This window comes from Odocoileus virginianus, unplaced genomic scaffold (genome assembly GCF_023699985.2).
Source record: "Odocoileus virginianus isolate 20LAN1187 ecotype Illinois unplaced genomic scaffold, Ovbor_1.2 Unplaced_Contig_5, whole genome shotgun sequence".
Lineage (NCBI taxonomy): Eukaryota > Metazoa > Chordata > Mammalia > Artiodactyla > Cervidae > Odocoileus > Odocoileus virginianus.
The window spans coordinates 1,963,200-2,034,988 of NW_027224322.1; the positions used below are offsets into that span (position 1 = coordinate 1,963,200).

Genomic DNA, 71,789 nt, shown 5'->3' on the forward strand with positions numbered 1-71,789 from the left:
TGCCGCCATGTGAGGGTGGGGTCAAGTAGCCCAGGAGAGGAAGGCTGGACCACGCACTCTTCCACCCACCCTCTGTTGTTAGAAGGCTGGCTCTCACATACCACCTTCTGAGAGAAGTTCAGGAGGAGAGGGAATGTGAGGATCATCCCTTCTCCCCCTCACTGACCATCCAGCCTCTGCCTGCACACCCCCACCGGCATGGAGCGCTCTCCCTGCAATGAGAGCCAGGTCCACGATGCTACAGCTCTGATCCCTAGAAAATGTGGCATCTCTGAAAGCAGCCTCCACCCTCTCACTGATCCTCTTCCCCTCCCTGGGAGGCACAGTTGCCCTGTGCCCACCTTCCCTCCCCACTCCTACCTCTTTAGACTCAATCTCCTCTGACCATTCCTCTGGCCATCACACAGTGGGTCCCCATGTCCCATGGGAGTGTGGTGGTCAGCCCTGCTTGGGACAGACGATGGAGGTCTGGGCTGTGACAGGGACAGGAAGCAGCACCCAGCAGGAGGACCCAACACTGAGCAGATGTGACCATGTTGGAGGCTCCCATGGCTCCAGGCAATCACTACACAGGGTGAGTAGAGGAGCCAGGGGCATGGAAGTGAGGACGGGGAGGACATGCTCAGGTCCGGAATGTGTCACAGCCTCTGTCCCACTGCTTCTCAGACCATAGTTGCGCTGTCCCCTTTCTATGAATTGTCCAACATCTGGACATTGGCAAGAAGCACCCTGAGGTCCTCAATGATGCAGAGAACTGTGCCAGGCTAAAAAAAAAAAAAAATGACGCTGAGTTGGGGCTGAATATCCTTCCACAGAAGGCACATGAATTAGCCTGGTGAGGACTGGCGCCTGCTCTGCTGCCAGATAAGTAGCAGTGGAACAGTTACTAGGTCAGTCCTGGAACAGAAAGTGCTTAATAATCCTTCTGAAATTAATGAATCGGTCAAATAAGGTGCAGAAAACACAACATTCCATACTTGAGCAAGATGTGTAGATGCAACAGCTTAGGAGCATCCTTGGGGTGAAGCAATATTTCCTTGAAAGGAATGAAAGAGGGCTGCATTGCTGTTTTTTTTTTTTTTTTTTTTATTAGTTGGAGGCTAATTACTTTACATCATTGCAGTGGTTTTTGTCATACATTGAAATGAATTAGCCATGGATTTACATGTATTCCCCATCCCGGTCCCCCCTCCCAACCTCCCTCTCCACCTGATCCCTCTGGGTCTTCCCAGTGCACCAGGCCCGAGCACTTGTCTCATGCACCCAACCTGGGCTGGTGATCTGTTTCACCCTAGATAATATACATGTTTCGATGCTGTTCTCTTGAAACATCCCACCCTCGCCTTCTCCCAGAGTCCCTATTGAAACTGGAGCCCATTATACAGAGCGAAGTAAGCCAGAAAGATAAAGACCATTACAGTATACTAACACATATATATATGGAATTTAGAAAGATGGTAACGATAACCCTATATGCATTGCTGTTTTACACCAAAGGCTCTCAGCTCAGAAAGACACCTGTGATGCCCCCTCAGATCTTCAGCAACACCCAGTTTCCCATGGAGGGAGGGCTCCAAGCAAGTCTATGAAGATGTGAATCAGAGGAATGTTTGCCAGTTCAGGCCAATCTGAGCTCATCGGAAAGCAGAGCTGGGCAGCTGGTGGTCCCTTGGTCAGTGGGCAGTGAGGCACTGAAGGGTTCCTGTTCCCCAAGAGAGTATGACCTTGTGGCCTTGACCTTCTCCCTCTCCCTGCCTCCCACCAGCTCTCTGCCTCGTGTCCCCCAGCGCAGGGCCATGTCATCTTATGGGAATGGAAACCTCTCAGTGATGCCTCTGCAGGAGTTCATGCTGGAGGGATTTGAGGGAGGTCTGCAGACCCAGGCCCTGCTCTTTGCTCTGTTCCTGGCCCTGTACGTGGTGGCCGTCCTGGGGAACCTCACCATGATCGTGCTCATCACCCTGGATGCCCGTCTGCACTCCCCAATGTACTTCTTCCTCAAGAACCTCTCCTTCCTGGACCTGTGCTACTCATCTGTCATCGCCCCCAAGGCCCTGGCCAACTTCCTGTCCTCCTCCAAGGTCACCTTTGGGGGCTGTGCCACACAGTTCTTCTTCTTCTCCTTACTGGCTACCACTGAGGCTTTCCTCTTGGCAGTGATGGCCTATGACCGCTTCGTGGCCATCTGCAGCCCCCTGCGCTACCCCATCTCCATGCGCCCCTCGGTCTGTGCCCGCCTGGTGCTGGGCTCCTACTGCGGGGGCTGCCTCAACTCCATCCTGCAGACCAGCTTCACATTCAGCCTCCCGTTCTGCAGCTCCAACCACATTGACCACTTCTGTGATGTGCCACCTCTGCTCAAACTCGCCTGTGCTGACACGACCCTCAATGAGCTGGTCTTGTTTGGCATCTGTGGCCTCATCATTGTGGGCACCACACTCGTGGTCCTCACCTCCTACGGCTACATCACAGGGACCATCCTGAGGATGCGCTCAGGAGGAGGGAGACACAAGCTCTTCTCCACCTGCGGCTCCCACATGACAGCCGTGTCCCTCTTTTATGGGACTGTCTTTGTCATGTATGCCCAGCCGGGAGCTGTGGGGTCCATGGAGCAGGGCAAGGTGGTCTCTGTCTTCTACACGCTGGTCATCCCGATGCTCAACCCCCTCATCTACAGTCTGAGAAACAAGGATGTGCAGGATGCCCTGTGGAGACTGGGGCAGAGACACACAGCCACGTGAAGGAGGGTGACCAGAGAGACAGTGTCCTGAGAACATAGCAAGAGGGTTTTAGGGGAGGCACTGGGTCTTCTCTGAGGAATATATTCTTCATTCATGCAATTCACCCATTTTCACTCAATCCTTTGTGGAAGCACATGTTGGACCACACAAGCAAGTCTGAGATGCAGAGATGGATAATGCCACTGGAAAAATAATGGCCCATGATGGGGCAAGATTCTAATCTCAAAGTCTGGATAATACAGCAGGCAGAGTAATGAGCAGAGTATTGAAACGACACATGTATTCCAGGTTCAACATCCTCCAGGGAAGGTATGAAACAGTCTGAGCCCTCTCTCTTCACTTCATCTATGAATCTAATGTAAATGTGTGCTTAGCAATCTCCCCTGGAGCACATAGAAATGGCGGGGGTGGGGTGGCTGGGCGGGTGCAACAGGACACTTATCCTGGCCCCTTCCTTGGTGATAGCCTGGGTCCCCACAGGGAATTAGGGGAGTTAGGAAGACCACGCTTCCCCTCAATCCTGCAGCGGGGGTGTTCCTCCCCACCCCCCTCCTGTTCACTGATGCCGCCACCCAGCAAGGCAGCAGGGAGCACCTGCTCCTGCTTCAGAGGCTCCCAGTGCTCCCCGTCCTGGGTTCTCCCCTCAGACAGCAGCTGGGAGCCCCAGGGAGTCAGCGTGGGTGCCTGACACCCAAAGTTCACCATCCAACCTGACAGGTGACAGTGTCCTGACTACGTGTGACCTTAAGAAATGGGGCCTTGTCAGCACAGACATCTCGGAATAAGGGTGGAGGGCCTGGTGCTGCTGCAGAGAGCAGGGGTGGGGAGGGAGGGGGCAGTTTCCTGGTGGTGAGCACAGCTCCCTGCTCTCTGTCCCAGACTCCCTGGGAGCCTTAATTTTGACCAGCCCATCAGTGCTCCATTCTTGTGCTCCATGGACCCAACACACAGCCTGGACTCAGAGCCCAGTGGCTTCCTTAACACGTCTCCTTTTATTTATTATTTATTATTTTTTTTCCATTTATTTTTATTAGTTGGAGGCTAATTACTTTACAACATTGCAGTGGTTTTTGTCATACATTGACATGAATTAGCCATGGATTTACATGTATTCCCCATCCCGGTCCCCCCTCCCACCTCCCTCTCCACCCAATCCCTCTGGGTCTTCCCAGTGCACCAGGCCCGAGCACTTGTCTCATGCATCCAACCTGGGCTGGTGATCTGTTTCACCCTAGATATACATGTTTCGATGTATTATTTTTTTTTAACACGTCTCCTGTTAGTAGAATCATCCACTCTCAGTCACTCCCAAGGCTCCCTGGACACGGGATAGTCTGTACTCTGTAGGGTCAGGAGGAACATGGCCTGTCTGTCAGATCACGGCTCTCCATCACCCTAGTCTCCCTTCCCAGGAGAACTGCCTGAAGGGGCTGACAGCTAAGTTATTGGACCACGGCTCACGATTACTCAATCTGACATATAGGACACAGTCTCTGTCGAACTCTTTAGCCCACTGATCTCCAAAATTAATTCTATGTCCGTCCTACTTGATTATATTTATCTTTGAATGCAATTTTTAAGACGAAATCCCCAAATTTTCTGCTCCACAAATGACACGGTCTCTTAACCTCAAGTGATAGCATCGTTCCGCTCCCAGCCTCTTTTCCTCGCCCTCTTCCTGCTCCTCCTCTTCCGTCTTTTCTCTTCCTGCTTGTTTCACTCCCTGTCTCTCACTTGTTCTCCCATTCCATGGGCTTCCCAAAGCACTGCACTCCTAATCTTAAACAAGATTTGGAATGGAAAAAAGAAAGTGCAATCTTCTTTTTTTCTTACACAGGAGTGCAATTATCATCGATATGTAAAATTTAAATGTACAGACAGTAAAGTATGTTTTGTTTTTAATCCATTTTGTTTTTAATCCATTAATCCATTTAATCCATTTTTGTTTTAATCCATTTTTGTTTTAATCCATTTTAAAAACAATGGATTGTTTTTAGGCTTCCCTGGTGGCTCAGTGGTAAAGAATCTGCCCGCTGATGCAGGAGATGCAGGTTCAATACCTGGTCTGGGAAGGTCCCCTGGAGAAGGAAATGGCAACCCACTCCATTACTTTTGCCTGGAAAACCCCATGGACTGAGGAGCCTGCCAGGCAACAGGCCATGGGGTTGCAAAGAGTTGGGCATGACTTAGCAAAAGGACAACAACTTACTCTTCTTAGAAAAGCATTAAAAAGAAAGAAAGAAAGAAAGAAAAGCATTAATTAGTACTTTGGAATAAATCAGGAAAGCTGGTCAGATATTAATGGAATAGAAATTCTCCAATAATCTGAAGGAAAAGATTTTTTTTTAATCCTATAGATTGTCTTTTTGTTTATGTTACCTACAATTCAGATATCAGTGAAAATCACTGCACAATGTTAGAAGTGGTTTATTTTGTTTGTTCATCCCATACAATGCTTTGCAAGCTGCTGTCATAGGTAAGCTCTCAGTACATATCTCTTGGTGATTATCAGTAGAGTTCAATCACTCAGTTGTGTCCAGCTCTTTGTGATACCAAGGACTGCAGCACGCCAGGCCCCCCCTTTCCAACACCAGCTCCTGGAGTTTACTCAAACTCATGTCCATTGAGTCGGTGATGCCATCCAGCCATCTCACCCTCTGTCATCCCCTTCTCCTCCTGCCCCCAATCCCTCCCAGCATCAGAGTCTTTCCAATGAGTCAACTCTTCTCATGAGGTGGCCAAAGGATTGGAGTTTCAGCTTCAGCATCAGTCCTTCCAATGAACACCCAGGACTGATCTCCTTTAGGATGAACTGGTTGGATCTCCTTGCAGTCCAAGGGACTCTCAAGAGTCTTCTCCAACACCACAGTTCAAAAGCATCAATTCTTCGGAGCTCAGCTTCTTCACAGTCCAACTCTCACATCCATACATGACCACTGGAATGAACCCTAAATCTCTATTAGTTGTACACAAATTTAAATTTTCACATTATACAGTTGAAAGCTCACATTATCCAGAATAAAACATTCTCATTATAAAATGTCACCACATGAACATTTAGTCCTGAAATCTACTTTTTCAAATAATTATTGAGCCACCCAGTCTTATGTTTTTTTAAAAGAATGTTTACAATACAACTTTATCCAGCATGTTTTGTGTATTTTAATATTAAACATTTATCACATTTGTATATTGGCTTTCCTTTTCCAGCCAGGATTAACATTTTTTTAGAGGATATATTTAGTGCTTCCCAGGTAGGTGCTAGTGGTAAAAAAAACAAACAAACAAAAAAAAAAAACTCTCTTGCCAATGTAGGAGACATAAAAAACGTGGGTTTGATCCCTGGGTTGGGAAGATCCCCCAGAGAAGGAAATGGCAACCCACTCCAGGATTCTTGCCTGGAGAATCCCATGGACAGAGGAGCCTGGTGGGCTGCAGTCCATGGGGTTGCAAAGAGTTGGACACAACTGAAGCCACCGAGCACATTGAGTGTGGGGCTGCCTTGAAGAGAATCCAAATAGCCAAAAACAGGACAATTTTAGCATAGAAAAGGGTCATAATGGTAATAGGTGTCACAGAAAGGGCTGTGCTCTTGCCCTGGGCACAGATTCCCCACCTGTCACTTTTCCTCGCAGCAACAGATGAGGATGGAGCGGAGGAGAGAAAGGGCTGTGGGCCAGGAGGTCCCACCTGCCGCCCAGGGAGATCTTTCCGAGGACAGTCAGAGTCTGTATAAGTCGTCTGCATTTCTCTACTGTGTGCCCCACCCACACGCACGGATCCCTAATGGACTTCAGGCTGTGTGCCTCCCCTGTACTGGACTGAGACACATCAAAGGATGAATGGCCACAGGACTGCAGCTCCTGGGACCCACGGGGTTATGGGTCCCAGGGCACTCAGAAGCCCAGGTCTCGCCTAATTGGCCATTCGGGGCCTCAAGTCCCAGACCTGCAAACAGAGAGCATCTTCCCAGCAGAGTGACCCTCGGGTGCAGGAACCTACATGTTGCCCACATGACGGATAATGTGGAGAGTCAGGTGACTGAGTCCGTCTCCTGCTGTGCTTCCATCAAGACCCAGGAGTTCCTGCAGCCAGAGCCTGCTGCCCTCCGCTGTCCCCTCCTCACTCACATCCCTGCACAGGAGGCCAGAGGTGGACGAGGGAGGGGGTGCTCAGTGCCACGTCATTATCACCAGCACAGACCTGGGTCAGGAGTCCTGTCCTCCCTGGGAGCACAGGGTCCTGGGTGAGCCATGCCCCTCCTGACATCACAGGAGCACTGCGGTCATCACTCAGCAGGGCGTGGTCAGCATCACTGACAGGTGAGTCCTGGGAGCCTGGATCCTGGACAACAAGGTCCCCTACTCCTCACTGCCCTGGGCAGGGTCAGTTAGGGCGGCAGGTCTGAACACTAATGAGAGTGGAAACAATCGGGGGATGTTGTATAAATGTAGGTTTTAATTCAGTGCCTGAGACTCTGAATGTCAGAGTAGCTCACAGCCCTGCTGGTTCTGCAGGACCTCAGAGCACACCTGAGTGACTAGATTCAGAATGAAAGGACCCAGGATGTAGTGACTACAAATAGAGTCGCGCAGACATCACTGATTCTTCTACCTCATCTGGGAAAGTATTTCTCAGGATCAACTCAGAGGCAGGTTTATTGCAGCCACCACCACAGCCCTACTGGGTCATTTCAACAAGCCAAAGGAATGTGAGTTTGTATTTCAAAAACCAAACCACGACTTGGCTTTCCTGATGAAAATGTCAATCTCTGCTCATGTGCTTCCCCAGGCATCCTAGAGGTCACTGTTGTGATGACCCAAGGTTTCTGAGGTGGATGAATTGTCCTGGGAAACAGAACAGAAACAGGAAACTGGGAAGCCCAGGGGACAGAAAAACCAGACAGCCTGCCTGAGAGTGGTGGATGAGAGAGTTGGTCACTCTGGTCACAGTGGATCCATTGTGTGCCTGAGCAGGGAGTGAGCAGAGATGGACAGCAAGGGCATGGCCATCTCGGGTATGCACAGAGGGGGTTCCATGTACGGGGTGGGTGACCAGGGTGTGTTGGGCAGACCGCAACTCCACGCATAACACCCAGATCAAAACCTGATTTGAGAGGAGCCATCCGGGGCATCCCTGGTCTGACTGTCCCCCTCTGCTGTCGTGTGAGGGTTGGAGTCAAGCAGCCCAGGAAAGAAATGCTGGCCAACCCACACTTTCATTTGCACTTCTACTGGAAAGTCTTGCCTCTCATGGATCACCATCTAAGAACTTCAGGCTGGGAGGGAACTTGCGGGCCATTGCTCCTCAACAGGCACCACTCACCACCACCCTCTGCCTGCGCACCCCCACTTCTGGGGGACTCTCTCCAGAGGCAGCCAGCTCCATGATGTTGCAGATCTGACCTGTAAGAAGCATGCAGTCTCTTTAGAATCAGCCTCCACCCTCTCACTAACCCTCCTTCCCCACCCCTCACCCCCGAGAGGCACCCTGGGTCTGTGCCCACCGTTCTTCCCCACTCAGCCACACCTCTGGCCATCACACAGTGGGTCTCCATGCCCCACGGGAGTGTGCTGGTCAGCCCCGTGCAGTGCAGACAAGGGCGGTCTGGGCTGTGACAGGGGCAGGAAGCGGCACCCAGCAGGAGGACCCAGACGCTGAGCAGGTGTGAGCGTGTTGGAGGCTCCCATGGCTCCAAGCAGTCGCCTCACAGGTGCTCCGAGGAGCCAGGACAGGGAAGGACACGCCCATCTCCCTGTCCTGCCGCTCCTCAGACCATGGAGGTGGGCTGTTCCCTCCACGTGTTTTCCAACACTGGGACGCTGGCAGGAGACCCCCCGAGGTCCTCAAGGACACACGGCGCTCTGCTGACAGCATGGCACTGTGGTCCAGGCTCCAGACAGTGAGGCTGAGATGGGGCTCAGCGGTTGCAGGAGAGACAGAAACACACAACTTGGCCTCTAGGGGGCTGGTTCCTGCTCTATTCCCTTCCTGGAGATGGGATCATCACAAACTCAAGAGCAGGTAGGTACGAGGTCCTCAGTTCACATTTCTAAGATTAATGAATTAGTTAACGAGGCACAGATAATTTACGATAAGATACATGAGCAAGATGTATGATAAGATACATGAAGTAGCACCATTAGGGGCATTCCCTTGGGAGTGGAAAGCGTTTCTCTGAGAGGAGGGACAAGGGGCTGCAACACTGCTCACACTGCAAGGTCTCACTGACGCACCCATCCCTGCCCCAATAAATAGCAGCTCAGACTTTACCACAGAGGGAATGAAATCTGCATATTTGTGGTTTAGTGAACTGGAGGAAATCTTTGCCATTTCAGGTCAGTCTGAGCACATCAGAGATGGGCAGTGTGGTCTCTTGGTCAGTAGGCAGTGAGGCACTGAAGGCTCTCTGGTCTGCAAGAGAACGTGACCTGTGACCTTGACCTACTACTCCCTCTTGCCGTCCCTGCCTGCTCTCTGCTGTCTACTCTGGGTGTCATCAGTTCAGGCCATGCCACCCCACAGAAATGCAAACCTCTCAGTGATGCCTCTGCAGGAGTTCGTGCTGGAGGGATTTGAGGGAGGTCCGCACACCCAGGCCCCACTCTTTGCTCTATTCCTGGCCCTGTACGTGGTGGCCGTCCTGGGGAACCTCACCATGATCGTGCTCATCACCCTGGATGCCCGTCTGCACTCCCCAATGTACTTCTTCCTCAAGAACCTCTCCTTCCTGGACCTGTGCTACTCATCTGTCATCGCCCCCAAGGCCCTAGCCAACTTCCTGTCCTCCTCCAAGGTCATCACCTTTGAGGGATGTGCCACCCAGTTCTTCTTCTTCTCCCTGCTGGTCACCACCGAAGGATTCCTCTTGGCAGTGATGGCCGTTCTGCAGCTCCAACCACATCGACCACTTCTTCTGTGATGTGCCGCCTCTGCTCAAGCTTGCCTGTGCTGACACTACCATCAATGAGCTGGTCATGTTTGGCATCTGTGGTCTCATCATCGTGGGCACCACACTCGTGGTCCTCACCTCCTATGGCTACATCACAGGGACCATCCTGAGGATGCGCTCAGGAGGAGGGAGACACAAGCTCTTCTCCACCTGCGGCTCCCACATGACAGCCGTGTCCCTCTTTTATGGGACTGTCTTTGTCATGTATGCCCAGCCGGGAGCTGTGGGGTCCATGGAGCAAGGTAAGGTGGTCTCTGTCTTCTACACGCTGGTCATCCCGATGCTCAACCCCCTCATCTACAGTCTGAGAAACAAGGACGTGAAGGATGCCCTGTGGAGACTGGGGCAGAAACACACAGCCTCCTGAAGGAGGGTGGACAGAGGGGGACAATGTGTCCTGAGGAGAGGACTAGAGGGCTTTGGTGGAGGTATTGCATTTGGTTTGACAAATTCATTCCTCATTCAACCAGTTCATTCTTTCATTAAGCATCTTATTCAACCTTTCAGGGAAGCACATCATGAAACACGTAAACAAGTGTGAGATGCAAAGATGGATAAAGTATCTTTGCCACCAAGAGACTAATGGTCCACAGATAAGACCCAAAGCTTGAAGTTTGGTAACACACAGTGGGTATAGTCATGAACAGGTAGTCTTTGAAGCAGGATATGGGTCTCAATTCAAAACCTACCAGTGGAGGTACATGACTAAAAAATTCTGAGATCTCTCTCTACTTCAAGGCTGAGTCCTTGTAACTCTGTGTTCAGCAATCTCCCTGGACTACCTAGCAGGGGCTTTAAAACCCTCAGCCTTGGCCCTTCCCTGGTGCTGGCCTGGGGTCACCCAGATCCAACTAGAGGAGTTAGGAAGACAATGCTTTCCCTCGGTCCTGCAGCGGGGCTGCTCCTCCTCCTCCCCCTCCTGTTCACTGATGCCGCCACCCAGCAGGGCAGCAGGGAGCACCTGCTCCTGCTTCCGAGGCTCCCAGTGCTCCCTGTCCTGGGCCCTCCCCCCAGACAGCAGCTGGGAGCCCCAGGGAGTCAGCGTGGGTGCCTGACACCCAAAGTTCCACTGACCCTTTGAGAGAGTTAACAGGCAGGTTGATATGGAGCCCAAGCCTGAGTAAGACCCTTTAAGGAGGAGGTAAACCTTCCGTCTTCCTCACATGCTTTTGCCTTAGACAAGTAGGTCTTGTAGGCAGCAGGATCTCTTCTTCAAAGGCATGCAGTTTTCTGAGCTTTGGTTGTACATTAAGGAAGACTGTCCAGGTAAAAACTTCCACAGCCTTGAGCTCTGGGTTAACCTGTTCCTTCTGGCTAATCTCATGCTGATGTCATCCCAGGATGTATGTTACGGGGAAAGGGTCTGGGCAAAATTCTCACAACCTTGAGGTATTTTTATCTATTCTCAGCAGCTAGTTGAGAAGTATATAAGGCCCCGCTTAAACTAGTGAGGTGGGTACTCTCCTGCTCAATTCTGATGTCTACGCCCCCTTATGATGTCTTCTATATGACAGAAGCTTTTTCTGTCACTTTCACTTTAAGTAAAATCTACACAAAACTCTGAGTGACTGAGACTGGCTTTGGCCCAGGAGTTAAATCTTTCCGTTTGGAGACCATGAATCCGGACACCACTCACTGCTAAGCGATTGGCTTTCCTATCTATGCAACTGGTGACAGTGTACTGACTACTTGTGATCCTAACAAATGGTGTCTTCTCAGCACAGGCACCTCTGAGTAAGGATGAAGGTGCTGGTGCTGCTGAGGGGAGTGGGGCTGGAGAGAGAAGATGCACTTTCTTGATGGTGAGCACAGCTTCCTGGCCCTCTGTCTCACACTCCCTGGGGGACCTGGATCCTTGGTCTTCACCTGCCTGTTCAGAGATCCATCCTTGTGCTCCATGGACCCAACACACAGCCTGGACTGAGAGTCAATGGCCTCCTTGTTGTATCTCCCTTTGGTAGAGTCATCACTCCCACGGTCACTACCAGGAGGTTGTCCTCTCTTCCCTGGACCATCAGTGGGGACGTGCCCTGTCTCTCTGATCACAGCTCTCCACCTCCCTGCTCTCCTGCTCAGGAGGGCTGGGGAGGGACTATAGCACCCAGGTCATCAGATTGCTGCTCACTACTACTCAAATGGAACATTCATCAAGGTCTCTGCTCAATTCTTATTCCCATTGTCTCATATCTGGCCTTCATAATTAATTCTACCTTTGCCAGTTCTTCAAAATATCTTTTCTTTCCAAGTTATATAATTCTGTCTCCCACTCTCCCTGTTTCCTCTATTTCTCTCTTCATCTCACTGTGCCTCATTTCCCCTCCTTCCCCCTTCCTTCCTTCATTGTTTTCTCTCTCCCCCTTCTTCCTTTCTCACTGTATTTTTTCATTCCATAAGCTTTCTTCTACTACCCTAATCAAAGTTTCTAAAGGAAAATGGAAAATGTAATATTTTTCTATTTCAAGTGTAGATTTTCCATCATCTATTATAGTAAAATTTCATGGTACAAATATTAAGGAATCAGTGAATCTTGGTAAAAGGTCATTAATTCTGAGTTTGGCTAAATCGGGAAAGCTGGTTCAATATTAGATATAGTAGAAATTCTCCAATGGTCTAGAAGAAAATGATTTTTAAACTGTACCTTGACTTTGCCTATATGTAAACATACATGTCAGATTGTAGTGAAAATCACTGTACAGTGTTAGAAGTGGTATATATATTTCATTGTGTCATAGCTTTGCAAACTGCTGGTACATAGTAGATTCTCAGTTCACACCTACTGCCTGATTATAATTTGAGTTCAGTGTTAATTAGTCATTGAACTTCAAAATGTACATGATACAGCTCTAGTTTCTTTATTTCGTTTAGGTGGACAATAAACACATTACATTGGAAAACTATATTGTAGTTTTGATGTTTATTTTAGAGTAAGCTTCAGAAGTTTCTTTTAATGTAAAATATAACTTTTGTTGTAACTAATTTTCCTTGTACAGTTCAGTAGTGTTTAGCATATTCACCTTGTGTATATCAGATCTCCAGAACGTTTTCATCTTAAAAACCTGTAACTCCATACCCCTAATCAATAACTCCCTGTTTCCCCCTTATCTCCACCACTGGCAGCCATCATTCCGCTCTCTGTCTCTATGAATGTGACTTCTTCAGATGCCCCAGATGAGTAAAACATACAGCATTTGTCTTTTTGCATCTGACTGTTTCACTTAGCATAGTGTCCTCAAGATGTGCCCATGTTGCAAATTGGCAATGTGGATATGACAGGATTTCTATCCTTTTTAAGGCTGACTAGTATTCCATCACATGCATATGTGATGGATTTTTGTTTATCTCTTCATCCACCAAGGGACACTTGGGTTGCCTCCACCTTTTAGTTATGAAGAAGGATGTGCTGTGTAAATAGGCATGCATATATTTCAGAGAAACTGCTTTTTTTTAGTATATTAGCAGATGTTTGATTGTATCAAATGGTATTTTTTTTTTAAATTTTGAGGAGAATTAAATAGGACGTTTCATCATGGCTGCACCTGATGTGAAGAACTGACTCATTGGAACAGAAGCTGATTCTGGGAAAGGGTGAAGGCAGGAGGAGAAGGGGATGACAGAGGATGAGATGGTTGGATGGCATCACCAACTTGATGGACATGAGTTTGAGCAAGCTCCGGGAGTTGGTGATGGACAGGGAAGCCTGGCATGCTGCAGTGCATGGGGTCACAAAGAGTCATACACGACTGAGTGACTGAACTGAACTGTATCATTTCATATTCCCACCAACAGTCCATTCTTTGCAACCCATGGACTATAGCCTGCCAGGCTCCTCTGCCCGTGGAATTCTCCAGGCAAGAATACTGGAGTGGGTTATGATTTCCTCTTCCAGGGGATCATCCCAGGGATCAAACCCAAGTCTCTTACATCTCCTGCATTAATAGGTGGGTTCTTTACCACGAGTGCCACCTGTGAAGCCCATATAGTACTTTTCATCATGGCTGTACCATTTCATATCCCCACCAACAGTGTAAAACAACTTCAGTTTCTTTACATCCTAGTCAACATATGTTTTTTTTTCACAGTATCCCTCATAATGATTGTGAAATGTTATGTCTTTCTTCTTTTCATTTTCCTAATGATTAGTGATTTTGAGCATTTTCTTATATGTTTACTTGCAATTTATAGATCATCTTTAGAGAAATCTTCAAGTAGTATGAACACTTTCAATTTGGTTATCTGTCTGTTTAATTGTAGAAATTATTTATATATTCTGGATGTTATCCTCTTAGTAGAGATAAGATTTTTCAACATTTTTGGGTTTCCCAGGTGGCTTTGTGGTACAAGAATCTGCTTACCAATGCAGGTAAAATGAGTTTGATCCCAATCCAGGAAGATCCCACATGCAGTGGAGCAACAAAGCCCGGGCACTGCAGCTAAGGCTGTGCTCTAGGGCTGGGGAGCTGCAGCTACTGAAGCCTGCGTGCCCCAGAGTCCTGCTCCGCAAACGAGAAGCCACAGCAATGAATGTGTACCCCAGAAATGAGAGTGTGCAGCAATGAGCAGCCACACACCGCAGTGAAAAGTAGCCCCCGCCATCTGCAACCAGAGAAAAGCCTGAACAGCAACGAAGACCCAGCACAGCCAGTAAATAAATACAAATAAAATTATTTTTAAAAAGATTTCAATGATTTCTTCCACCTTGTATGTTGCTTTCTCACAATGTTGTATATGTGCTTTAATGCTGTGAAGTTTAATTTAAGTTGTAGGAACTCTCTCCATATATTCTAGATACTACCATACATCAGACACAAGATTTGCAAACATTTCCCTCCATCCCACAGGTTGCCTTTTCACGCTGTTATTTAAGACTTTCATGCACAGATTTTCAAATTTGATGGAGTCCCTTCTGTCTATTTTTACTTTTCTTTGGTTTGTTTCTATTAATTATTTTTTAATTGAAGGGTAATTGCTTTACAGAATTTTGTTTTCTGTCAAATCTCAACATGAATCAGCCATAGGTATACCTATATCCCCTCCCTTTCCAAACCTCCCTCCCATGTCCCTCCCCATCCCACCCCTCTAGGTTGATACAGAGCCCCTGTTTGAGTTTCCTGAGCCATACAGCAAATTCCCGTTGGCTATCTATTTTACATGTGGTAATGTAAGTTTCCATGTTACTCTTTCCATACATCTCACCCTCTCCTCCCCTCTCCCCATGTCCATAAGTCTATTCTCTATATCTGTTTCCTTTATTGCTGCCCTGAAAATAAATTCTTCAGTACCATTTTTTCTAGATTCCATATATATGTGTTAGTAATATATTTATCTTTCTCTTTCTGACTTACTTCATCTGTATAATAGGCTCTAGGTTCATCCACCCCATTAGAACTGACTTAAATGTATTCCTTTTTATGGCTGAGTAATATTCCATTCTGTATATGTGCCACAACTTCTTTATCCATTCATCTGTCGATGGACATCTAGGTTGCCTCCATGTTCTAACTATTGCAAATAGTGCTGCAATGAACAATGGGATACATGTGTCTTTTTCAATTTTGGTTTCTTCAGGGTATATGCCTAAGAGTGGGGTTGCTGGGTCATATGGTCAGTTTATTCCTAGTTTTGAAAGGAATCTCTATTCCGTCTTCCATAGTGCCTGTATCAATTTACATTCCCACCAACAGTACAAGAGCATTCCCTTTTCTCCACACCCTCTCCAGCATTTATTGTTTGTAGACATTTTAATGATGGCCATTCTGACTGGAGTGAGGTGTGATATCTCATTGGGTTTTGAGTTGCATTTCTCTAATAATGAGTGATATTGAGCATCTTTTCATGTGTTTGTTAGCCAAACCATCTGCATGTCTTCTTTGGAGAAATGTCTGTTTAGGTCTTTTTCCCACTTTTTGATTGGGCTGTTTGTTTTTCTGGTATTGAGTTGTATGAGCTGCTTGTATATTTTGGAAATTAATCCTTCATCAGTTGTTTCATTTGTTATTATTTTCTCCCATTCTAAGGGTTGTCTTTTCACCTTGCTTATAGTTTCCTTTGCTGTGCAAAAGCTTTTAAGTTTAATCAGGTCCCACTTGTTTACTTTTGCTTTTAATTCCATTTCTCTAGGAAGTGGGTCATAGAGGATTTTGCTTTGATTTATGTCATCAAGTGTTCTGCCTATGTTTTCCTCGAAGAGTTTTATAGCGTCTGGTCTTACATTTAGGTCTTTAATCCATTTTGAGTTTATTTTGTGTATGGTGCTAAGAAATGTTCTAATTTAATTCTTTTACATGTAACTGTCCAGTTTTTCCAGCACCATTTACTGAAGAGGCTGTTTTGCCCCATTGTATATTCTTGCCTCCTTTGTCAAAAATAAGGTACCCATAGGTGCATGGGTTTATTTTTGGGCTTTCTATTGAGAGGGTAACAGGCAGGAAGGCCAGGGGTCTCCAAACAGAGGAAATAGGCTGCAAGTGCCAGACATTTTTATCTCTCTTAAGCGGCAGGAGGAAACAAACCAGCGATATTTTTTTCTTCTCTATACAAATTTAAAAGGAGGTTTCTCTTAAAATGCTGTGTTGCCATGACACCTGGTTTCACCTGAAGCTAACTATTCTCAAACCTTGAGTTAACCAATACATTTCTTTTTCTTATGGAAATGTTTGTCTTAAGCTATGTTAATGTACCCCAGACTCTGTCTTCAAGTTGGTTCTGCCAAATGGCCTAACCTACTCAGATATTGTTCCCCTAATCTATGTAAATGAAACTATTTGTTTGGTAATCTGCCCTTCTACAAGATTCAAGTCAATCATTTTATGGCCGGGGATGAATTATCTGGTGCCATTCTAAATTCTAAGACATTCCTTTCTTTTCATTAACAGACTGTGAGTGACTATATAACATACAGCTAAAGACTAGAAGGGGGGTACTCTTTCTGCCCCCTTCTGATGCCTATGTCAGAAGCTTTCTCTATCTCCTTTATACTTTAATAAAACTTTATTACACAAAAGCTCTGAGTGATCCAGCCTCGTCTCTGGCCCCGGATTGAATTTGTCTCCTCTGGAGGCCAAGAATCCCGGCGTCTTATTGTTCAGCAACAACCTTTCACTGTCTTGTTCCATTCGTATATATTTCTGTTTTTGTGCCAGTACCATACTGCCTTGATGACTGTAGCTTTGTAGTATAATCTGAAGTCAGGAAGGTTGATTCCTCCAGTTCCATTCTTCTTTCTCAAGACTGCTTTGACTATTTGGGGTCTTTTGTGTTTCCATATGAATTGTGAAATTATTTTTTGTTCTAGTTCTGTGAAAAATGCCATTGATAATTTGATAGGGATTGCATTGAATCTGTAGATTGCATTTGGTAGTATAGTCATTTTCACAATATTGATTCTTCCTACCCAGGAACATGGAATATCTCTCCATATGTTTATGTCATCTTTGATTTCTTTCATTAGTGTCTTATAATTTTCTGTGTACAGTTCTTTTGTCTCCTTAGGTAAGCTTATTCCTAGATATTTAGTTCTTTTTGTTGCAATGGTGAATGGGATTGATTTCTTAATTTCTCCTTCTGATTTTGCATTGTTAGTGTATATAGAGATGCAAGTGATTTCTGTGTGTTGATTTTGCATCCTGTAACTTTGCTAAATTCACTGATTGGTTCTAGTAATTTTCTGATATTATCCTTAGGGTTTTCTGTGTACAGGATCATGTCATCTGCAAATGATGAGAGCTTTACTTCTTCTTTTCTGATCTGGATTTCTTTTATTTCTTTTTCTCCTCTGATTGCTGTAGCTAGGACTTCCAGAACTATGTTGAATAATAGTGGTGAAAGTGGACACCCTTGTCTTGTTCCTGATCTTAGGGGGAATGCTTTCAGCTTTTCACCATTGAGAATAATGTTTACTGTAGGCTTATCATACATGGCCTTCACTATATTGAGGTAGTTTCCTTTTATGTCCTTTTTTTGAAGAGTTTTAATCATAAATGCTTTCTAAGGCCCACTTGACTTCATATTCCAGGATGTCTGGCTCTAGGTGAGAGATCCACCATTGTGATTATCTGGGTCGTGAAGATCTTTTTTGTATAGTTCTTCTGTGTATTCTTGCCACCTCTTCTTGATATCTTCTGCTTCTGTTAGGTCCATACAATTTCTATTGTTTATTGAACCCATCTTTGCATGAAATATTCCATTGATATCTCTAATTTTCTTGAAGAAAGGCTTTCCCATTCTGATGTTTTCCTCTATTTCTTTGCATTGATTGCTGAGGAAGGCTTTCTTATCTCTCCTGGCTATTCTTTGGAACTCTGCATTCAAATGGGAATATCTTTCCTTTTATCCTTTGCTTTTCACTTCTCTTCTTGAACTGAACTGAACTGAATCATAAATGGGTGCTGAGTTCTGTCAAAGGCTTTTTCTGCATCGATTGAGTTTATCATTTGGCTTTTATCTTTTAATTTGTTAATATGGTGTATCACACTGATTGATTTTCTTATATTGAAGAATCCTTGTATTCCTGGAAAAATTCAACTTGATCATGGTGTATGAGCTTTTTGATGTGTTGCTGAATTCTGTTTGCTAAATTTTTGTTGAGGATTTTTGCATCTATGTTCATCACTGATATTGGCCTGTAGTTTTCTTTTTCTGTGTTGTCTTTTTCTGGTTTTGATATCAGAGTGATGGTGGCCTCGTAGAATGAGTTTGAAAGTGTTCCTTCCTCTGAAATTTCTTTGAAACAGTTTTAGATGGCTAGGCATTAGCTCCTCTCTAAATGTTTAATAGAATTCCCCTGTGAAGTCATTCAGTCCTGGGCTTTTGTTTTGGGGATTTTTTTTTTAATCACAGCTTCAGTTTCAGTGCTTGTAATTGGGTTGTTCATAATTTCTATTTCTTCCTGGTTCAGTCTTGGAAGATTGAACTTTTCTAAGAATCTGTCCATTTCTTCCAGGTTATCCACTTTATTGCCATATAGTTGTTCATAATAGTCTCTTATAATCCTTCATATTTCTGCATTGTCTGTTGTAACCTCTCCTTTTTCATTTCTAATTTTGTTGATTTGATTCTTCTCTCTTTTTTTCTTGATGAGTCTGGCTAAAAGTTTGTCAATTTTGTTTATCTTCTCAAAGAACCAGCTTTTAGTTTTATTAATCTTTACTATTGTTTCTTTCATTTCTTTTTCACTTATTTCTGCTCTGATCTTTATGATTTCTTTCCTTCTACTAATTTTGGGGCTTTTTTGTTCTGCTTTTCCAATTGTTTTAGGTGTCTATTCGATGTTTTTCTTGTTTCTTGAGGTAGGATTGTATTGCTATAAACTTCCCTCTTAAAACTGCTTTTGCTGCATCCCATAGGTTTGGAGTTGTTGTGTTTTCATTCTCATTTGTTTCTAGAATTTTTTTTATTTCCCTTTTGATTTCTTCAGTAAGCCTGTTGGTTATTTAGAAACATATTGTGGTGTTTGTGTATTTTACAGCTTTTTTTCCCATTGTAATTATATATCTAGTCTCATGGCGTTGTGGCCAAAGAATATGCTTGATATGATTTCAGTTTTCTTAAGTTTACTGAGATTTTTATTTGTGATCCAAGACATGGTCTATCCTGTAGAATTTTCTATGAGCACTTGAGAAGAAGGTGTATTCTTCTGCATTTGGATGGAATGTCCTAAAGATATCAATGAGATCCATCTCATCTAATGTATCATTTAAGACTTGTGTTTCCTTATTAATTTTCTGTTTTGATGATCTGTCCATTGGTGTGAGTGGGGTGTTAAAGTCTCCTACTATTATTGTGTTACTGTCAATTTCTCCTTTTATGTCTGTTAGTGTTTGTCTTATGTATTGAGGTGCTCCTATGTTGGGTGCATAGATATTTACAATTGTTATGTCTTCCTCTTGGATTGATCCCTTGATCATTATGTAGTGTCCTTCCTTATCTCTTGTAATCTTTATTTTAAGGTCTATTTTGTCTGATATGAGGATTGCTACTCCAGCTTTCTTTTGCTTCCCATTTGCATGGAATATATTTTTCCATCCTCTCACTTTCAGTCTATATGTGTCTTTAGGTCTGAAGTGGGTTTCTTGTAGATAGCATATATGTATATATATATATATATATATATTGGTATCCATTCAGCTAGTCTGTGTCTTTTGGTTGGAGCATTTAATCCATTTACATTTAAAGTAATTATTGATATATATGTTCCTATTGCCATTTTCTTAATTGTTTGGGGTTGATTTTGTAGATCTTTTTCTTCTCTTGTATTTCTTGACTATACAAGTCCCTTTAACATTTGTTGTAAAGCTGGTTTGGTGTACTGAATTCTCTTAACTTTTGCTTGTCTGGAAAGCTTTTTATTTCTGTATCAATTTTGAATGAAATCCTTGCTGGGTACAATAATCTCAGTTGTAGGTTTTTCCCTTTTAGTACTTTAAATATATCCTGCCATTGCCTTCTGGCCTGCAGAGTTTCTGCTGAAAAATCAGCTGTTAAGCGAATGGGATTTCCCTTGTATGTTACTTGTTGCTTTTCCCTTGACGCTTTTAGTATTTTTTCTTTGTGTTTAGTCTTAGTCAGTTTGATTAGTATGTGTCTTGGTGTTTCTTCTTGGATTTATCCTGTATGGGACTCTTTGCACCTCTTGGACTTGATTGACTATTTCCTTTTCCATGTTGGGGAAATTTTCAACTATAATCTCTTCAAAAATTTTCTCATACTCTTTCTTTTTCTCTTCTTCTTCTGGGACCCCTATAATTCAAATGTTGGTGTGTTTGATATTGTCCCAGAGGTCTCTGAGACTATCCTCAGTTCTTTTCATTCTTTTTACTTTATTCTGCTCTTCAAAAGTTATTTCCACCATTTTATCTTCCAGCTCACTGATTCATTCTTCTGCTTCAGATATTCTGCTATTGATTCCTTCTAGAGTATTTTTTATTTCAGTAATTGTGTTGTTTGTCTCTGTATGTTTATTCTTTAATTCTTCTAGATCTTTGTTAATTGATTCTTGCATTTTCTCCACTTTGCTTTTCAAGGTTTTTTTGATCATCTTTACTATCATTATTCTGAATTCTTTTTCAGGTAGTTTGCCTATTTCCTCTTCATTTATTTGGACTTCTGTGTTTCTAGTTTGTTCCTTCATTTGTGTAGTATTTCTCTGCCTTTTCATTTTTTTTTAAACTTATTGTGTTTGAGGTCTCCTTTTCCCAGGCTTCAAGGTTGAATTCTTTCTTCCTTTTGGTTTCTGCCCTCCTAAGGTTGGTCCAGTGGTTTGTGTAAGCTTCATATAGGGTGAGTATTTGTGCTGAGTTTTTTGTTTAGTTTTGTTTGTTTTTCCACTGATGGGCAAGGCTGAGTGAGGTGGGAGTCCTGTCTACTGATGACTGGGTTTATACTTTTGCTTTGTTTGCTGTTTAGACAGGCATCCTGCATAGGGTGCTACTGGTGGTTGAGTGCTGGGTCTTGTGTTCACTGGTTTCCTCTGTGTGAGTCTCACTGTTTGACGCCCCCGGGGTCAGTTCTCTGGTCTGGGGTCTTGGAGCCAGTGCTCCCACTCCAGAGGCTCTGGGCTTGATCTCTGGTCAGATTCCACAAGCAGTTCATTATGGCATCAAGTGAGATTAAAACAAATGCCCCAAAATGAGTCACCAAAGATGAACCCTGGCCAATGGCAGTTACAAAATCAGGAAAATAATCATTAAAATAATGAAATATGCACATATACATATACACCCATAAGCAGAATCAAAACAGTCCAACAAAAATAAAGTACAGCAGATTGACCCAGCAAAAAGGAAATAAAAAATTATATCTACCAATTAAGAACAAAACTAACTAAAGCACAAACTGGGAAACAAAACTAAAGCAAGGTGCCAAGTGGGGAATAAAGCAATGAAAACAAAACTAACAAATATGTTGAAAGGAAAGGAAAGAAAAAAAAGAGTGAAAGAGATATGCAAAGTTAAATAAAGGTAGATGAAGAAGATTTATATACATTACAGATTAACTGCAAGGGGAAAATAACAGTAGGAAAAGCAAACAAAGGAATAAATGTATAAAAAAATAATAATTTTTTAAAATTATAATTTAAAAAAAGAGAAAAAAAGAAAGAAAGAAAACTCCACAGAACTGCAAAAGCCCAATGTAGAGGCAGAGGTTTATAGCAACAATAAAAAATGTGACTGAGGAGGAAAAAAAAAAAAGCTCAAAAGCTTAATTAGATTTCATAGTGCCAATAAAATTGACAAATGCAACAGAGCAGGGAGGGGGAAAGGGAGGGGAGAAAATAAAACCCCAAAGAATCTGCAGAACAAGTCAAAATATAAGAATAATAAATTTTTCTTGAGTCACTGCTGTCAGGGTCCTTTCCCTCACTGGAAGTCACAGTCCACCTCACCTCCCTAGGATGTCCTCCAACACTGTGCTGATCTCGGGACCTGCTGTGAGTGCAGCTTAAATCCCAACATGGTCCTACTCTTGTGTGTTCTTGCCTCCAATGTCCACAGCTATCAGAACTAGTGCATTTTCTTTTGTGGGAGCTCTCAATGTCCTTTTATATATTCCATAGACACAGAGTCTGCCTAGTTGATCATGTGGATTTAATCTGCAGCTTGTACAGCTGGTGGGAAGGTTTTGGGTCTTCTTCCTTAGCCACACTGCCCCTGGGTTTCAATTGTGGTTTTATTTCCACCTCTGCATGTGGGTCGTCCACTGGGGTTTGCTCCTGAGGCTGCCCTGGAGGACTTGGGTCTGCCCCAGTAAAGGCCAGGTGTGGCGGTGGTGCAGATGTTTGAGTCACAGGGTTTCTGGCAGCACCAGATACTCAGGGGAGTGGTCAGCTAAGGCAGCAGGAATTATAGTGCTCTAGAAGGGTATGGCAACCAGTATTGGCCTATATGCTTCAGCACTCTAGCCTGGAGAACTCCCCGGGCAGAGGAGCCTGGCAAGCCACAGTCCACAGGGTCGCAAAGAGGCAGACATAGCAGAAGTGACCCTGCATGCATAGACGCAAGGCTCCTGTTTGCCTGCGGCAGCTCTGCCCCAGTGAGGGTTGGCCTGAAGGTGGTGCGGCTGCTTGGCTTGCAGGGACCCTGGCAGCGCCACGTGTTCAGGGATGCAGACTGCCCCCATTGCAGGAGCCATGGCCCCATCAGAGTCCTTTTCTGGGCCTCTCGTAGCTGGTCACCAGAGGCCTCTTCAGCCGGTCTCTTTCTATAGCTCCGCCCGTTCAGGCACTTAGAGGGCTCCCTTGCCTGGGGTCCTTCTCTGTTGTTCAGCGCATCAGGCACATAGAGGGGCCCCCCTGGCTGGGGTCCTACTCTGTAGATCGGCGCATCAGGCACTTAAAGGGGCACCCTGGCTGGGGTCCTACTCTGTAGATGGGCGCATCAGGCACTTAAAGGGGCACCCTGGCTGGGGTCCTACTCTGTAGTTCAGTGCCTCAGGCGTTTGATGGGCCAGCCTCTCTGTTGTTCAGCTGTCAGTGCTGGCGATGGTGATGGCTCCACCCCCTTCGCGTGACTCAGCAGTCATGGCTGCCTGGCTTTCCTCCACAGGCATTTCCCCCCACAATCTCCTCCCTCACATCCCCTCAGTCTAGTCTCTCTGCAGTCAACAGCAGCCCTCACCCTGGGATTGCTCCACAATCCCTAAACTCCAGCTCCCAGCCGCTGCGCCTTCCAGGGGACCAGCATTCCTGTCCAGGGTACATATGGCTGCAGCAAGGACTGATTCTCATTCCATTTAGGCTGCCACAGATCAGCTGTTTCACTCTCAGCCTTAAGTGTTTCTCCTCTGACTCAGACAATTGCCCCAATGTGAGAATCAGACCCCTGCTTCAGTTCCCCTGCCTGCCAAGGCCATCCACCAGTTTTGATTACTGTAGATTTGTAATATATTTTCAAATTTAGAATTCTGAGACCACCAACTTTGTTTTTGAGATTTCTTTTTTTAGTTATTTGGTTTTTCTTGAGACTCCATGTGAATATTAAAACGTGATTTTCTTTTCTTTCTTTTTTTTTTTTTTGCAAAAAAAAAAAAAAACCAACAGCATTGTGATTTTCGTAAGGATTTCATTGAATCTCACATCACATTGGGTAACTTTTCCATTTTCCAACTCATGCACATGGGATATCTTTCATTTACGTTGATACCTTTAATTGCTTTCAACTACAGTTTCTAATTCTTTAAGTCTTTTGTTTCCTTGGCTAAGATGAGTCTTTCATACTTTATTCTTTTTGATACTTTTGTAAATGTTTGGCTATATTAATTCTTTGTTAAATAGTTCATTGACAGTGCATACTAATGCTGCTGATTTTAATGTGTTGATTTTGTATATTGACAGTGCTAAATTTGCTGTTTATAACAGATTTTTATCTATCTTTAGGGTTTTATATATATTGTATATATATTTTTACATATTGAATTGACCAAAAATTCTTTTGGTTTTTAAGTAAAAATAAAAGACACGTTTTTTCATTTTCACAAAGAATTTTATTGAACAATGTATTCACCATTTTGTTCCACTATCTTCTGCCATTTTTCAGACAACTTCATAATTCCATCTTCCCAAAACTTTTTATTTTTTGAGCCAAGAACTGCTTTAAGTACCTTTTACAGTCTTCCAGGAAATTGAAATTGTTTCCATTAAGAGAATTTCGTAAAGACCTGAATAAATCAAAATCTGAAGGTGCAGTGTTTGCTGAATATGGTGAATGAGTCAGAACTTCCCAGCCAAGCTGAAACCGTTTTGCCCGGTTATCAAACACGTGGTCTTGAATTATCCTCATGAAAGATTCTGCAGTTCATGTTGACTAATTCAGGATGCTTTTCATTGAGTGATGCTTCAGTTGGTCTCACTGGTAGCCATGCTTGTTGGAATTAACTGCTTGCATTTCCAGGAGGAGCTCATGATAGAGGACTCCCTTTCAAACCCACCATATATGCAACATCACTTACTTTGAATGAAGACCAGCTTTTTATGTGGTTGGTGGTGGTTCATTTCACTTGTCCCATGATCTCTTCTGTTCCACATTATTGTACAGTATCCACTTTTCATCCTGCACACAATTTGCTTTAAAAATGAAACATTTGTCATATTTAATTAGAAAATTGGAAGCAGAAATATGGTCAAGAAGGTTTTCTTCAAGTAACTTACGTGGAACCCAAACAGGAAAGTGCTTAACATAACCAAGCTGTGTAAATGACTTACCATGCCGGATTTGGATATTCCGAGTATGTTGGCTATGTCCAATATGGTACAATGTTGATTTTTCTCAATGAATGTCTTGATTTGATCACTCTTGACTTCAATTGGTCTACTTGAACATGGATTATCTTTCAGTGAAAATCTAGATAAAATTTTTCAAACCACTTTGAAACAACAATGTCTTGATAATGCTAGTCACAGCACCTTCTGCATACAGGAAACAAATTTTTTTTGTTCGTTTCTGTTGTATTTCAACCTTTCTTGAAATAATAAAGCATAATATGCCAAAATGTTGCTTTTTTCTTTCATCTTCAATATTAAAATGGCTACAGTGAATACAACAGTGCATGCACAAGACCTTTTGAAGAAGGTTGTCATTATCCTCATTCACTTCAGTTCATTTCTCAGTTGTGTCTGATTCTTTCAACCCCATGGATTGCAGCACACCAGGCTTCCCTGTCCATCACCAACTCCCAGAGCTTACTCAAATTCATGTCCATCAAGTTGGTGATGCCATCCAACCATCTCATCCTCTGTCGTCCCCTTCTCCTGTCTTCAATCTTTATAGTCTTTATAGCTTTCCTTATAGTCCAACTCTCACATCCATACATGTGATTAGCTTCACTAACTCCACCATAGTTTGGTCTCTGGTCAAACAACAAGGAGGCAACACAGCCCTGCCCATTGACAGAAATTTGATTAAGAATTACTGAGCATGGCCCCACCTATCAGAACAAGACCCATTTTCCCCTAAGTCAGTTTCTCCCATCAAGAAGCTTTCATAAGCCTCTTATCTTTATCCATCAGAGGGCAGACAGAAGGAAAACCATGATCACAGAAAACTAATCAAACTGATCACATGGACCACAGCCTTGTGTAATGCAAGGAAACTATGAGCCATTCCACGTAGGGTGATCCAAGACAGACAGGTCATGGTAGAGTTCTGACAAAACGTGGTCCACTGGAGAAGGGAATGGCAAAACACTTCAGTATTCTTGCCTTGAGAACTCCATGAACAGTATGAAAAGGTAAAAAGATAGGACACTAATAGATGAACTCCCCAGGTTGGTAGGTGCCCAATATGCTACTGGAAAAGAGTGGAGAAATGACTCCAGAAAGAATGAAGAGACAGAGCCGAAGTGAAAACAACACCCAGGTGTGGATGTGACTGGTGATGGAAGTGAAATCCAAAACTCTAAAGAGCAATACTGCACAGGAACCTGGGATGTTAGGTTCATGAATCAAGGCAAATTGGAAATGGTCAAACAGGAGATGGCAAGAGTGAACATTGACATTTTAGGAATCAGTGAACTAAAATGGACTGGAATGGGTGAATTTAATTCAGATGACCATTTTATCTACTACTGTGGGCAAAAATCCCTTAGAAGAAATGGAGTAGCCCTCATAGTCAACAAAAGAGTCCAAAATGCAATACTTGGGTGCAATCTCAAAAACGACAGAATGATCTCTGTTCGTTTCCAAGGCAAACCATTCAATATCACAGTAATCCAAGTCTATGCCCCAACCACTAATGCCAAAGAAGCTGAAGTTGAAATGGTTCTGTGAAGACCTACAAGACCTTCTAGAACCTAATACCCAAAAAAAGATGTCCTTTTCATCATAGGGGACTGGAATGCAAAAGTAGGAAGTCAAGAGATACCTGGAGTAACAGGCAAGTTTGGCCTTGGAGTACAAAATGAAGCAGGGCAAAGGCTAACAGAGTTTTGCCAAGAAAACACACTGGTCATAGCAAACACCCTCTTCCAACAACACAAGAGATGACTCTACACATGGACATCACCAGATGGTCAATATTGAAATCAGATTGATTATATTCTTTGCAGCCAAAGATGGAGAAGCTCTATACAGTCAGCAAAAGCAAGACTGGGAGCTGACTGTGACAAGAATACACAGAAGAACTATGCAAAAAAGATCTTCATGAACCAGATAACCACTATGGTATGATCACTCACCTAGAGCCAGACATCCTGGAATGTAAAGTCAAGATGGCCTTAGGAAGCATCACTATGGACAAAGCTAGTGGAAGTATGGAATACCAGTTGAGCTAGTTCAAATCCTAAAAAATGATGTTGTTGAAGTGCTGCACTCAATATGCCAGCAACTTCTGGAAACTCAGCAGTGACCACAGGACTGGAAAAGGTCAGTTTTCATTCCAACCCCAAAGAAAGGCAATGCCAAAGAATATTCAAACTACTGCAAAATTGTACTCATCTCACACGCCAGCAAAGTATTGCTCGAAATTCCAGAAAAACATCTACTTCTGCTTCATTGACTACATCAAAACCTTTGACTGTGACAGACCCACAAACTGTGGGAAATTCTTCAAGAGATGGGAATACCAAAACACCTTACCTGCCTCCTGAGAAATCTTGATAAGGATCAAGAAGCAACAGTTAGAACCAGACATGGAAAAACAGACTGCTTTCAAATCAGGAAAGGAGTACATCAAGGCTGTATATTGTCTCCTCGTTATTTAACTTCTATGCAGAGTAAATCATGAAAAATGCCAGGCTGATGAAGCACAAGCTGGAATCAAGACTGCTAGGAGAAATATGAATAACCTCAGATATGCTGATTACATCACCCTAATGGCAGAAAGTGAAGAACTAAAGAGCCTCTTGATGAAAGTGAAAGAGGAGAGTGAAAAAGTTGGCTTAAAACTCAACATTCAGAAAACTAAGATCATGGCATCTGGTCCCATCACTTCATGGCAAATAGATGGGGAAACAATGGAAACAATGAGAGACTTTATTTTGGGGGGCTCCAAAATCACTGCAGATGGTGACTGCAGCCATGAAATTAAAAGATGCTTGCTCCTTGGAAGAAAAGCTATGACCAACCTAGACAGCATATTAAAAAGCAGAGACATTACTTTGCCAACAAAGTTCTGTCTAGTCAAAGCTATGGTTTTTCCAGTAGTCATGTATGGATGTGAGAGTTGGACTATAAAGAAAGCTGAGTGCCAAAGAATTAATGTCTTTGAACTGTGGTGTTGTAAAAGACTCTTGAGAGTCCCTTGGACCGTAAGGAGATCAAACTAGTTAATCCTAAAGGAAATCAGTCCCGAGTATTCATTGGAAGGAATGATGCTGAAGCTGAAACTCCAATACCTTGGCCACCTGATGCAAAGAACTGACTCATTTGAGAAGACCTGATGCTGGGAAAGATTGAAGGCAGGAGAAGAAGGGATCGACAGAGGATGAGATTGTTGGATGGCATCATCGACACATGGTTATGAGTTTGGGCAATTTTCCGGTAGTTGGTGATGTACAAGGAAGCCTGGTATGCTGTAATCCATGGGGTCGCAAAGAGTCGGACACGACTGAGTAACTGAACTGAACTGATGCCAGGGAGGTCTATGTGATTGATACTTTGAACCAATTCTAACATATAACCACAGTATAACTGATAAAACAAGCAGTTTTATCAGTTACTGAGAGAAGCATGATATAATATCAACCATGCTTTGGAGATTTGCATTTCTTTTCATTTCTGTCAGTTTTTACATTACATACTTTAAATCTTTATTAGCTGTATACATATTTAAATCTTTCACATTACCCAGTTTGATTGAACACTTGAATTATGAAATGTCCCTTTATGAGCAAAATTTTCTCCTGAGGTCTATTTTGCATTTTGATGATTATTGAGCCACAAAAGACTTGGTATTCTTAGGATATTCATGATACAAGTTTCTCCAGCTTTTCACTTGCATACTTTCTATATTTTAATGTGTGTATGTTCAGTCACTCAGTAATGTCTGACTCTTTGTGACAGATGGACTGTAGCCTGACAGGCTCCTCTGTTCATGGAATCTTCCAGGCAAGAATACTGGAGTGGGTGGCCATTTCTTTCTCCAGGGGATTGTCCCAACCCAGGGATAGAACCCACGTCTTCTGTGTCGCCGGCATTGGCAGGCGGATTCTTTGCCACTGTGCAACAAGGTTGGCCCCTATATTTTAATAGTAAATATAAATCACGTTTATGCTTTGGTTTGGGATTTCTGCCCAGGATTAAAATATTTTGTTTTAACAGATACTTTTACCCGACCTGCCCTGAGGGAAGGGCCATATCATGACTTAGAGCGAGCTGTGCTGCCCCCGCAGACACAGAGTCCTGCACATCACTCTTCATCACACCAACACTTCAGGATGGAGCAGAGGAGAAGGAAGAGCTATGGGCCAGGAGGTCACACCTGCAGCCCTAGGGAAGTCTTTCCAAGGATGGCCACCGGGTCCCTCTGATTTGCTTCTCATCGGGTAGACCCCAGTGCTCCTGGAGGAATTTCATGCTTCCTTACCCCTCTTGCTTTGGGCTGAGATGTATCAAAGGAAGTTTACCCACAGGACTACCTCTTCCAGGGACCCAGGGAGTTGGGAGTCCCAGCGTACTCGGAGCTCAGACAGCAGCTAATTGGCCATGTGAGGCCTCGAATCCCAGCTGTGCCAGGTGGAGAGACCCTCCCCAGCAGAATATCCTAGCGTGCAGATGCCACGAATGCTGGCTGAGGCGACAGAGAGAGGGGCAGGTGAGTTCAGCATGGTCCACCCTGGTTGAACCAAGTCATGGGAGCTCCCGGTAGCCAGAACCAGAGGGCCTGGGCAGGCTATCACTGGCACCTCGGGGTCCACCCCGTCCCCTCCTCACTCTCACTTCACTGCGAGGAAGGCAGAGCTGAAGAGGGGGAGGGGGCGGTTCCTTGGTGCCATTGAGAGTACAGGGCTATTTGCGCAGGCGTCGGTGGCCAAGGTGGGTAGGGGCCACCACACTTGGCACCAGCTTCAAACACATATTCTAGAGGATCTTGGGCATCCAAGGTCAGACTGTCCACCTCTGCTGTCATGTGAGAGTTGGGGTCAAATATTCCAGAAAGGAAAGCCTAAATATTGCAAATAGGACAGTCTGTTCTTTCATCCGCATTCTCTATTGAGAGAGAGTCCTGGCTCTCATAGAGAACCTTCTAAGAGAACTTCAGTCTCAGAGGGAATGTGGGGGGTCATCACTCCTCCACAGGCATCACTGACCTGCAGCCTCTGTCTGCACACCCCCACTCCTGGGGAACTCACTCTTTCAAAGTCAGACAGCTACAGATCTGACCTCTAGAAAACATGAAACTCTATAAACTCAGCTTTCACCCTCTCACTAATCCTCCTCCCCACCCTGGGAGGCACTGTGGCTCTGTGCCAATGATCCATCCTTCCCACTCCTCCTCTTAGGTTGCATCATATCCTGTTAGTTCCTCTGGCCATCACACAACTGGTCCCCATGTTTCATGAGAGTGTGTGGCAGACAAGGGAGGTCTGGGCTGTGACGAGGACAGGAAGCAGCACCCAGCAGTAGGACCCAGACATTGAGCAGATGTGACCATATTGGTGGCTCCCATTGCTCCAAGCAATCACCCCACGGGGTGTACCAAGGTGCTAGAGGCATGGAAGTAAGGACAGGGGGAGGACATGGCACATCCTGAATGTGTCACAGTCCCTATCTGGCAGGTTCTCAGCCCATGGAGCTGGGCTGTCCTCTCTCCACCAATTATTCAACATCAGGGCATAGCAGGAAAGAACCCTTAGATTCTCAAAGATGCAGAGAGGTCTGCTGATGGTTGCCATGATAGTTAAATCTCAGAGACAGTGAAGCTGAGATATTTCTCAGGGTCTACAAGGGTGACAGACAAATCACCCACTTTAGCCTGGTGAGGACTGGTCCCTGCTCTGGTTCTGGCCTGGCCTAGAGATAGGACCATCACTGGGTTGAGTCAGGATGGCAAAAAGTGCTAAACAATTTCTGAAATTAAAGTAGGGCTAAAATAAGGGGCAGAACGTGCAGTATTAGATACTCGAACAAAGTGTGGAAATGGCACGACTCAGAAGCGTCCCCATGGGGAGGGAAAGCATGTCCTTCATAATGACCAGGAGATGCAAGCCGTGCTTACAACAAGACACTCGGCTCTGCAGGAGCCCTGGAACAATCCCGTGGCAACAGCTCAGAGTTTCCCCGAGAGGGAGGGCTCTGTGCATGATTATCAAGGTGCAAGTCAGCAGAAATGTTTGCAAGTTCAGGTCAATGTGAGCACATCTGAAAGGAGGAATGGGCAGTGGATAGTGTGTTGGTCCGTGGGCAGTGAGGCACGGAAGGGTCTGTGTGATCCATAGGAGGATGACTGGGTGACATTGAACTGTTCCATCTCATTGTCTCTCTCCTGCTCTTGACTCTCTGCCCCTGTCACCCAGTTCAAGGAAATGTCACCCTACAGAGATGGAAACCTCTCAGAGATGCCTCTGCAGGAGTTCGTGCTGGATGGATTTGAGGGAGGTCCGCAGACCCAGGCCCTGCTCTTTGCTCTGTTCCTGGCCCTGTACATGGTGGCCGTCCTGGGGAACCTCACCATGATCGTGCTCATCACCCTGGATGCCCGTCTGCACTCCCCAATGTACTTCTTCCTCAAGAACCTCTCCTTTGTGGACTTCTGTTACTCATCTGTCATCTACCCCAAGGCCCTGGCCAACTTCCTGTCCTCCTCCAAGGTCATCACCTTTGCAGGATGTGCCACCCAGTTCTTCTTCTTCTCCATGGTGGGCACCACTGAGGCATTCCTCCTGGCTGTGATGGCCTATGACCGCTTCGTGGCCATCTGCAGCCCCCTGCGCTACCCCATCTCCATGCGCCCCTCGGTCTGTGCCCGCCTGGTGCTGGGCACCTACTGTGGGGGCTTCTTCAACTCCATCCTGCAGACTATCCTCACATTCAGCCTTCCATTCTGCAGCTCCAACCACATTGACCACTTCTTCTGTGATGTGCTTCCCTTACTTAAGCTTGCCTGTGCTGACACTACCATCAATGAGCTGGTCATGTTTGGCCTGTGTGGCCTTATAATTGTGGGCACCACACTCGTGGTCCTCATCTCCTACGGCTACATCACAGGGACCATCCTGAGGATGCGCTCAGGAGGAGGGAGACACAAGCTCTTCTCCACCTGTTGCTCCCACATGACAGCCGTGTCCATCTATTATGGGACAGTTTTTGTCATGTATGCCCAGCCAGGAGCTGTGGAGTCCATGGAGCAGGGCAAGGTGGTCTCTGTCTTCTACACCCTGGTCATCCCAATGCTCAACCCACTCATCTACAGCCTGAGAAACAAGGAGGTGAAGGATGCCCTGCAGAGACTGGGTCAGAAACACACAGCCACGTGAAGGAGTGTGGCCAGAAAGGACAATGTGTTTTGAAGTCAGGACAAGATGGCTTCATGGGAGGTACTAGGTTTGGTTGGAGGAATTTTTTCCTTATTCTCTCAATTCATTCTTTCATCCAACATTTCATTCAACCCTTCACATACCATCATCCATGCATTTCAAGTGTGAGATACAAAGTGAATGAGACATTTTTTTTTTTGGCATCAGAAAATTAATATCATCAATGGGGCAAGACTCTGTTCTTGACCTTTGTAGGTAGAGTGATGAACAGGGAATCTTTGAGGCATAGGTGTCCCAAGTTGAACTCTACCAGTGAATGTACATAACTAGACAAAGTCTCTGGCCATTTCCTTCACTTCTTTCCTGAATCTAATGCAAATGTGTGCTCAGAATGCTCCCCTGGACCACCTAGAAGGGGGGCTTTAGCAGACTGAGTCTTGCATCTTCCTTGGTGATAGCCTGAGATTACTACTGCCAGTTGGGAGGAGTTAGGAAGACCATGTCCCCTTAATTCTGCAGTGTGGTTGTTCTTCCACCTTCCCCTCCTGTTCACAATGCTACCACACCAAAAAGGCTGCAGGGAGCACCCGTGCCCTGCTTCAGAGGCTCTCAGTGCACCCTGTCCTGGGTTTCCCCCCTCAGACAGCAGCTGGGAACCCCAGGGAGCCAACGTGGGTGTCTGATTCTCAAAGCTCAGCTGACCCTTCACCACACAGCCTGGCAGCTGACACTGTCCTGACTACTTATGACCCTGACAACTGGTGCTCTGTCAGCGCAGACATCTGCTAGTACAGCTAATGGTCCTGGCAGCTGCAGAGGAAATCGGGGGTTGGTAAGAGATGGTGCTTGTTCTTGGCAGGAAGCATAACTTCCTATCCCTGTCCCACACTCCCCAGGAGCCTGGTCCCTCAATCTTGACCTGCCGTTCAGAGATCCATCCTCGTGCTCCCTGGACCCAACACACAGCCTGGACTCAGAGCCCAGTGGCCTCCTCATGGTGTCTTCCTTCAGTAGCCTCATCCACCCCCATGGTCCCTATATGGAACTTGACCAGTGAACTTGGGAGTGGCCTCTGATCATAGTTCTCCATCTCCTTCCTTGTTCAGAACCATGGGGGAGGGGCCAACACCCAAGCATCAAATGCTGCTCACCATCACTTATTTCCAGCACACTCCAAGGTATCTGCTGGATTCTTGGCCCCACTTGTCTTTGCTTTGAGCTCTCCAAAATTATTTCTGTCTCTGCAGTATATTACTGTATTCATCTGATACGATATATTTTTTGTTGAGGAGTTCCCCAAATTATCTGTCCATGATATCATGCTTCTCATCCTCTCATGCTATAATATTGCTCTATCTCCCACCCACTTTCCCCTTGTCCTCCTCATCATCCTCATTCCCCACTCTCTTTCCCTCCACTTCCCCTCCTCCCTCTCCTCTGTCCCCTCCTCCCCCTCCTCTGCCCCTCCTCCCCCTCCAATGCCCTCTCCTCCTCCTTCTTCTCTCTCTCCCTCTCATTTATCCTATATTATTCTATGGGGGCTCAAAAAGATATTCTTGTACCTATACCATCTTTATACAAATTTGAAATGGAGAAAAGAACAATCTTTTTTTTTTCTTCAATAACTGTACAATTATCACTATTATATAAAATCTAATTGTATACACAGTAAGGAATCAATGATTTTTTGTAAAAAAAGAGCATTAATTCTGACTTTGCAATAAATCAGGAAAGCTTGTCAGATATTATGTGAAATAAATTTCCTCCGGTAATCTAGAAAAAATAATTTTTAAAACACTACAGATTATCATTTCATCCATGTTTCCTACATTTCAGATTATAGCAAAGATCTCTGTACAGAAGTGGTTTATATGGTTTGTTAATTCTGTACATGCTTTACAATCTTCCGCACACTTAATAGGTTCTCAGTCCATATCTTCTGGCTGATTATAACCTGAGTTCAGTGTTAATTAGTCATTGAACTCCAAAATGTAACTTAAATAGTTCTAGTTACGTTATCGAGTTAGTGTAGAATGAACACCTTGGATTTCAAGACCATAGTGTACTTTAAATTGTTTCTATGCTAACTTTTCTGAAGGTTAGAAGTTTCTAATTTTGTTTAAAAAAAACAACATTTTCGTTGTACCTGCTTTTAAGTGTACAGTTCAGCAGTGTTCAGCATATTCACCTTCTTGTGTAACAAATCTCCAGAACTTTCTTCATCTTACAAAATTGAACTGCATACCCCTCAGCAGTAACTCCCTATTTCCCCTGCCTCAACCACTGGCAGCCAACACTTTATTTTTGTCTCTATGAATGTGACTACTTTAGATACCTTACATAAGTAAAGCATACTATATTTGTCTTTTTTGTGTGTCTCACTTAACAAAATGTCTTCAAGTTTCATCCATGTTGCAGTGAATATCAGTATTTTAATCTTTTAAAAAGCTAAATAATATTCCCTCAAATATACACCACAACATTTTGTTTACCATTTTATTCGCCAATGAACACTTGTGTTTCTTCCACCTTCTGCCTATGATGAAGAATGCTGCTATGTATGTAGGTGTGTAAATATCTCTTATAGTTACTGCTATCATATTGAGGCAGGATATAATCACAATAATCACTCAAATATGTGATTATTGGATCATATAGTAATTTTTTTTTTAATTTTGGAGGAACCTGCAAAGAATTTTCCATAGTACTTTTTACATTCCCACCAACAGTGCAAGAATGTTCCAATTTCTCCTAGTCAACATATATACTTACATACATACAATATACAAACATACTGTTTGTTTCTTTTGTATATCCATCCTAATAGTTCCAAAGTATTATCACATTGTTTTTTATTTTCATTTCACTAATGATTAGTGTTGTTGAGCATACTTTCATGTTAGTTGTCAATGATGTGTATAACATGTTTAGAGAAATATGCATTTATATTTAGAGAAATCTATTTTCATAGCTTAAAGATTTTTCATTGAGTTTCATTGAGTTTTTAATTGTTGTTTCTGTCATTCAGTTGCTCAGTTGAGTCTCACTCTTTGCAACCTCATGGACTGCAGCACTCCAGGCTTCTCTATCCTTCACAATCTCCCAGAGTTTGTTCACACTCACGTCTATTGAGTCGACAAATGCCATCCAACAATTCATCCTTGGTTGCCCCAGTCTCCTCCTGCCCTCAGTATTTCCCAGCATCAGGGTCTTTTCCAATCAGTCAGCTCTTCATATCAGGTAGCAAAAGTATTGGAGCTTAATAGCATCAGTCCTTTCAATGAATATTCAGGGTTGATTTCCTTTAGGATTGACTAGTTTGATCTCCTTGCTGTCCAAGGAACTCTCAAGAGTCTTCTCCAACACCACAGTTCGAAAGCATCAATTCTTTGGCACTCAGTCTTCTTTATGTCCAACTCTCACATCCTTACATGACTAATGGAAAAATCATAGATTCAACGAGAGGGACCTTTGTTGGCAAAGTTATATCTCTGCTTTTGAATATGCTGTCTTGGTTTGTCATAGCTTTGCTCTGAATTTCATGGCTGCAGTCACCATCCACAGTGATTTTTGAGTCCAACAAAATAAAGTCTGTCACTGTTTCCATTGTTGCCCCAACTAATTGCCATGAAGTGATGAGATCCTGATGCCAAGATCTTAGTTTTCTTAATGTTGACCTTTAAGCCAGCTTTTACAATCTCCTTTCACCTTCATCAAGAGGCTCTTTAGTTCCTCTTCACTTTCTGCCATTAGGGTGGTATCATCTGCATATCTGAGGTTGTTGACATTTCTCCCAGCAGTCTTGATTCCAGCTTGTGAGTCATCCAGCATGGCATATCGCTTGATGTACTCTTGAGGGAGTTAAGACTTAGGCAGTTTGATCGGAAGGCCAAGGCCCCTTCAAGGTGGAGGTGAACGTCTTTGTTCACATTCTTCTGCGCTGATCACGTAGGCTGCACGGGCAGCAGTGTATCTGCTATTGCTTTCGTTAAGGCTTGTGCAACAACGTATCTTGCCCCAGAGGACTGGCTTTTCTTTAGATGTGGAGCTAATGAACGTGCAGCAGTAATGTACCTTAATCATGGGTATGGTTTTCTTTGTATGTTAATTGTTATAATCGTAACAAATCTTGCCTGGGAACCTGTTTTCTCATATCCATTGCTTACATAGCAACAATATATCTCACACAGAGACATTCTGCCCAGAACCCACTCTCCTTGACTAATCTCGGATTGATGTTATCTTGGGATGTACTCTGTGGGAGAAGGATTCTGGTAAAACTTTTACCACCTTGTACAGTCTTGAAGTATTCTTTTTATCTTCTTAGCAGCCAACTGAAAAGTATATACTGCCCTGCTAAAACTAGTGAGGGGAGCATACTCTTTCTTCCCGCTTCTGATGTCTATATCAAAAGCTTTCCTATTCTTTCACTTTAGTAAATTCTCTGCTGCACAAAGCTCTCAATGACTGAGTCCCTGTCTTTGGTCCCAGAGTGAAATTTTATTTGAATACCATGAACTTGACACCAGCCACCATAAGATATCACTCTGCATATCAGTTAAATAAGCAGGATGACAATATACAGCTTTGACATACTCCTTTCCCAATTTTGAACCAGTTTGTTGTTCCATATCTGGTTTGAACTGTTGCTTCTTCACTTGCATACAGATTTCCCAGGAGCCAAGTGAAGTGGTCTGGTATTCCCATCACTTTAAGAATTTCCCACAGTTTGCTGTGATCAACACAGTCAAAGGCTTTAGCATAGTCAGTGAATCAGAAGTAGACTTTTTTAGGATTTCCCTTCTTTTTTTTTTTTTTGGAATAGATTCAAGGGAGTAGATATGGTACACAGAGTGCCTGAAGAACTATGGACAGAGGTTTGTAACATTGTACAGGAGGTGGTGACCAAAACCATCCCCAAGAAAAAGAATGCAAGAAGGCAAAATGGTTGTCTGAGGAAGCCTTACAAATAGCTGAGAAAAGAAGAGAAGCAAAAGGCAAAGGAGAAAGGGAAAGATATACCCAGCTGAATGCAGAGGTCCAGAGAATAGCAAGGAAAGATAAGAAGCTTTCTTAATGAACAATGCAAAGAAACAGAGGGAAAAAATAGAATGGGAATCGCTACAGGTCTCTTTAAGAAAGTTGGAGATACCAAGAGAATATTTCAAGAAAAAATAGGCACAATAAATGGCAAAAACAGTAAGGAACTAACAGAAGTAAAGGAGATTAAGAAGAGGTGGCAAGAATACACAGAAGAACTATACAAAAAGGATCTTAATGACCCAGATAACCACGATGGTGTGGTCACTCACCTAGAACCAGAAGTGTGAAGCTAATTGGGCCTTAGGAAACATTACTACAAACAAAACTAGTGGAAGTGATGCAATTCCAGCTGAGCTATTGCAAATCCTAAAAGATGATGCTGTCAAAATGCTTCTCTCACTATGCCAGCAAATTTGGAAAACTCATCAGTGGCCACAGGACTGAAAAAGGTCAGTTTTCATTCTATTCCCAAAGAAAAGGAATGCCAAGCATCGTTCAAATTGCCATACAGTTGCATTCATTTCACATGTCAGCAAGATTATGCTCAAAATCCTTCAAGCTAGGCTTCAATAGTATGTGAACCAAGAACTTCCAGATATACAAGCTGGATTTAGAAAAGGCAGAGGAACCAGAGATCAAATTGCCAACATCCACTGGATCATAGAAAAAGCAAGGGAATTTCACATATGAGTGATACAATGTTCGTTTCTCTGTCCGACTTTCTTTGCATGGTGTGATCATCTCTAGGCCCATCCATGTTGCTGCAAATAGCATTATTCATTTTTTTCCTGGCTGAGCAATACTCCATCGAACATATTTGCAAAACAGAAATATGCTCACAGATATCAAAACAAACTTACAACTACCAAACAGGAAATGTGCAAGGCAGAGAGAAGATCAATCAGGAGTTTGGGACTGACGCACACAGACCACTGTGTGTAAGGGAGGTGACCGAGAAGGACCGACTGGACAGCACAGGGAAGTCTGCTCAATGGCCCATGGTAGTAAATCAGAAAAGAATGTGAAGAAGAACGAGAGTTTGCAAATAGTTGAGCAAAGAAGAGAAGCAAAAGGAAAGGGAGAAAGGGAAAGATACACCTCGCTTGAATGTAGAGTCTCGAGAATAGCAAGGAGAGATAAGAAGGCCTTCTTAAATGAACAATGCAAAGAAATAGAGGAAAACAGTAGAATGGGAAAGACTAGAGATCTCTTCAAGAAAATTGGAGATATCAAGGGAACATTTCATGCAAGGATGGGCATGATAAAAGGACAGAAATGGTAAGGACCTAACAGAAGCAGAGGAGATTAAGAAGCAGTGGCAAGAGTATGCAGAAGAAGTCTACAAAAACTTCTTAATGGCCCAGATAACCATGATGGTGTGGTCACTCACCTAAACCCGAACATCTAGGAGTGTGAAGTCAAGCGAGTCTTAGGAAGCATTTATACAAACAGTGCTAGTGGAGGTGATAGAATTCCAGCTGAGCTATTTTAAATTCTAAAAGATGATGCAGTTAAAGTGCTGCACTCAATATGTCAGCAAATCTGAAAAACTCAGCAGTGGCCACAGGACTGGAAAAGGTCAGTTCTCATTACAATCCCCAAGAAGCAATAACAAAGAATGTTTTAATGATCCTAAAACTAGTCATTTCACATGCTAGCAAGGTTATGTTCAAATTCCTTCAAACTAGGCTTCAGCAATATATGAACTGAGAACTTCCAGATATACAAGCTGGATTTTGAAAAGGCAGAAGAACTAGTAATCTAACTGGCAACATTTGTTGGATCTTGGAAAAAGCAAGGCAATTCCAGAAAAACCTCTACTTCTACTACATTGACTAAGCTAATGCCTTTGACTGTGAGCTCAACAAACTGTGGAAAATTCTTAAAGAGATAGGACAGTTACCACATTAACTTACCTGCCCCCTGAGAAACTTGCATGTGAGTTAAGAAGGACCAGTTAGAACTGAACATGAGACAACTGACTGTTTCCAAGTTGGGGAAGGAGTACAAGGCTGTATATTGTCACACTGCTTATTTAACTTATATGTGGAGTACATCATGCAAAATGCCAGGCTGGTTGAAGAACAAGCTAGAATCAAGATTTCTGGGATCAACAACCTCAGATATGCAGATGATACCACCCTAATGGCAGAATGTGAAGAGGAAGAAGAGAACATCTTGATGAGGGTGAAAGAGGAGAGTGAAAAAGCTGGCTTAAAGCTCAACATTCAAAAGCCAAGAATGTGGCATCTGGCCCCATCACTTCATGGCAAACAGAAAAGGGAAAAGTGGAAGCAGCAACAGATTTTATTTTCTTGGGCTCCAAAGTCACTGTGGACAGTGACTGCAGCCATGAAATTAAAAGACACTTACTCCTTGGAAGGAAAACTATGACAAACCTAGACAGCATGTTAAAAAACAGAGACATCACCTTGCCAATGATGGTTCATATAGTCCAAGGTGTGGCTTTTCCAGTAGTCATGTATGGATGTGAGAGTTGGATCATAAAGAAGGTTGAGTGCTGAAGAATTGATGCTTTCAAATTGTGGTGCTGGAGAAGACTCTTGAAAGTCCCTTGAACTGTCAAGAAAATCAAACCAGTGAATCCCAGAGGAAATCAACCCTGAATATTCATTGAAAGGACTGATGCTGAAGCTAAAGCTTCAATACTTTGGCCACCTGATGTGAAAAGCCAACTCACTGGAAAAGACCCTGATGCTGGGAAGATTGAAGGCAAAAGGAGAAGGGGGCAGCAGAGATGAGATGGTTAAATAGCATCACCAACTCAGTGGACATGAATTTGAGCAAACTTCTTGAGATATAGGAGAACAGAGGAACCCAGCATGGTACAGTTCATCGGGTGGAAATTCAGACACGACATAGTGACTGAACAACAGCAACAAAATAACTGAATTACTTTATTGTACGCTTGAAACTAGCAAACGTTGTAAATCAACCATACTTCAATAAAATAAAAATTCCAAAACAAAAAAGCAAACCAGCCAATTAAAAATTGGCCAAGTACCTAAATAAATCTTTATCAAAGGAGACATACAATGGCTAACATGCACTTGAAGACTCCCAGCATCACTCATCCTCAGGGAAAAGCAAATCAACAGCAAATTGAGGTATCACTCCACACCTATTTGAATGATTATCATAAAAAAGTGTAAGATAGTGAGTATTGGTAAGAATGTGGAGACAAGGAACCATCAGGCACCGTTGTTGGAGTTGAAATTTGCTGTGGCCACTGTGGAAAGCAGTACAGTTCTCTCCTCCACTTACCAAAACTGAAAATAGAACGTCTATGAGATCTAGCAATTCCACTTCTGCATAGTTCCCTGAAGAAAACAAAACACTTTTTTGAAATGATATATGCACACCAATTTTTTTCTGCATCATTCTATACAATAGTCAACATAAGGAAGCAATCTAAGTGTCCTTCAAAAGAAGAATGAACAAATACGTGACATATAATTGAATAGACACACACACACTGGAGTATTAATCAATGATAAAATTATAAAATCCTTTCCTGTTGTTTGTGACAAATGGATGGATTTAGACAGTTTTATCCTTTGCAAAAGAAATTATTTAGGGAAAAGGAATACCATATGACCTCACATATATGTGACTTTTTAAAGAAATTAAAAAAAACATAATAAATTGGAATCAGATTCATACATACATAGAACACATGGTGGTTGCCAGAAGGAAAGGCATTGAGGGGCTAAATAGATAAAGGGAGTATCCAGGCATAAAGTCTGGATATAAAGTAATAAATAAATAAATCTGGGATATAATTTACAGCATAAAGAATATGTATTCTTAGTCATTGTATTATTAATATAAAACCTTACATGGGAACAGATGATTATTAGATTTATTGAAATGATCATTTCTTAATGTATGTGCTGTGTGCTTAGTCACTCAGTCACATCCGACTCTGCGACCCCATGGACTGTAGCCAGCCAGCCTCCTCTGTCCATGGGGATTCTCCAGGCAAGGATACTGGAGTGGGTAGCCATGCCCTCCTCCAACCCAGGGATTGAACCCAGGTCTCCTGCATTGCAGGCAGATTCTTTACCATCTGAGCCACGAGGGAATATAACTGTCAAATAACCATGCAGTGCACCAGGAACTAACCTAGTCTTACAATCGACTATACTGCAATTAAAATACATATTCATATGGCCAGGCTCACCAGAGATAATGTGCATAAATAAAATACCTTAGGCAATGGCTGATATAAAAGATTATTGATGGATAAATATTCATTGTGTCCTTATGGGTGATTATTTCAAAGAGAGATTAAATCCTTAACATTTTTCTTTCATACTTCACCCCAACCAATATGGTCAGTACTCATAATCCAGTTTTTTGTAAACCCTTTACTGAATTTATTACTATATTGTTTCTGTTTTATTTATTTTTGTTTGTTTTTTTGGCCATTAGACATGTGGAATCATAGTTCCTGGACCAGAGATCAAATTCATACTCCCCTGCATTGCAAGGCGAAGTCTTAATCAGTGGATCATGAGAGAAGACTCCGTGACCCAGTTTTAAATGACAACATGACAACGATAATAATACATGGACAAGCGTTCCCCTTGTGAGTTTGATATCAGTAGGAACAATCTTGGCTTGAGTGACTCAGATCTGACAAATAGTGCCTCTCACAGGGGAGAGAGGTCAGGTGTCAGAGGCAAGCTCTTGGTTCCATTTGGGGCTGAAGGTCTCTTGGGCTCCTGCTCCATCACCCCAAGTGCATGGTGACTTTGTCACTAAAGTTGATGCCACAGAGCCCCACCACAGTATTTACCTTTCTGGTATGAATAAGAGAAATAGTATTTGTATTCTTATTATATATTTACAGAAAAAAATCATCACAGCATACCCACTCATGGAATCCCCTACCATTCATATTAAAAACCTAAATGCCACTGTCATTTTTGTTCACTCCCAAGTTTTGTCCCCCAAAGTTAAGCATTATCAAAACTCTATAAGTCAATGCTATTGATTCTAAATAGAGCTTCACTAGTACAGTCATTTCGAGAATTTCCTAGATAAGTGCATAAATAAAAAACAACTTTACATGATACAGTTGCTCACCAAGAAAAGTGAAAGGACAGAATGATTTACAGCAAAAACAATTCACACTCCTGTTCTTTTCGCAGCTATGAATGTAGACAATCCAGATCAACAGAGGCTTGGTGAAGAAATTAGAACAGAAAAGAAGGGTTGGCATGGATAACATCTCTCTGCTGATCTTTAGCCAATACTGTAGTCACCGGAATACCTCATAGACTCCTTTAGTCCCTTGGAAGCAGAACAGCTTAAAGGGAAGGCTTTTAGCTTTAGAGCTGATTACAGTAGTTGGATGACACAAGTGAAGAAAGATGAAAGGAAAGGAGCCTCCAGTATATAAAATTAATGTAAAATTTAATGAGGTTGAGAAAAAAAAATGTACCTTTCTGCTCAGGAACACACTTCAAGATACAGACTTTAGGGAGGACAAAAATGTCCATTGCATAATACACATTACTGAAAAAATAAAATAGAAAGGAAGTAATCTAAACATCTCTCTAAAGAAGATTCTACAAGTAAAGTGTGATGTGTGATCATGTTTAAAACAATTGAAATAAGTGAACTAGAATATGGAAGAATTGGAAAAGGGGGTCAAGATCTCTGCAGAGTACGTTCTGACATAGAGCTGGAGAGGTGACATAGCCCTGAGATAGGAGAGTGAAGGTGTATTGCTGACCTTGCCCGGTGAAAGCACACTGCCTCATTGCTCTCCTGTGTCAGCGACCAGGGCTGCCAGAACTAACACACGGTCAGTGACTTTCACAACAGGAATTTACTCTCTTGCAGGTCTAGAGGATAGATGTCCAAAATCAAATTGTCTCCAGGGCCTGCTGCCCTTGGAAGCTTGAGACAGACATTCTTCCGTGACTTTTCCTGGCTTCTGGAGCCTCTGGTATCCTTGGCACTCCAACATCTGCGCAGCTTTCACTTGTCCTTCTTCCTTGTGTCTTGTTCCTCTGTTCCATCTCCTCTTCTCAGAAGAACACCTGTCAGTGGATTTAGGGCCCACCTGATCAACCCGTTGTGACCTCATGCTAACTGATTCATTTGGAAAGGTCTTATTTCCAAGTAAGGTCACAGTTGGCATTTTCGGGCAGACATTTATTGGGGGTGAGGGGGACACCATGGGGTCTACTAGAATTCTGTACTGTGTGCTCAAGGTAATTTGCTCTGCAGTTTCTGAATGTATTGTTCTGTCTATGTCAAGTAGAATCAATTTGGTTGATATGTAGAATCAACTGTAACATGACTACAGTTTTTCTCTTGCATTATTATTGAGAGAGATATGGTAAAATATTACCTATAATTTGGATATGTGTGTGTGCTAATCACTCAGTCATGTGTGACTCTTTGCAACCCCATGGAATGTGCAAAGCAGGCTCCTCTGCCATGGAATACAGGAGTGGGCAAGAATACTGGAGTGGGTTGCCATTCTACTTATTTTTAATTCTGTCAGTTTTTACTTCATATAGTTAAGTCTCTATTTGTTGTACACAAATTTATATTTTCCTATCATCCAGGTGGATAAAACATTTTCATTATGACATGTCCCTTTACAAATAAGCTTTTTCCCAGAAGTCTAGTTTGTCAAACAATTATTAAGGCACATGAGCCTTGTTTATCTTAGAATGTATATGATACAATTTTCTCCAGCATTTCCATTTCAAATTTTCTGTATTAAACATCAAACATATATCATCTTTATACTTTGGTTTTGGCTTTCCAACTGGGATTATAATATTTTGTTTTAATGGATGTATTATATTTAAGCTATATTCAGTGAGTGTGGGGCTGCATTGAAGAGAATCCAAATAGCCAATAACAGGACAGTTTTAGCATAGAAAAGGGTCATAATGGTAATAGGTGTCACAGAAAGGGCTGTGCTGTTGCCCTGGGCACAGACTCCCCACCTGTCACTTTTCCTCGCAGCAACAGATGAGGATGGAGCAGAGGAGAGAAAGGGCTGTGGGCCGGGAGGGCCCACCTGCCGCCCAGGGAGATCTTTCCGAGGACAGTCAGGGTCTGTATAAGTCGTCTGCATTTCTCTACTGTGTGCCCCACCCACACGCACGGATCCCTAATGGACTTCAGGCTGTGTGCCTCCCCTGTACTGGACTGAGACGCATCAAAGGATGAATGGCCACAGGACTGCAGCTCCTGGGACCCAGGGGGTTATAGGTCCCAGGGCACTCAGAAGCCCAGGTCTCGCCTAATTGGCCATTCGGGGCCTCAAGTCCCAGACCTGCAAACAGAGAGCATCTTCCCAGCAGAGTGACCCTCGGGTGCAGGAACCTACATGTTGCCCACATGACGGATAATGTGGAGAGTCAGGTGACTGAGTCCATCTCCTGCTGTGCTTCCATCAAGACCCAGGAGTTCCTGCAGCCAGAGCCTGCTGCCCTCCGCTGTCCCCTCCTCATTCACGTCCCTGCACAGGAGGCCAGAGGTGGACGAGGGAGGGGGTGCTCAGTGCCACGTCATTATCACCAGCACAGACCTGGGTCAGGAGTCCTGTCCTCCCTGGGAGCACAGGGTCCTGGGTGAGCCATGCCCCTCCTGACATCACAGGAGCACTGCGGTCATCACTCAGCAGGGCGTGGTCAGCATCACTGACAGGTGAGTCCTGGGAGCCTGGATCCTGGACAACAAGGTCCCCTACTCCCCACTGCTCTGGGCAGGGTCAGTTAGGGCAGCAGGTCTGAACTTTATCAGAGTAGAAATAAATACCTTGTACAAAGGTGGATTTTAAGTCAATGGCCTGAGATCCTGAACCTGACAAGCATCAGGCAATGCTGGTGCTGACAGGAGCTCAGATCATGCTTGAGTGATGAGAGTTTGCAAGGAAAGGATTCAGGACACAGTCACTACAAATATTCAGTAGATCCTCAAAAGGAGCGCTGGGTGTCTCTGCTTCACCCTGGAAGGTGTTTGTCAGACTCAACTCAGAGGCAGGTTTAGCGAAGCTGCTGCAGTAGCCCCCCCTTGGTCATTTCAATAAGCCAGAAGAACGTGTTTGTTCAGTTTTTCAAAACCAGTTTTGGGGCTTAGTTTCCCAGGTGAAAATGCCAAGTACTCTTGATGTGCTCCCCAGGCATGCTAGGGGTCACCGTGGTGATGACTCGAGGCCCCTGAGGTGGATGAATTGTCTCAGGAAACAGCCAAATAAATAAAGCCGGGAACCCCCAGGGATATAAGAGCAAGGTCACCAAACCTGAGGATAGTGGGTGAAAGTGGTCACTCTGGTCACTTTGAGATTGCTATGAGGTGAGGACCTGGGTGGACAGACTGGGTGTGTGTGTGTGTGTGTGTGTGTGTGCAGGACAGGGCTTGGTGCGTAGGACTTGTGGCCAACACATGTAGGGCAGCACCTGCCCACCATCAGTGCCCGTGTCCAACTTCAAGTTTGAGTGGACCCTGCCTGCGCGTCTCAGATAGACTGCCCCCCTCTGCTGTCATGAGAGGACTGGACTTAAGTCCCCCAGGAGAGGACAGCCGGACCACGAACCCTTGTACCTGCACACTTTTTGTTGCAATGTATGGGCTCTCATAGACCATCTTCCGAGAGAAGTCAAGCTGAGGGAACATGGGAATCATCACTCCTCCACAGGCACCACCAACCACCCAGCCTCTTACTGCACACCCCCAGTGCACAGAGCTCACTCCCTGCAAAGGCAGCCAGCTCTGGCACGCTGCAGACCCTCCCTCTAGGAACTGTGGAGTTTGTTCTGACATAACCTTACATCCTCTCCCTAATCCTCCTCACCTGCCCGAGAGGCACTGTGGTGCTGTGCCCGCCTTCCTTCCCACTCCTCCCTCCTTAGGTTGCATCTCCCAACCATTCCTCTGGCCATCACACAGTGGGTCCCCATGTCCCACGGGAGTGTGGTGGTCAGCCCTGCCCAGGGCAGACAAGGGAGGTCTGGGCCGTGACAGGGACAGGGAGCAGCACCCAGCAGGAGGACCCAGACGCTGAGCAGGTGTGACCATGTTGGAGGCTCCCATTGCTTCAAGCAGAGGGAGCCAGGGGCGTAGAAGTAAGGACAGGAGGACATCCCCACATCCCGAATTGCCACAGCCCCTGTTCTGCTCCTTCTAAGGCCACAAAGCCTGGCTGTCCCCTCCCAATTAATGGTCCATTACCTGTACATTGCAAGAAAAAACCCTTACATTCTCAAGGATGCAAACAGCTCTGTTGATGTTTGCCATCGTGGTCCTATCCTAGAGACAAAGATGCCAAGATAGATCTCAGGGTATGCAGGAAAGATAGACATAGCACCCCAGTAGTCTGGTGTCCCCTCCTCATATTTTTCAACATCAGGACATTGGTTTGAGGCCTCCTGAGATCCTCAAGGATGCACAGTGCTCAGCAGACAGAATGAAGCTGTGGTCCAGGTTCACACATTGGTGTTACACGGGGCTCAGGGTCTGCAGGACAGACTGATAGAAATTTTCCTGGTCGGTGCTAGTTCTTGCTCTGGCCTGGAGATACAGTCATCAACAACACGCCAGCAGGCTGACATGAGGTGTTCAATAAATATTTATAAGATTAGTGAATGAATTAATAAGACAGGAAAGTGCAGGATTAGATACTTGAGTGAGGAGTGGAAATTACACAGCTCAGGAACATCTCTATGGGGATGGAAAGCATTTACTGAGAAGAGACAGAGGAGATGGCAACACTCCTCACACTTTAGGTTTTCAGTCTGCAAAGCTCCTGGCAGCCACTACACACCCCATAACAGCAGGTCAGAGTCATGCAGAGAGAGAGTGAACTTGCATATCTAAGCATTAATGAATCAGAGGAAATGTTCCCTTTTCAGGCCAGTCTGTGCTCATCTGGGAGCAGAACTGGGCAGCTGGTGGTCTCTTGGTCGGTGGGCAGTGAGATGCTGCAAAGTCCTTGATCTCCAAGGGAGGACGATCATGTGACATTGATCTGCTCCCTCTCCCTGTATCCCGCCTGCTCTCTGCTCTCTGCCATGTGTCATGGTCAGGGCCATGCCACCCCACAGAAATGGAAACCTCTCAGAGATGCCTCTGCAGGAGTTCGTGCTGGATGGATTTGAGGGAGGTCTGCAGACCCAGGCCCTGCTCTTTGCCCTGTTCCTGGCCCTGTATGTGGTGGACGTCCTGGGGAACCTCACCATGGTCGTGCTCATCACCCTGGATGCCCGTCTGCACTCCCCAATGTACTTCTTCCTCAAGAACCTCTCCTTCCTGGACCTGTGCTACTCATCTGTCATCTACCCCAAGGCCCTGGCCAACTTCCTGTCCTCCTCCAAGGTCATCACCTTTGCAGGTTGTGCCACCCAGTTCTTCTTCTTCTCCCTGCTCATCACCACTGAGGGATTCCTCCTGGCAGTGATGGCCTATGACCGCTTCGTGGCCATCTGCAGCCCCCTACACTATCCCATCTCCATGCGCCCCTCGGTCTGTGCCCGCCTGGTGCTGGGCTCCTACTGCGGGGGCTGCCTCAACTCCATCCTGCAGACCAGCTTCACATTCAGCCTCCCATTCTGCAGCTCCAACCACATCGACCACTTCCTCTGTGATGTCCCTCCATTGCTCAAACTCGCCTGTGCTGACACTACCATCAATGAGCTGGTCATGTTTGCCATCTGTGGCCTCATCATCGTGGGCACCACACTCGTGGTCCTCATCTCCTACGGCTACATCACAGGGACCATCCTGAGGATGCGCTCAGGAGGAGGGAGACACAAGCTCTTCTCCACCTGCGGCTCCCACATGACAGCCGTGTCCCTCTTTTACGGGACCCTTTTTGTCATGTATGCCCAGCCGGGAGCTGTGGAGTCCATGGAGCAGGGCAAGGTGGTCTCTGTCTTCTACACCCTGGTCATCCCGATGCTCAACCCCCTCATCTACAGTCTGAGAAACAAGGACGTGCAGGATGCCCTGTGGAGACTGGGGCAGAAACACACAGCCACGTGAAGGAGGGTGACTGGAGAGGCTGGTTGTTCCAAGACGGGACAAGAGGGCTCTGGGAGAAGTACAGGCTTTGGTGTGAGGAATTCATTCCTCATTCATCTGATTCATTTTTTTCATCCAAACTTTCATTCAACCCTTCGTAGGAGCACATCATGGAGCATACATTGCAAGTATGAGATGTGATAATGGACAAATCTCTTTTGCCAGCAGAAAAGTAAGTGCAAAGATGGAGCAAGGCCATAATCTGGATCTCTGGGTAACACGGTGGGTGTCATCATGAACAGAGAATCTTTGAACAGTCTGTATGTCCCAAGTTCAACATCCTCCAGTGAAAATACATGGACTAGACAGATTTTGAGGCCTCTCCCTTCAAGTTATTGCTGAACCTAATGTAAGTAAGTGTTCAGCTACCTCCCCTGGACCACCTAGCAGGGGGGCCTTAGGACACTCAGCCTTGGTGACAGCCTGGGCATCCCCACAGCCGATTAGGGGAGTTAGGAAGACCACGCTTCCCCTCAATCCTGAGCAGGGTTGTTCCTCCCCGCGGCCCCCTGTTCACTGATGCCGCCACCCAGCAAGGCAGCAGGGAGCACCTGCTCCTGCTTCAGAGGCTCCCAGTGCTCCCTGTCCTGGGTTCTCCCCTCAGACAGCAGCTGGGAGCCCCAGGGAGTCAGCGTGGGTGCCTGACACCCAAAGTTCACCATCCAACCTGACAGGTGACAGTGTCCTGACTACTTGTGACCTTAAGAAATGGGGCCTTGTCAGCACAAACATCTCGGAATAAGGGTGGAGGGCCTGGTGCTGCTGCAGAGAGCAGGGGTGGGGAGGGAGGGGGCACTTTCTTGGTGGCGAGCACAGCTCCCCGCTCTCTGTCCCAGACTCCCTGGGAGCCTGGACCCTCAGGTTTAACCTGCCCATTCAGAGGTCCATCCTCAGGACCCAACACACGGCCTGGATTCAGAGCCCAGTGGCCTCCTTAACTAGTCTCCCTTTGGTAGAGTCATCCCATGGTCACTCCCAGGAAGCTGTCCTCTGGAAGAAGGGTGGTCTGTATCCTGTAGGGGCAGGGGGATGTGCCCTGGGTCTCTCTCTGATCACAGTTCCCATTCTTCTTGCTTCTTTGCTCAGGAGACAGGAGGGGCTAAGAGCCCAGTGAGCATATTGCTGCTCACAATAGCCAACTGAAACACACTCCAAGGTCTTTGCTTATTTGTTCCTGTTCCTTCTCATTTCTAGACTTTCTGTAAAATTATTTCTATCTCTGCTAGTTTACCATATTCACTTGATGTAACATGTGTTTCTTTGAGGAGTTCCCCAGTTTTCAGCCATTAGGGACACTCCTTTTCTTCTCAAGCTGTAAGAGTGTTGTTTCCCATGCCCCCTTCTTCCTCTCTTTCTGTGTTCTGTTTCCTCCTGACCTCTTCCTCCTTTCTCTGCTTTTCCTTCTTTCTTTCATTCCTTCTCCATCCCCTCCCCAACCACCTCTCTTTCCCTCCACTTACCCTCCTTCTTTTCTCCCACTTTCCCCACTCCTGGCTCCCTCTTCCTCTATCCCTTGTTGTATTTTCTCAGTTTATTTTTAGTCATTAATCCACCTGCAATGCAGGAGACCTGGGTTTGATCCCTGGGTTGGAAAGATTCCCTGGAGAAGGGAAAGGTTACCCATTCCAGCATTCTGGCCTGGAGAATTCCATGGACTGTATAGTCCATGAAGTCACAAAGAGTCTGACACAACTGAGCAATTTTCACTTTCACATGTCTTTTCACAAGACATGGGTTGTCTACTATTTCAATTTACATTTCTAAAGGAAATGGAAAAACACAATCTTTGTTTTCCTATACAAGTGGAGATTTATCATCATTATTTGATACTTAATGGTACAAAAGAAATCAGTAGTTCTTAGTAGAAAAACATTAATTATGACTTTGGAATAAGTTGTGAAAGCTGATCCAATATTGCATGGAATAGATATTCTCCAAAATCTGGAATAAAATTATTTTAAGACCCCACAGATTATCTTTATGTCTGTGTTAACCTGTATATCAGACTATAATGAAGATAGCTGCATAATGCTAAAAGTGGTTTGTTCAACCCATTCTACAACTTTGCAGCAACCTGCAAAGTACAGTTCATTCCCATTTCATATCTACTGGCTGATTACAACTTGAGTTTACTGTTAACTCATCATTGAACTCCCAAATATAATTGGCATACAGAAAGATAAAGACCATTACAGTATACTAACACATATATATGGAATTTAGAAAGATGGTAATGATAATCCTATATGCAAAACAGAAAAAGAGAAGACTCAGATGTATAGAACAGACTTGTGGACTCTGTGGGAGAAGGCGAGGGTGGGATGTTTCAAGAGAACAGCATCAAAACATGTATATTATCTAGGGTGAAACAGATCACCAGCCCAGGTTGGATGCATGAGACAAGTGCTCGGGCCTGGTGCATTGGGAAGACCCAGAGGGATCGGGTGGAGAGGGAGGTGGGAGGGGGGACCAGGATGGGGAATACATGTAAATCCATGGCTAATTCATGTCAATGTATGACAAAAACCACTACAATATTGTAAAGTAATTAGCCTCCAACTAATAAAAATAAATGAATATATATATATATATATATATATATATATAATTGGCATAACTCTGGTTATATTAATGCAATATGTGTAGAATAAACACTTTACATTCAAGATCATATTACATTTTTAATTCTGATTCTGCATTAACTTTTAACAAAGCTTAACAACTTTTATCGTGTTTGTGTCTAAAAGTAATCTTTTTGTTGTAGGTGATTTGAAGTGTACAGTTTAGCCAGTCTATCAGTCAGTCAATTCAGTCGCTCAGTCCCATCCAACTCTTCATGACACCATGGAATGTAGCACACCAGGCCTCCCTGTCCATCACCAACTCCTGGAGCTTGCTCAAACTCATGTCCATCAAGTTGGTGATGCCATCCAACCATCTCATCTTCTGTCATCCTCTTCTCCTCCTGCCTTCAATCTTTCCCAGCATCAGGGTCTTTTCCAAGGAGTCAGTTCTTTGCATCAGGTGGTCAAAATACTGGAGCTTCAGTTGCAGCATCAGTCCTTCCAATGAATATTCAGGATTGATTTCTTTTAGGATGGACTGGTTGGATCTCCTTGCAGTCCAAGGAACTCTCAAGAGTCTTCTCCAACACCACAGTTCAAAAGCATCTATTCTTTGGTGCTCAGCTTTCTTTATGGTCCAACTCTCACATCCATACATGACTACTGGAAAAACCGATAGCTTTGACTAGATGGACCTTTGTTGGCAAAGTAATGTCTCTGTTTTTTAATATGCTGTCTAAGTTTGTCATAGATTTCCTTTCAAGGAGCAAGCATCTTTCAATTTCATGGCTGCAGTCACCATCTGCAGTGATTTTGGAGCCCAAGAAAATAAAGTCTCTCACTGTTTCCACTGTTTCTCCATCTATTTGCCATGAAGTGATGGGACCAGATGCCATAATCTTCATTTTCTGAATGCTGAGCTTTAAGTCACATTTTTCAGTCTTCCCTTTCACCTTCATCACGAGGCTCTTTAGTTTCTCTTCACTTTCTGCCATAAAAGTCTTGCCATTTGCATATCTGAGGTTATTGATATTTCTCCTGGTAATCTCAACTCCAGCTTGTGCTTCATCCACCCAGCATTTCACATGATGTACTCTGCATATAAGTTAAATAAGTAGGGTGCCAATATACAGCCTGGATGTACTCCTTTCCCTATTTGGAACCAGTCTGTTGTTCTGTGTCCAGTTCTAACTGCGACTTCTTTTTCTGCACACAGGTTTCTCAGGAGACAGGTAAGGTGGTCTGGTATTCCCATCTTTTGAAGAATTTTCCACAGTTTGTTGTGATCCACACAGTCAAAGGCTTTAGCATAGTCAATGAAGCAAAAGTAGATGTTTTTCTGGAATTCTCTTGCTTTTTCTATGATCCAATGGATGTTGGCAATTTGATCTCTGGTTCCTCTGCCTTTTCTAAATCCAGCTTGAATATCTGGAAGTTCTCAGTTCATGTACAGTTGAAGCCTAGCTTGGAGAATTTTGAGGGCTCAGACAATAAAGAATCTGCCTGCAATGCAGGTGACCCTGGTTCGATCTCTGAGTCAGAAAAATCCCCCGGAGAAGGCAATGGCTACCCACTCCAGTATTCTTGCCTGGAGAATCCCAAGGATAGAGGAGTCTGGTGGGCTATAGTCCATGGGGTCAAATAGAGTCAGACACGACAGAGTGACTAACACTTTTCTCTGCCTTTTCTAAATCCAACTTGAACAACTGGAAGTTCTTGGTTCATGTACTGTTGAAGCCTAGCTTGGAGAATTTTGAGCATTATTTTGCTAGTATGTGAAATGAATGCAATTGTGCAGTAGTTTGAACATTCTTTGGCATTCCCTTACTTTGGGATTGGAATGAAAACCTTGTTGTGTAACAGATCTCCAGAACTTTTTCATCTTGCAAAACTGAACTTGCATACTCCTTCAGCAAATACTCCCTATTTCCCCCCTTACCTCCAGCACTAGAAACCAGCATTTTACTTTCTGTTTTTTATGAACGTGACTACTTTAGATACCTCATGTAAGTAAAACATAGAATATTTGTCTTTTTGTGTCTGGTTATGAGACTTAGCATAATGTCTTCAAGGTTCATACATGTTGCAGTAAATGAATGGATTTACCTCTTTTTAAAAGCTGAATAATATTCCATCATATGTTTATGCCACATTTTGTTTATTTATTCATCCACTAATGAACACCTTGGTTGTGTCCACCTTTTGCCTATTGTGAAAAATGCTGCTATGTACATGGATGCACAAGTGTCTCTGATAGTCACCTTTTCTTATTTGGGGGAAATATACACAACCATGTGACTACTGAATCATAGAGTAAATATGTTTTAAGTTGGAGGGAACTGCCAAAGAACTTTACATAGTGGCTATACCATTTTACATTCCCATCAATAGTGCAAAATGTTCTAATTTCTCGACTTCCTAGCCAACCGAAGTTCTCTATTTCTTTCTTTCTGAATACCCATTCTAATACTTGTGAAATATTATCATGTTGTTCATTTCACTAATGATTATTGGTGTTAAGCATCTTTTTATACTTTGTTGGAAATATATAGTTCATCTTTCCAAATTTTCTATTGGGTTGTTGGTCTTTTTAATTGTAGAAAACATTTTATATTCTGATATTAACCCTTATCAGATATAAGATTTGGAAACTTTATCTCCCATCTCATGGGGTTTTTTCCCCACAGTGTTTCTTAAGGTTTTTTTTAGTACACTGGTTTCTTATCTTCATTTTGTCTATTTTTTCTACTTTTATTTTTGTTTTTGGTGCTTTGGGTGTCATTTTCACGATATTAAACCAACAAGAAGAGTCAACACTTGTATATGCACACCAAATATAGGAGCACCAAAATGAAACATATACTAAGAAACATGAAGGGAATAATTAAAAGTAATACAATAACAGTAGGGGATTTAACCACTGAACTCAATCAATGGGAAGATCACACAGACAGAAAATCAATATGGAAATACTGTCCTAAATGACACTTTGGACATATGGATTTAGTTGAAATATACAGAATATTTTATTCAAAAACAGAAGAATACATCTTTTTGTCAAGTGCATGTGGAATGTTTTTCCAGGATAGATCACATACAAGGCCACTAAACAATTCTCATTAACTTTAAGATAATTGAAATTATATCAAGAATTTTTTCTCACCACAGAAGCATGAACAGAAATAGACTACAGAAAAAAAACTACAAAAACCAAAAGCACATGAACTTAAACAATATGCTCCTAAAAAACAAATGGGTGACTAAATTAATCAAAGAGGAAATTAAAAAAATATGGAATCAAATGAAAAGGAAGACAAAACTATTCAAAATCTATGGGATGCAACTAATGGAGTTCTATGAGAGAAGTTTACAGTGATAAGTGCCTACTTCAGAAAATAAAAATATCAAATAAAAAACCAAATTTTACAACTAGAGGAGCTAGAAAAAGAGAAAAAAACAAAATCCAAATTTACTAGAAGGAAAGAAATAATAAAGATCAGCCCCAAAGCAAAAGAGACTAAAAAACAATAGAAGAGATCAATGAGACTAAGAACTGGTTCTTTTAATAGATAAAGAAAAGTAATAAACCTGTAGCTAGACTCACTAAGAAAAAAGACAGAGGGCCCAAATAAGTAAAATCAGATGTGAAAAGAAGATACAAGGAACACCACAGAAATACAAAAGATTACAAGAGATTATTAGTAACTATTATATGTCAATGAAACAGAAAATCTAGAAGAAATGAATAAAAAACTGTACAACCCCTCAAGACTTAATTAGGAAAAAATAGAAAATATGATAAGTCCAATAACAAATAAGGAGATTTAATCAGTAATGAAAAATCACCCAGTAAAGAAAAGCCAAGGATCAGATGGCTTCAAGATGAATTCTAGAAAGTATTAAAAATAATTAATGCCAAAAGTTCTCAAATTATTCAAAAATATTGAACAGGAGGGAACACTCCCATACTCATTGTACAAGGCCAGCATTAGTCTAATATGAAAACAAGATAAGGCCACTACAGGAAAAGAAAACTAGAGATCTACATCTCTGATAAATATAGATTGAAAAGTTCTCAACACAGAATTAGAAAACTGAATTCAATAGCAACTAAAATGATAGATCATATACCATTGTCAAATAGGATTCATCCAAGGGATGCAAGAATGTTTCAACATACACAATCAATCAAAGTGATAAAACACATTAACAAATTGAAGAATAAAAATCATATGATCATCTCAATGGATGCAGAAAACACTTCTACCAAAACTCAGTATTAATTTGTGATAAAGACTCTCAACAAAGTAGATATAGAGGGAACATACCTCAACATAATACAGACCATACGTATGTGAGAAACCCACAGTCAGCATCACACTCAGTGGTGAAAAGTTCCAAACTTTTCAACAGGATGGGGGTGCCAACTCCTGCCACTTGCATTCAACATAGTACTGGAAGTCCTAGCCACAGCAATCAAACAAGAAAAAGACATAAAAGAATCCTAATTGGAAAGGAAGAAGTAAAACTGTCACTGTTTGCAGATGACATGATACTATATAAAGTAAATCTTAAACACACTACCAAAAAGCTTTTACGGCTTAATAAATGAGTTCCTTAAATTGCTGTAAAAGAATGAATATACAGCAATCCTTATGCTGCACTTAGTCGTTCAGTCATGTCTGACTGTTTGTGATCCCATGGACTGTAGCTCACCAGGCTCCTCCATCCATGGGATTTTCCAGGCAAGAATACTGGAATGGGTTGCCATTTCCTTCTCCAGGACAGAAATAATTACCTACACATTAATAAATACCTGCTAAAAAAAGAAATTAGCAAGATTATCCCATTTATAATTACATCAGAAAGAATAAAATACCTAGGAATATATCTGAACAAAGAGGTAAAAGACGTACTCTGAAAAATGAAAGACAGTAATGGAAGAAATGGAAAACATAAATGGAAAGATATATATCATACAATTCATATGAAAATGCCAATGGCATTTTCCACAGAGCTAGAATGAGTAATGATAAAAATTTCCCTGATGGTCCAGTGGCTAAGACTTCACCTTCCATGGCAGGCTGCAAGGGTTCAATCTCTGGCAGAGAACTAAGATCCCACATGATGCATGGTACAGCCAAAAAAAAAAAAAAAAGGAATCTCAATAGACTATATATAGCCAATGAAATCTTGAGAAAGAAAAGCAAAAATGAAAGCATCACACTCCCTGATTTCAAACTATACTACAAAGCCACAGTAATGAAAAAAGTATAATACTGGTACAAAAACAGAAATATATTAATTGAACAAAATAGAGAGCCCAGAAATAAACTCAAGCTAAAACAGTCTAATGCTCTATGGCAAAGGACCCAAGAATACACAATTTGGAAAAAGACAGAGGCTTTAATAAGTGATGCTGAGAAAACTAAACAGGTATAGGTTAAAGAGTGAATCTGGACCACATTCTTACTTTATGTAAAAAAGAAAAAAATCACAAAATGGGTTAAAGATTTAAATGTAAGTCCTGAAACCATTCCATGAAATTGAAAGATGCTTACTCCTTGGAAGGAAAGTTATGACCAAGGTATACAGCATGTTAAAAAGCAGAGACATTACTTTGTCAACAAAGGTCCATCCAGTCAAGGCTATGGTTTTTCCAGTAGTCATGTATGGATGTGAGAGTTGGACTATAAAGAAAGCTGAGCACAGAAGAATTGATGCTTTTGAACTGTGGTGTTGGAGAAGACTCTTGAGAGTTCCTTGGACTGCAAGGAGATCCAACCAGTCCATCCTAAAGGAGATCAGTCCTGGGTGTTCACTGGAAGGACTGATGCTGAAGCTGAAACTCCAATACTTTGGCCACCTGATGTGAAGAGCTGATTCATTTGAAAAGACCCTGATGTTGGGAAAGATTGAAGGCAGGAGGAGAAGGGGACGACAGAGGATGAGATGGTTGGATGGCATCACCGACTCAATGGACATGAGTTTGGGTGAACTCCAGGAGTTGGTGATGGACAGGGAGGCCTGATGTGCTGCAGTTCATGGGGTCTCAAAGAGTTGGACACGACTAAGCGACTGAACTGAACTGAACTGAAACCATTAATCTCCTAGAAGAAACATAGGCAGTATGCTCTTTCACATTAGAGTTAGCAATATTTTTTGGATGTGCTTCCTCAAGCAATGGAAATGAAAGCAAAAATAAACCAATGGTATTACAGGAAAGCAAAAAATATTGTTACAGTGAAGAAAACCATCAACAAAATGAAATAGCAACCTAATGAATGAGAACAATACTTGCAAATGATATGTTTGATAAGGGTTTAATATCCAAAACACATGAAGAAATCTACAACTAAAAATAAAAAACCAAACCACCCAATTAAAATGGACAGAGGAATGGATTAGACATTTTCCAAAGATACAGATGGCCAACAGGCATTTTAAAAGATGTTCTATATCACTTGTCACAGATATCTAAACCAAATTTCAACATTACTTCATACCTGTTCAAACAATTATCTTCCAAAAGACAACAGATGACAATTACTGGCAGGTACGTGGAGAAAAAGAACCCTCAGGAACTGTTGGTGGGATTGAAATTTGTTGTGGCCACTGGACAGAACGGTATGGAGATTCCTCAAAAAATAGAAAAGAGAACTGCTATGTGATCCAGGAATTTCACTTCTGGGTATTTACCTGAAGAAAATGAAGAAAAGCTAATTTGAAAAAATATGCACATTTCAATTTTTTTCAGCATTCTTTACAATAGTCAGGATAAGAAAATAACCTAAGTGTCCATTGATGGATGGATAAAAAATGTAATATACACATGTATAGATACAGAGACACAAACAAAATAGAATGAAACTCAACCAAGCAATAATGAAATCCTGATATTTGTTACCACATTGATGAAATTAGAGGGTATTACCCTAATTGAATATGTCAGACAGGGAAAGTAAATGCCATATGAATTCACTTACATGTGGAATTTAAAAAACAATGCAAAAAACATAACAAAGCTGAAGAAGACTCACAGACACAGAGAACAAATTGCTAGTTGCCAGAAGAGAGGATGTTGAAGGGGATAAATATGTGAAGGAATGTAGAGGTATAAACCTTATATTATATAATAAATAAACCACTGGTATGTCATACACAGCATAACAAAAGTGGTTAGTAGTATTTTAAAACTTTGTAAGGGGTCAGATGGCTATTAGACTTATTGAGGTGATCATTTCATAATGTATGTGAATGTCAAATCACTATGTTGTACACCAGAAAATAACATCATATTAATCATAAACTATCAGTTCAGTTCAGTCACTCAGTCGTGTTCAACTCTTTGCGACCCCATGAACCACAGCACACCAGGCCTCCCTGTCCATCACCAACTCCCAGAGTTCACCCAAACTCATGTCCATTGAGTTGGTGATGCCATCCAACCATCTCATCCTCTGTCATCCCTTTCTCCTCCTGACTTCAATCTTTCCCAGCATCAGGGTCTTTTCCAAGGAGTCCATTTTTCGCATCAGGTGGCCAGAGTATTGAAGTTTCAGCTTCAGCATCAGTCCTTCCAATGAATATTCAGGATTGATTTCCTTTAGGATTGACTGGTTGGATCTCCTTGTTGTCCAAGGGACTCTCAAGAGTCTTCTCCAACACCAAGTTCAAAAGCATCTATTGTTAGGTGCTCAGCTTTCTTTGTAGTCTAACTCTCCCATCCATACCTCACTACTGGAAAAACCATAGCTTTAACTAGACAGACCTTTGTTGGCAAAGTATTGTCTCTGCTTTTTAATATGCTGTCCAGATTGGTCATAGCTTTTCTTCCAAGGAGCAAGTATCTTTTAATTTCATGGCTGCAGTCACCATCTGCAGTGATTTTGGAGCCCAAGAAAATAAAGTCTCTCACTGTTTCATTGTTCCCCCATCTATTTGCCATGAAGTGATGGGACCAGATGCCATGATCTTCATTTTCTGAATGTTGAGCTTTAAGCCAGCTTTTTCACTCTCCTCTTTCACTTTCATCAAGAGGCTCTTTAGTTCTTCACTTTCTGCCATAAGGGTGGTGTCATCTGCATATCTGAGGTTATTGATATTTCTCCCAGCAATCTTGATTCCAGCTTGTGCTTCATCCAGCCCAGCACTTCTCATTATGTACTCTGCATATAAGTTAAATAAGCAGGGTGATAAAATACAGCCTTGATGTACTCCTTTCCCAATATGGAACCAGTCCGTTATTCCATGTCTGGTTCCAACTGTTGCATCTTGACTTGCATACAGATTTCTCAGGAGGCAGATCCAGTGGTCTGGTATTCCCATCTCTTTAAGAATTTTCCACAGTTTGTTGTGATCCACACAGTCAAAGGCTTTGGCATAGTTAATGAAGCAGAAGTAGATGTTTTTCTGGAACTCTCTTGCTTTTTTGATGATCTGGCGGATGTTGGCAATTTGATCTCTGGTTCCTCAGAGATGGTTCCTCTGCCTTTTCTAAATCCAGCTTGAATATCTACAGTTTCACAGTTCACGTATGGTCAAAGCCTGGCTTGGAGAATTTTGAGCATTACTTTGCTAGTGTGTGAGATGAGGGCAATTGTGTAGTAGTTTGAACATTCTTCAGCGTTGCCTTTCTTTGGGGTTGGAATTAAAACTGACCCTTTCTAATCCTGTGGCCATTGCTGGTTTTCCAAATTTGCTGACATATTGAGTACAGCACTTTCACAGCATCATCTTTTAGGATTTGAACTAGCTCAGCTGGAATTCCATCACCTCCACTAGCTTTGTTCCTAATGATGCTTCCTAAGGCCCACTTGACTTCGCATTCCAGGATGTCTGGCTCTAGGTGAGTGATCACACCATTGTGATTATCTGGGTCATGAAGATCTTTTTTGTATAGTTCTTCTGTATATTCTTGCCACCTTTTCTTAATATCTTCTGCTTCTGTTAGGGTCATACAATTTCTGTCCTTTATTGAGCCCATCTTTGCATGAAATTGTCCCTTAGTATCTCTAACTTTCTTGAAGAGATCTCTAGTCTTTTCCATTCTATTGTTACTCTCTATTTCTTTGCATTGATCACTGAGGAAGGCTTTCTTATCTCTCCTTGCTATTCTTTGGAACTCTGCATTCAAATGGGTATATCTTTCCTTTTCCCCTTTGCCTTTTAGCTTCTCTTCTTTTCACAGCTATTTGTAAGGCCTCCTCAGACAACCATTTTGTCTTTTTGCATTTCTTTTTCTTGGGGATGATTTTGATCACCACCTCTTGTACAATGTCACGAACCTCCTCCATTCTTCAGGCACTCTATCAGATCTAATCCCTTGAATCTATTTATCACTTCCACTGTATAATTGTAAGGGATTTGATTTAGGTGATACCCAAATGCTCTGGTGGTTTTTCCCTACTTTCTTCAATTTAAGTGAATTTGGCAATGAATTCATGTCCTGAGACACAGTCAGCTCTTGGCTTCCTTTTGCTGACTGTATAGAGCTTCTCCATATTTGGCTGCAAATAATATAATCAATCTGACTTCAGTACTGACCATCTGGTGATGTCCATGTGTAGAGTCTTCTCTTGTGTTGTTGGAAGAGGGTGTTTGCTATGACCAATGTGTTCTCTTGGCAAAACTCTACTAGCCTTTGCCCTGCTTCATTCTGTACTCCAAGGCCAAATTTGCCTGTTACTCTGGGTATCTCTTGACTTCCTGCTTTTGCATTCCAGTCCACTTTAATGAAAAGGACATCTATTTTCGGCGTTAGTTCTAGAAGGTCTTGTAAGCCTTCCTAGAAGCTTTCATCTTCAGCCTTGTCCACATTACTTGTTGGGGCATAGACTTGGATTACTGTGATATTGAATGGTTTGCCTTGGAAACAAACAGAGATCATTCTGTCGTTTTTGAGATTGCATCCAAGTACTGCATTTCAGACTCTTTTGTTGACTATGATGGCTACTCCATTTCTTCTAAGGGATTCTTGCCCACAGTAGTAGATATAATGGTCATCTGAGTTAAATTCACCCATTCCAGTCCATTTTAGTTCGCTGATTCCTAAAATGTCAGTGTTCACTCTTGCCATCTTCTGTTTGACCACTTTTAATTTACCTTGATTCATGGACCTAACATTCCAGGTTCCTATGCAATATTGCTCTTTACAGCATCAGACTTTACGTTCCACCACCAGTCACATCCACAACTGGGTGTTGTTTTTGCTCCATCTCTTCATTCTTTCTGGAATTATTTCTCCACCGATCTCTGGTAGCATACTGGGCACCTTCCGACCTGGGAGCTCATCATTCAGTGTCCTGTCCTTTTGCCTTCTCATGCTGTTCATGGGGCTCTCAAGGCAAGAATACTGAAGTGCTTTGCCTTTCCCTTCCCCAGTGGACCACGTTTTGTCAGAACTCTGTGACTGTGGTTTTCATTCTGTCTGCCCTCTGATGGATAAGGATAAGAGGCTTATGGAAGCTTCCTGATGGGAGAGACTGACTGAGGGAAAAACTGGGTCTTGTTCTGATGGGCGGGGCCATGCTCAGTAAATCTTTAATCCAATTTTCTGTTGATGGGTGGGGCTGTGTTCCCTCCCTGTTGTTTGACCTGAGGCCAAACTATGGTGGAGGTAATGAAGATAATGGTGACCTCCTTCAAAAGGTCTTGTGCACACACTGCCACACTCAGTGCCCTGACCCTGCAGCAGGCCACTGCCAACCCACACCTCCACCAGAGACCCCTGAACACTTCAGGCCAGTCTGAGTCAGTCTCCTGTGGGGTCACTGCTCCTTTCTCCTGGGTCCTGGTGTGCACAAGGTTCTGTTTGTGCCCTCCAAGAGTCTGCTTTCCCAGTCCTGTGTAAGTTCTGGCAGCTCTATGGTGGGGTTAATGGCGACCTCCTCCAAGAGGGCTTATGCCACACCCAGGTCTGCTGCACCCAGAGCCCCTGCCCCTGCGGCAGGCCACTGCTGACCCGTACCTCCGCAGGAGACGCTCAGACACAGTTCTGTCTCAGTCTCTGTGGGGTCTCTGGGTCCTGGTGTGCACAAGGTTTGTTTGAGCCCTCTGAGCATCTCTGGGGGTATAAGGTTTGATTCTAAATGCGATTTTGCCCTCCTACCATCTTGCTGGGGCTTCTCCTTTGCCCTTGGATGTGGGGTATCTTTTTTTGGTGGGATCCAACATTCTCCTGTTGACAGTTGTTCAGCAGCGAGTTGTAATTTTAGCACATCCTTCTACTCCATCATCTTGAAATAGCCATCAACTATACTGCAACTTAAAAACTATTCATGTAGCAACATCAACTATACTGAAACTTAAAAACTATTTATGTGGCAAGACTCACCTGAGATAATGGACATAAATAAAACACCTTAGATAATGGCTGGTACAGAAGAGATGATTGATGGATAAATATTCATTGTGGCCTGATAAGTGATCATTCCAAAGAGAAATTAAATCTTTAAACTTTGTTCTTTAGTATTTCACCACAGCCAAATATGAATGACCCAGTTTTAAATAGCAATAACAATAATTAAAATAAGAATTTAATTACACGGCCAAAATGTTCCCCTTGTAAGTTTGATGTCAGTAGGAATAGTTTTGGCTTGAATGACTCAGATTTGACAAGCAATATCTCTCACAGAAGAGAGAGGGGAGGGGTCTACTGCAAAATCTTTGTTCCAGTTAAGGCAGAAGCTCTCTTGAGCTCCTGTTCAACCACCCCAAGGGCATGATTAACATTGCCCTGAACTCCAGTCACAGCATTCACATTTCTCATCTAGGATAGGAAAAATGAAGTATTCATGTATGTATTTTATGTTTGTATATCTATAGAAAGAAATCATCACATCATGTCTACTCATGGAATTCACCACAATCTAAGATAGATAAATATTTTTACCTAAATGGCACTGTCATTTTGCCCACTCCCAAATCTTGTTCTCCAAAGGTAATCATTATCATGACTCTATAAGTCAATGCTATGCATTCTTTTTCTTTTATTTATTTTAATTGGAGAATGATTGCTTTACAGCTATCTATTCTTGATCCAGCTTTTACATAATGAACAAATTGATTGAAAATAGAATGCATCATGTCAAAGAAAGTCCAAAGGATTTGAGAAAAAAGAAGGAGGATGGGGAGTGAGAGAGGGAAGAGGAGGAGGAAAAGAACCTGAAAAAAAATCAAGATTTCTTTTATTGACATCCCAACTGAAACCGCAGTATTGTCAAATATCTAATAGAAAAATAACTAAATTCAACTACCTAAAAATACTTTGAAAACTTGTAAGAAGTCACTGGCAGTAGGAAACACAAATGAAAATAAAAGGCATAGATTTAACACACTATCAAAATAAGAAAGGATGAGGAAAACAGACTCCTACTACTGGTTGTGTTTCCTTCAGTTCAGTCTCTCAATCATGTCCGACTCTTTGCGACCCCATGGACTGCAGCACGCCAGGCTTCCCTGTCCATCACCAGCTCCTGAAGCTTGCTCAAACTCATGTCCATTTTTAAATCCACCTTGAACACCTGGAAGTTCTCAGTTGAGGGGGAAAAACACTGTCTTATACGTCTTTTGATTCAGGAATCCACATCTAGATATACACATTAGAGGTGGGGGGCGTGGCGGGTGGCGGGAAGATCCATTACATACCATACTTTATTGAAAAAAAACAAAGAAAAAGTGAGTAAATTAGCGTCTTTCTAAAGAGGTGTTTGCAAGCAGTTAAGCTATGTTTTCATGTTTAAAGCAATTTTAAATAACTGAACTAGAAAATGGAAGGTTTGGGAAAGGTGATCAAGATCTATACAGAGTACATTTTGACATAGAAGTTGGAGAGACATCATACTCCTAAGATAGGGGAGTGAAGGTATATGTTGCTGACCTTGCCAGGTGAAAGCAAGCTCCCTCTCTACCCTCCTGTATCAGGCATCATCACCACCACAACTAATTAACACACAGTTGGTGACTCATAACAATAGGAATTTACTCTCTTGCCGGTCTGGAGGAATGATGTCCAAAATCAAGTTTTCAGGATGGTCTGCTGCCCTCGAAATCTCTAGGAAAACATTCTTCTTTACTCTGCCTGGCTTCTGGAGGCTCCTTGGCACTGCTTCCTTGCTGGCGCATCACTCCAAACTCTGCCCAGTCTTTACATGCCCACCACCCTGTGTCTCTCTCTGTACCATTTCCTCTTCCTAGAAGGACACCAGTCTTTGGATGTAGGGCCCACCAAACGCAGTATGAATCTTCCCACGTGGCTCAGTGGTAAAGAATCTGCCTGCAATGTAGGGAGATGTGGATTTGATCCCTGGGTCAGGAAGATACCCTGGAGAAGGAAATGGCAGCCCACTCCAGTATTCTTGCCTGGGAAATTCCATGGACAGAGGAGCTGATGGGACTACAGTTCATGGGGTCACAAAAGAGTCGGACACAACTGAGCAACTAAACAACAATCCAGCATGACCTCCTTCTAAGTAATTCATTTGAAAACACCTTAGTTCAGTGATATTCTATGTGTTTCAAGAGAATTTATATTCTGCAGTTGCTGATTATAGTGTTCTATCTATTCCCAGTAGGTGCCTTTAGCCAATATTTTGAACCAGTTCTAACACATGACTACAATTTTCCTGCTTCTTTTGTTAGCTACTGAGTGAGAGAAATATCAACCATGCTGGGTGTTTTTCATTTCTTTTTAACTCTGTCAGCTTCTACTATGTATATTTTTAATCATACTACTCATATAAAATTTAAACTTTTCAGATATGCACTTGGATTGAACATTTTCATTTATACTTATCCCTTTATAAGCATTTTTTCTCCTGTAATCCTTTTTGTCTAATGATTATTGAGATATAGCAGCCTTGCTCTTTTTTTAGAATATTTATTATACTATTTTTTCAGCTTACTTTCATACTTTCTACGTTTTAATATTATACATATATCACCTTTATACTTTGATTTGGGATTTCTGTCCAGGATTAAAATGTTTTGTTTGAATAGATACATTTACTCAACCTGCACTGAAGGAAGGGCCACAATGTGACTTAGAGAGGGCTGTGTTGTTTCCATGGGCACAGAGTCCTGAACATCACTCTTCATCACACCAACACACCAGGATGAAGCAGAGGAGGAAGGCAGGTTGTGGGCCAGGAAGTCACACCTGCAGTCCTGGGGAGGCCTTTCCAAAGAGGGTCACTAGGTCACTCTAAGTTAACTTGCTTCTCATTAGATGAACCCCAGTACTCCGGAGGGATATCTGGCTTCCTGACTCCTCTGTTTGGACTGAGATGTATCAGAGGAAGTTTCACCACAGGACTGCATCTTCCTGGGACCCAGGGAGTTGGGAGTCCCAGTGCACTCAGAGGCCAAGTAACAGCTAATTGGCCATTTGAGGCCAAGAGTCCCAGCTGCACCACGCGGAGAGCATCTTCCCCGCAGAGTGACCTAAAGATGGAGATGCCATGAATACTAGCCAGCTCAGGGACAGGACAAAGAGGAACAGGTGAGTTGAGCCTACCCCACCTCCTGCTTGTACCAAGTCTAAAGACCCAAGTGTTTCCTGCATCAGGAACTTGGAGCACTTGGCCTGCCTCTCACTGTGACCGCAGGTGCCTTTCTCTGAAACCTCCCCAATCACACTTCACTACACAGGAAGCTAGATCTGAACAGAGTGGAAGGTCTTCTGTACCAACTCATTATCATCAGCACAGACCTGGGTCAGGAGCCCTGTTGACCCTGGGAGCAAAAGGTCCTCGGTGAGTCATGCCCCTTCTGACATCACAGGAGCAGTTCAGTCATCACTTAGCAGGGTGTGGATCAGCATCACTGACAGATGAGTCCTGGGAGCCTGAAGCCTGATCAACACTCTCCTCCCACCCCCACCCCACCCTCCGCCACCCACCTACTACTATGAGCCAGGGTAGGTTATGGCAAGGTCCGAAATTTCAAGAGTAGAAATAATAAGAGGTCTCATATAAATGCAGGATTTAATCTAATGCCTGAGATTCTATATTTCTGACAATCTCCAGGTGATGCTGGTGCTGTGGGAGTAACAAGTTTACCTGAAGGACTCAAGCATAGTTAATACAAATGGAGGCTTGTGGACAACAGTAGCCTTTTTGCTTTATCTGGGAAGGTACATCTCAGGCTCAACTCACAAGCAGGTTTACTGAAGCAGCAACCATAGGCTTGTTGAGTCATTTCAATAAGCCAAGGCAATGTGTGAGTTTGTTTTTTCAGAAACCAAGCTTGGTTTCTGAAGTAAACTTGTCAATCTCTACTCATGGGCTTCCTCAGACATCCTAGGGGTCACTGTTGTGATGACCAAAGGCCCCTGAGGTGGGCAAACTGAAAAGAGAACAGAAACCCCAGGGGACATAGAAGCAAGTCAGCCAGCCTGCAGTGATGGGGAAAAGATGGTCACTGTGGTCACGGTGAACCTATTGTGTGTATGGCCAGGGAGTGAATAGAATGGACAGCAAAAGCTTGGCCATGATGAAAGTGACTGTTTGCACAGGACGCGGGTGGGAGGTCAGGGTGGGCGGCCATGGAGGGTAAGGCAGACCGCCGACTCTGCTCTTAGCAGCAGCTTCAAACACATATTATACTGAACCTTGCCTGAGCATCCAGGTCAGACTGTCCCCTCTGCCGTCATGTGAGAGTTGGAGTCAAGTCTGCCAGAAGAGGAAAACTGGACAACCTACATGGTCGTCCACCTTCTCTTTTGTTGGAAAGAATGAGCTCTCTCAGACCACCTTCTAAGAAAACTTAAGGTTGAGAGGGAATAGGCACCACTGACCACCCATCCTCTGCCCACACAGCGCCACTCCCAGGCCAGCACTGTGATGCTGCAGATATGACCTCTAGGGAACATGAAAGAGCTCTGAAATCGACTTCCACCCTCTTACTAATCCTCTTCGCCTTCCTAGGAGGCACTATGGCTCTGTATCCACCTTCCTTCACCACTCCTTCTCATTTAGGATGGATCTTCCCCCAACCATTCCTCTGGCCATCACAGAACTGGTTCCCATGTCCCACGTGAGTGTAGTGGTCAGCTCTGCTAAGGACAAATAAGGGAGTGCTAGGCTGTGACAGGGACAGGAAGAAGCACCTATGGAAGATCCAAAAGATGCAGATGTGACAGGGTTGAAAGTAAGGTGTCAGTTGCTGAGTCGTGTCTGACTCTTTGTGACCCCATAGACTCTAGCCTGCCAGGCTCCTCTGTCCATGGAATTCTCCAGGCAAGAATGCTGGAGTGGGTAGACATTCCCTTCTCCAGGGGATCTTCCCAACCCAGGGATTGAACCCAGGTCTCCTACATTGCAGGCAGATTCCTTACCGTCTGAGCCACCAATGTTAATGGTTACCAGAGTTCAAAGCAATCAAGCCTTCATGGTGTGCCAAGGAGCCAGATGCATGGAGTAAGGACAGAGATGACATACCCATGTGCTGAATGTGTTAAAGTGTCTGTCTTGCTGCATCTGTGGCCATGAAGCTGGGCTGTCCCCCGTCCATAGATCGTCCAGTATCTGGACACTGCAAGGAAGAACCTTTAAAATATCAAGGATGCAGAGATCTCTAACGATGATTGCCATCAAGGCCCCAGCTCAGGGACAAAGATGTCAAGTTGGATCTCAGGGCCTGCAGGAAAGACAGGCAAAGCACCAGACTAGCCTGGTGAGGGCAGGGCCCTGATGTGCTGGTAGACCAGCCTGGAGATAGAACTGTCATCGAATAACATCCTGATGGCACGAAGTGTTCAACAATTTCTGAAATTAAAGAATGAGTTAAAAAACGGAAAGTGAAGTCGCTCAGTCATGTCCAACTCTTTGCAACCCCATGGACTGTAGCCTACCAGGCTCCTCTGTCCATGGGATTTTCCAGACAAGAGTACTGGAGTGGGTTGCCATTTCCTTCAGGGGCAAAAATACAGGATAAGATACCAGAGAAGGTTCAGAAATGGCACAGCTCAGGATCAAACCCATGGGAAGGGAGAACATGTCCTTTAAAGCAAGGACAAGGAGATGGAAGCCATTCTTACACAGTAGACTCTCAGCTCGACATGACCCCTGGAACCATCTCATAGCAAACACTCAGAGGCTCCCACAGAGTGAGTGTTTCAAGCATACTTTGTTGCTGTTTAGTGGCTTGGTTGTGTCCAACTCTTTGTGACCCCATGACTGTAAATCTCCAAGCTCTTCTGTCCATGAGTTTTCCCAGGCAAGAATACTGGAGTGGGTTGCCATTTCCTTCTCCAGGAGATCTTTCCAACCCAGGGATCGAACCCGAGTCTCCTGCATTGCAAGCAGATTCTTTACCTCTGAGCCACCAGGGAAACCCTCCAAGCACACTTAGATATTAGTAAATCAGAGGAAATGTTTGCCATTTCAGGTCAGTCTGAGTTCATCAAGAGACAAACAGGGCAGCTGGTGGTCTGTTGGTCAGTGGGCTGTGAGGCCCTGAAGGGTTCCTGTTCTCCAAGAGAGTTCCCTTGTGACTTTGACCTGCTCCCTCACGCTGCATTTCTCCTGCTCTCTGCTGTCTGCCGCTTGTGGCTCAGCTGAAAGCCATGTCACCCCAAGGCGATGGAAACCTCTCAGAGATGCCTCTGCAGGAGTTCATGCTGGAGGGATTTGCGGGTGGCCCACAGGCCCAGGCCCTGCTCTTCACCCTGTTCCTGGCCCTGTATGTGGTGGCCGTCCTGGGGAACCTCACCATGATCGTGCTCATCACCCTGGATGCCCGTCTGCACTCCCCAATGTACTTCTTCCTCAAGAACCTCTCCTTCCTGGACCTGTGCTACTCATCTGTCATCGCCCCCAAGGCCCTGGCCAACTTCCTGTCAAGTTTATCCTCCAAGTTTATCACTTTTGAGGGATGTATTATTCAATTTTTCTTCTTCTCCCTACTGGGCACCACTGAGGCATTCCTCCTGGCTGTGATGGCCTATGACCGCTTCGTGGCCATCTGCAGCCCCCTGCGCTACCCCATCTCCATGCGCCCCTCGGTCTGTGCCCGCCTGGTGCTGGGCTCCTACTGCGGGGGCTGCCTCAACTCCATCCTGCAGACCAGCTTCACATTCAGCCTCCCGTTCTGCAGCTCCAACCACATCGACCACTTCTTCTGTGATGTGCCGCCTCTGCTCAAACTCGCCTGTGCTGACACTACCATCAATGAGCTGGTCATGTTTGCCATCTCTGGCCTCATCATCTTGGGCACCATACTCATGGTCCTCATCTCTTACGGCTACATCACAGGGACCATCCTGAGGATGCGCTCAGGAGGAGGGAGACACAAGCCCTTCTCCACCTGCGGCTCCCACATGACAGCCGTGTCCCTCTTTTATGGGACTGTCTTTGTCATGTATGCCCAGCCAGGAGCTGTGGAGTCCATGGAGCAGGGCAAGGTGGTCTCTGTCTTCTACACCCTGGTCATCCCGATGCTCAACCCCCTCATCTACAGTCTAAGAAACAAGGATGTGAAGGATGCCCTGTGGAGATTGGGGCAGAAACACACAGCCATGTGGAGGATGATGGCCAGAGAGACAGGGTCTTGAGATCAGGACAAGATGGTTTCATGGAAGGGACTGGATCTGGTTTGAGAAATTCATCCCCTATTTATCTAATTCACTGTTTCATCCAGTGTTACATTCTACTCTTTGTGAAGCACATGATGCTCCACAAACTGCAAGTGTAAGAAATAAAGATAGATAAGGCATCTTCATTCCCACTAGAGAACTAATGACCTATATTATCCAAGACCTTAATCTTGAAATTTGCATAAAACAGTGGGCAGAGTGATTAGCAGAGTCTTTGAAACAGCATGCATGACCCAAGTTCAACTTCCTCTGGTGAAGGTATTAAATGACACAAACTCTGGTGCCTCTCTTTTCCCTTTATTTCTAAATCTATGTAAATATGTGCTCAGCAATCTCCCTGGACCACCTAGAAGAGGGGCCCTAGGACACTCGGCCTTGTCCCTTTCTTGGTGATAGCCTGGGTCACCAGAGCCAATTAACAGTTAGGAAGACCATGCTTCCCTTCAATCCTGCATGTGGCTGTTCTTCCACCTCCCGCTTCTGTTCACTGATGCCGCCACCCAACAAGGCAGGGAGCACCTGTGCCCCTGCTTCAGAGGCCCCTTGTGCTCCCTCTCCAGGGTTCTCCCCGCAGACAGCAGCTGGGAGCCCCAGGGAGTCAGCGTGGATACCCAAACTTCAACTGACACTTTATACCACCCAGGCTGGCAGGTGACAGCTTCCCATTTGTGATCCTTCATCAGCACAGACATCTCTGAATAAAGACGAAGGTCCGGCTAGCTGCAGCAGAGGGCAGGGGAGGAAAGGGAAGGTGTACTTTCTTGGAGAGAGCATTGCTCCTTGCTCTCTCTCTCTCTCTCACTCCCTGGGAGCCTGGTCCCTTAACCTTGAGCTGCATGTTCAGAGCTTCATTGTCATGCTCCATGAAACTCAACACACAGTCTGGATTCAGAACCCAATGGCCTCCTTATGGTGTCTTACTTTGGAAGAGTCATCCACTCCCATGGTCACTACCAGGAGGTTGTCCTCTGGACACAAGGGTGGTCGGTCCCCAGTAGGGTCAGTGGGGATGGGCCCTGCCTCTCTGGTCACAGCTCTCCATCTTCTCTCTTGGCTCAGGAGGACCGTGGGGAGGGGCTCACACCCTGTCATCAGGCTGCTGCTCACCGTTGCTCAGTTGGGACCTACTCAGAGGCCTCTACCAGATTCTTGTTCCTATTGTCTCATATTTGAGCTCCAAACTTAGTTCTAAGTCTTCCATAGATTACTGTATTTTCTTGATATAATGCTGCAATTCTTTGAAAAGTTCCCCCAGTTTTCAGCAGCAAAATGACATGTTTTATTATTGTTTCATGCTGTATTATTCTATCTCCTATTTTCCTTTCTTCCTCTCTTTTGTCTCCTCTCTCTTCCTCCTTCCCTCCCCTTTTTCTTCCTTCTTTTTTTTCTTTCCTCCCTTTCTAATCTCTCTCTTTCCCTCACCTATCTCTCTCTTTCATTTTATTGTTTGCCATTCCATGAAACTCCAGAATTATCTTGGGTCTTCTACCATCTTAATTTAAATTTCTTTTTTTCTTTTCATTTATTTTTATTAGTTGGAGGCTAATTACTTTACAGTATTGTAGTGGGTGTTTTGCCATACATTGACATGAATCAGCCATGGATTTACATGTGTTCCCCATCCCTGATCCCCTCCCTGCCTCCCTCTCCATCCCATCCCTCTGGGTCTTCCCAGTGCACCAGCCCCAAGCACTTGTCTCATGCATCCAGCCTGGACTGGTGATCTGTTTCACCCTTGATAATATACATGTTTCAATGCTATTCTCTCAGAACATCCCACCCTCGCCTTCTCCTACAGAGTCCAAAAGTCTGTTCTGTACATCTGTGTCTCTTTTTCTGTTTTGCATATAGGGTTATCGTTACCATCTTTTTAAATTCTGTATATATGCATTAGTATACTGTATTGGTCTTTATCTTTCTGGCTTACTTCACTCTGTATAATGGGCTCCAGTTTCATCCATCTCATTAGAACTGATTCAAATGAATTCAGCAGATGAATGGATAAGGAAGCTATGGTACATATACACAATGGAATATTACTCAGCCATTAAAAAGAATTCATTTAATTTAAATTTCTAAAGGAAATAGAAAAATACAATCTTTTTATACAAGTGTGTATTTCTTATCATATGTGCAATCTGATGGTGCCAACAGTATAATATCAGTAGTTCTTAGTAGAGCAACGTTAATTTTCACTTTCAAATAAATCAGGAAAGCAAGTTAAATATTAGATGAAATAGAAATTGCCCTATACTGTGGAAGAAAATTATTTTTAAAACCCTGTAAGTTGGCTTTACTCTATGTAAACCTACGTTTCAGACTGTAATGAAGGGAATTATACAGTGTTAGAAGTGGTTTATTTTTTTGTTCATCCTTGTATAATTCTTTGCAAGCTGCTGACACATACTTGGTTCTTT

The 71,789-nt window shown here is 43.6% G+C and overlaps 4 protein-coding genes, 1 long non-coding RNA gene and 1 pseudogene across 5 annotated transcripts in view; 5 read left to right on the plus strand and 1 right to left on the minus strand.

Moving 5' to 3' along the window:
* Window positions 1-3,581, plus strand: part of LOC139033842 (olfactory receptor 9S13-like) — a 3,750-nt gene extending 169 nt beyond the window's left edge. The window contains exons 1-2 of the mRNA XM_070463593.1: window positions 1-574; window positions 1,498-3,581. The exon at window positions 1-574 is cut by the window's left edge and continues 169 nt beyond it. Of these exons, the coding sequence (XP_070319694.1) occupies window positions 1,797-2,741 (945 nt within the window). The 5' untranslated portion in view covers window positions 1-574; window positions 1,498-1,796 and the 3' untranslated portion in view covers window positions 2,742-3,581. The remainder of the gene's footprint in view (window positions 575-1,497) is intronic.
* Window positions 3,582-6,380: 2,799 nt separating this feature from the next.
* On the plus strand, window positions 6,381-10,162 carry LOC110141391 (olfactory receptor 9S13-like; annotated as a pseudogene).
* A 20,981-nt stretch (window positions 10,163-31,143) lies between these two features.
* LOC110141392 (olfactory receptor 9S13-like) lies at window positions 31,144-32,094 on the plus strand. The gene has a single exon (XM_020900299.2). It carries the CDS (start codon window positions 31,144-31,146, stop codon window positions 32,092-32,094), a length of 951 nt encoding a protein of 316 aa, XP_020755958.2.
* A 10,884-nt stretch (window positions 32,095-42,978) lies between these two features.
* LOC110141393 (uncharacterized) lies at window positions 42,979-44,835 on the minus strand. Its single transcript, XR_002315039.2, has 2 exons — window positions 44,522-44,835; window positions 42,979-43,211 (listed from the first exon to the last, which is right to left on the minus strand). It is a non-coding gene; the product is annotated as an uncharacterized lncRNA (long non-coding RNA).
* A 2,247-nt stretch (window positions 44,836-47,082) lies between these two features.
* On the plus strand, window positions 47,083-48,220 carry LOC110141394 (olfactory receptor 9S13-like). The gene has a single exon (XM_020900300.2). It carries the CDS (start codon window positions 47,212-47,214, stop codon window positions 48,172-48,174), a length of 963 nt encoding a protein of 320 aa, XP_020755959.2. The 5' UTR covers window positions 47,083-47,211; the 3' UTR covers window positions 48,175-48,220.
* Window positions 48,221-68,250: 20,030 nt separating this feature from the next.
* LOC110141395 (olfactory receptor 9S13-like) lies at window positions 68,251-69,330 on the plus strand. The gene has a single exon (XM_020900301.2). The coding sequence runs from the start codon at window positions 68,344-68,346 to the stop codon at window positions 69,328-69,330; it is 987 nt and encodes a 328-aa protein (XP_020755960.2). The 5' UTR covers window positions 68,251-68,343.
* The last annotated feature ends 2,459 nt before the right edge of the window (window positions 69,331-71,789 follow it).

What these genes read in the sequence shown, in the direction of transcription:
- LOC110141395 (XM_020900301.2), top strand. Translation starts at nt 68,344, where the DNA reads ATGTCACCCCAAGGCGATGGAAACCTCTCAGAGATGCCTCTGCAGGAG.
- LOC110141394 (XM_020900300.2), top strand. Translation starts at nt 47,212, where the DNA reads ATGGTCAGGGCCATGCCACCCCACAGAAATGGAAACCTCTCAGAGATG.
- LOC110141392 (XM_020900299.2), top strand. Translation starts at nt 31,144, where the DNA reads ATGTCACCCTACAGAGATGGAAACCTCTCAGAGATGCCTCTGCAGGAG.